Consider the following 71,565-nt stretch of genomic DNA (forward strand, 5'->3'; position numbering starts at 1 on the left):
GGCAGGTGAGGCAGACCCTGGCAGTGATGTGCAGTGAGGTGAGCTAGACCCTGGCAGTGATGTGTGGTGAAGTGAGGTACACTGTGGCAGTGTTGTGTGGTGAGATGAGACAGACCTTTGCAGTGATGTGTGGTGAGGTGAGCCAGACCCTGGCAGTGATGTGTGGTGAGGTGAGGCAGACCCTGGCAGTGATGTGTGTTTAGGTGAGGCAGACCCTGGCATTGATGTGAGGTGAGGCAGACCCTGGCAGTGATGTGTGGTGAGGTGAGCTAGACCCTGGCAGTGATGTGCGGTGAGGTGAGGCAGACCCTTGCAGTCATGTGCGGTGATGTGAGGCAGACCCTGGCAGTGATGTGTGGTGAGGTGAGGCAGGTAAGGCAGACCCTGGCAGTGATGTGTGGTGAGGTGAGGCAGACCCTGGCAGTGATGTGTGGTGAGGTGAAGCAGACCCTGGCAGTGATGTGTGGCGAGGTGAGGCATACCCTGGCAGTGATGTAAGGTGAGGTGAGGCAGGTGAGGCAGACCCTGGCAGTGATGTGTGGTGAGGTGAAGCAGACCCTGGCAGTGATGTGTGGTGAGTTGAAGCAGACCCTGGCAGTGATGTGCGGTGAGGTGAGGCAGACCCTGGCAGTGATGTGCAGTGAGGTGAGCTAGACAATGGCAGTGATGTGCGGTGAGGTGAGGCAGACCCTTGCAGTCATGTGCGGTGATGTGAGGCAGACCCTGGCAGTGATGTGTGGTGAGGTGAGGAAGACCCTGGCAGTGATGTGTGGTGAAGTGAGGCAGACTGTGGCAGTGATGTGTGGTGAGGTGAGACAGACCCTGGCAGTGATGTGTGGTGAGGTGAGGCAGACCCTGGCAGTGATGTGCGGTGAGGTGAGCTAGACCCTGGCAGTGATGTGCGGTGAGGTGAGGCAGAGCCTGGCAGTGATGTATGGTGAGGTGAGGCAGACCCTGGCAGTGATGTGTGGTGAAGTGAGGTAGACTGTGGCAGTGTTGTGTGGTGAGGTGAGACAGACCTTTGCAGTGATGTGTGGTGAGGTGAGGCACACCCTGGCAGTGATGTGTGGCGAGGTGAGGCATACCCTGGCAGTGATGTATGGTGAGGTGAGGTAGGTGAGGCAGACCCTGGCAGTGATGTGTGGTGAGGTGAAGCAGACCCTGGCAGTGATGTGTGGTGAGTTGAAGCAGAACCTGGCAGTGATGAGTGGTGAGATGAGGCAGACCCTGGCAGTGATGTGTGATTAGGTGAGGCAGACCCTGGCAATGTTGTGTGGTGACATGAGGCAGACCCTGGCAGTGATGTGCAGTGAGGTGAGCTAGACCCTGGCAGTGATGTGCGGTGAGGTGAGGCAGACCCTTGCAGTCATGTGTGGTGAGGTGAGGCAGGTGAGGCAGACCCTGGCAGTGATGTGTGGTGAGGTGAGGCAGGTGAGGCACACCCTGGCAGTGATGTGTGGCAAGGTGAGGCATACCCTGGCAGTGATGTATGGTGAGGTGAGGCAGGTGAGGCAGACCTGGCAGTGATGTGTGGTGAGGTGAAGCAGACCCTGGCAGTGATGTGTGGTGAGTTGAAGCAGACCCTGGCAGTGATGTGTGGTGAGGTGAGGCAGACTCTGGCAGTGATGTGTGATGAGGTGAGGCAGACACTGGCAATGTTGTGTGGTGACATGAGGCAGACCCTGGCAGTGATGTGCAATGAGGTGAGCTAGACCCTGGCAGTGATGTGCGGTGAGGTGAGGCAGAGCCTGGCAGTGATGTATGGTGAGGTGAGGCAGACCCTGGCAGTGATGTGTGGTGCAGTGAGGTAGACTGTGGCAGTGTTGTGTGGTGAGGTGAGACAGACCTTGGCAGTGATGTGTGGTGAGGTGAGGCAGGTGAGGCAGACCCTGGCAGTGATGTGTGGTGAGGTGAGGCAGGTGAGGCAGACCCTGGCAGTGATGTGTGGTGAGGTGAAGCAGACCCTGGCAGTGATGTGTGGTGAGTTGAAGCAGACCCTGGCAGTGATGTGTGGTGAGGTGAGGTAGACCCTGGCAGTGATGTGCAGTGAGGTGAGCTAGACCCTTGCAGTGATGTGCGGTGAGGTGAGGCAGACCATTGCAGTCATGTGCGGTGAGGTGAGGCAGACCCTGGCAGTGATGTGTGGTGAGGTGAGGAAGACCCTGGCAGTGATGTGTGGTGAAGTGAGGCAGACTGTGGCAGTGATGTGTGGTGAGGTGAGACAGACCCTGGCAGTGATGTGTGGTGAGGTGAGGCAGACCCTGGCAGTGATGTGTGGTGAGGTGAGGCAGACCCTGGCGGGGACGTGTGGCGAGGTGAGGCAGAGCCTGTCAGTGATGTGTGGCAAGGTGAGGCAGAGCCTGGCAGTGATGTGTGGTGAGGTGAGGCAGGTGAGGCAGACCCTGGCAGTGATGTGCAGTGAGGTGAGCTAGACCTTGGCAGTGATGTGCGGTGAGGTGAGGCAGACCCTGGCAGTGAAGTATGGTGAGGTGAGGCAGAACCCTGGCAGTGATGTGTGGTGAAGTGAGGTAGACTGTGGCAGTGTTGTGTGGTGAGATGAGACAGACCTTGGCAGTGATGTGTGGTGAGGTGAGCCAGACCCTGGCAGTGATGTGTGGTGAGGTGAGGCAGACCCTGGCAGTGATGTGTGGTGAGGTGAGGCAGACCCTGGCAGTGATGTGTCGTGAGGTGAGGCAGGTAAGGCAGACCCTGGCAGTGATGTGTGGTGAGGTGAGGCAGACCCTGGCAGTGATGTGTGGTGAGGTGAAGCAGACCCTGGCAGTGATGTGTGGCGAGGTGAGGCATACCCTGGCAGTGATGTATGGTGAGGTGAGGCAGGTGAGGCAGACCCTGGCAGTGATGTGTGGTGAGGTGAGGTAGACCCTGGCAGTGATGTGCAGTGAGGTGAGCTAGACCCTTGCAGTGATGTGCGGTGAGGTGAGGCAGACCATTGCAGTCATGTGCGGTGAGGTGAGGCAGACCCTGGCAGTGATGTGTGGTGAGGTGAGGAAGACCCTGGCAGTGATGTGTGGTGAAGTGAGGCAGACTGTGGCAGTGATGTGTGGTGAGGTGAGACAGACCCTGGCAGTGATGTGTGGTGAGGTGAGGCAGACCCTGGCAGTGATGTGTGGTGAGGTGAGGCAGACCCTGGCGGGGACGTGTGGCGAGGTGAGGCAGAGCCTGTCAGTGATGTGTGGCAAGGTGAGGCAGAGCCTGGCAGGCATGTGTGGTGAGGTGAGGCAGGTGAGGCAGACCCTGGCAGTGATGTGCAGTGAGGTGAGCTAGACCTTGGCAGTGATGTGCGGTGAGGTGAGGCAGACCCTGGCAGTGAAGTATGGTGAGGTGAGGCAGACCCTGGCAGTGATGTGTGGTGAAGTGAGGTAGACTGTGGCAGTGTTGTGTGGTGAGGTGAGGCAGACCCTGGCAGTGATGTGCGGTGAGGTGAGGCAGAGCCTGGCAGTGATGTATGGTGAGGTGAGGCAGACCCTGGCAGTGATGTGTGGTGAGTTGAAGAAGACCCTGGCAGTGATGTGTGGTGAGGTGAGGCAGACCCTGGCAGTGATGTGCAGTGAGGTGAGCTAGACCCTGGCAGTGATGTGCGGTGAGGAGAGGCAGACCCTTGCAGTCATGTGCGGTGTGGTGAGGCAGACCCTGGCAGTGATGTGTGGTGAAGTGAGGCAGACCGTGGCATTGATGTGTGGTGAGGTGAGGCAGACCCTGGCAGTGATGTGTGGTGAAGTGAGTCAGACTGTGGCAGTGATGTGTGGTGAGGTGAGACAAATCCAGGGAGTGATGTGTGGTGAGGTGAGACAGACCCTGGCAGTGATGTGTGGTGAGGTGAGGCAGACCCTGGCAGTGATGTGTGTTGAGGTGAGGCAGACCCTGGCAGTGATGTGTCGTGAGGTAAGGCAGACCCTGGCAGTGTTGTGTGGTGATGTCAGGCAGGTGAGGCAGAGCCTGGCAGTGATGTGTGGTGAGGTGAGGCAGAGCCTGGCAGTGATGTGTGGCGAGGTGAGGCAGATCCTGGCAGTGATGTGTGGCGAGGTGAGGCAGACCCTGGCAGTGATGTGTGGTGATTTGAGGCAGACCCTGGCAGTGATGTGTGGTGAGGTAAGGCAGGTGAGGCAGATCCTGGCAGTGATGTGTGGTGAGTTGTAGCAGACCCTGGCAGTAATGTGTGGTGAGGTGAGGCCGACTCTGGCAGTGATGTGTGGTGAGGTGAGGTAGGTGAGGCAGATTCTGGCAGTGATGTGTGGTGAGGTGAAGCATACTCTGGCTGAGATGTGTGATGAGGTGAGGCAGACACTGGCAATGTTGTGTGGTGAGGTGAGGCAGACCCTGGCAGTGATGTGCGGTGAGGTGAGGCAGACCCTTGCAGTCATGTGCAGTGAGGTGAGGCAGACCCTGGCAGTGATGTGTGGTGAGGTGAGGAAGCCCCTGGCAGTGATGTGTGGTGAAGTGAGGCAGACTGTGGCAGTGATGTGTGGTGAGGTGAGACAGACCCTGGCAGTGATGTGTGGTGAGGTGAGGCAGACCCTGGCAGTGATGTGCAGTGAGGTGAGGCAGAGCCTGGCAGTGATGTATGGTGAGGTGAGGCAGACCCTGGCAGTGATGTGTGGTGAAGTGAGGTAGACTGTGGCAGTGTTGTGTGGTGAGGTGAGACAGACCTTGGCAGTGATGTGTGGTGAGGTGAGGCAGACCCTGGCAGTGATGTGTGGTGAGGTGAGGCAGACCCTTGCAGTGATGTGTGGTGAGGTGAGGCAGGTGAGGCACACCCTGGCAGTGATGTGTGGTGAGGTGAGGCAGACCCTGGCAGTGATGTGTGGTGAGGTGAAGAAGACCCTGGCAGTGATGTGTGGCGAGGTGAGGCATACCCTGGCAGTGATGTATGGTGAGGTGAGGCTGGTGAGGCAGACCCTGGCAGTGATGTGTGGTGAGGTGAAGCAGACCCTGGCAGTGATGTGTGGAGAGTTGAAGCAGACCCTGGCAGTGATGTGTGGTGAGGTGAGGCAGACCCTGGCAGTGATGTGTGATGAGGTGAGGCGGATACTGGCAATGTTGTGTGGTGACATGAGGCAGACCCTGGCAGTGATGTGCAGTGAGGTGAGCTAGACCCTGGCAGTGATGTGCGGTGAGGTGAGGCAGACCCTTGCAGTCATGTGTGGTGAGGTGAGGCAGGTGAGGCAGACCCTGGCAGTGATGTGCAGTGAGGTGAGCTAGACCCTGGCAGTGATGTGCGGTGAGGTGAGGCAGAGCCTGGCAGTGATGTATGGTGAGGTGAGGCAGACCCTGGCAGTGATGTGTGGTGAAGTGAGGTAGACTGTAGCAGTGTTGTGTGGTGAGGTGAGACAGACCCTGGCAGTGATGTGTGGTGAGGTGAGGCAGACCCTGGCAGTGATGTGTGGTGAGGTGAGGCAGACCCTGGCAGTGATGTGTGGTGAGCTGAGGCAGACCCTGTCAGTGATGTGTGGTGAGGTGAGGCAGGTGAGGCAGACCCTGGCAGTGATGTGTGGTGAGGTGAGGCAGACCCTGGCAGTGATGTGTGGTGAGGTGAAGCAGACCCTGGCAGTGATGTGTGGCGAGGTGAGGCATACCCTGGCAGTGATGTATGGTGAGGTGAGGCAGGTGAAGCAGACCCTGGCAGTGATGTGTGGTGAGTTGAAGCAGACCCTGGCAGTGATGTGTGGTGAGGTGAGGCAGACCCTGGCAGTGATGTGTGATGAGGTGAGGCAGACACTGGCAATGTTGTGTGGTGACATGAGGCAGACCCTGGCAGTGATGTGCAGTGAGGTGAGGCAGACCCTGGCAGTGATGTGTGGTGAAGTGAGGCAGACCCTGGCAGTGATGTGTGGTGAAGTGAGGCAGACCGTGGCATTGATGTGTGGTGAGGTGAGGCAGACCCTGGCAGTGATGTGTGGTGAAGTGAGGCAGACTGTGGCAGTGATGTGTGGTGAGGTGAGACAAATCCTGGGAGTGATGTGTGGTGAGGTGAGACAGACCCTGGCAGTGATGTGTGGTGAGGTGAGGCAGACCCTGGCAGTGATGTGTGTTGAGGTGAGGCAGACCCTGGCAGTGATGTGTCGTGAGGTAAGGCAGACCCTGGCAGTGTTGTGTGGTGATGTCAGGCAGGTGAGGCAGAGCCTGGCAGTGATGTGTGGTGAGGTGAGGCAGAGCCTGGCAGTGATGTGTGGCGAGGTGAGGCAGATCCTGGCAGTGATGTGTGGCGAGGTGAGGCAGACCCTGGCAGTGATGTGTGGTGATTTGAGGCAGACCCTGGCAGTGATGTGTGGTGAGGTAAGGCAGGTGAGGCAGATCCTGGCAGTGATGTGTGGTGAGTTGTAGCAGACCCTGGCAGTAATGTGTGGTGAGGTGAGGCCGACTCTGGCAGTGATGTGTGGTGAGGTGAGGTAGGTGAGGCAGATTCTGGCAGTGATGTGTGGTGAGGTGAAGCATACTCTGGCTGAGATGTGTGATGAGGTGAGGCAGACACTGGCAATGTTGTGTGGTGAGGTGAGGCAGACCCTGGCAGTGATGTGCATTGAGGTGAGCTAGACCCTGGCAGTGATGTGCGGTGAGGTGAGGCAGACCCTTGCAGTCATGTGCAGTGAGGTGAGGCAGACCCTGGCAGTGATGTGTGGTGAGGTGAGGAAGACCCTGGCAGTGATGTGTGGTGAAGTGAGGCAGACTGTGGCAGTGATGTGTGGTGAGGTGAGACAGACCCTGGCAGTGATGTGTGGTGAGGTGAGGCAGACCCTGGCAGTGATGTGCGGTGAGGTGAGGCAGAGCCTGGCAGTGATGTATGGTGAGGTGAGGCAGACCCTGGCAGTGATGTGTGGTGAAGTGAGGTAGACTGTGGCAGTGTTGTGTGGTGAGGTGAGACAGACCTTGGCAGTGATGTGTGGTGAGGTGAGGCAGACCCTGGCAGTGATGTGTGGTGAGGTGAGGCAGACCCTTGCAGTGATGTGTGGTGAGGTGAGGCAGGTGAGGCACACCCTGGCAGTGATGTGTGGTGAGGTGAGGCAGACCCTGGCAGTGATGTGTGGTGAGGTGAAGAAGACCCTGGCAGTGATGTGTGGCGAGGTGAGGCATACCCTGGCAGTGATGTATGGTGAGGTGAGGCTGGTGAGGCAAACCCTGGCAGTGATGTGTGGTGAGGTGAAGCAGACCCTGGCAGTGATGTGTGGAGAGTTGAAGCAGACCCTGGCAGTGATGTGTGGTGAGGTGAGGCAGACCCTGGCAGTGATGTGTGATGAGGTGAGGCGGATACTGGCAATGTTGTGTGGTGACATGAGGCAGACCCTGGCAGTGATGTGCAGTGAGGTGAGCTAGACCCTGGCAGTGATGTGCGGTGAGGTGAGGCAGACCCTTGCAGTCATGTGTGGTGAGGTGAGGCAGGTGAGGCAGACCCTGGCAGTGATGTGCAGTGAGGTGAGCTAGACCCTGGCAGTGATGTGCGGTGAGGTGAGGCAGAGCCTGGCAGTGATGTATGGTGAGGTGAGGCAGACCCTGGCAGTGATGTGTGGTGAAGTGAGGTAGACTGTAGCAGTGTTGTGTGGTGAGGTGAGACAGACCCTGGCAGTGATGTGTGGTGAGGTGAGGCAGACCCTGGCAGTGATGTGTGGTGAGGTGAGGCAGACCCTGGCAGTGATGTGTGGTGAGGTGAGGCAGACCCTGGCAGTGATGTGTGGTGAGGTGAGGCAGACCCTGGCAGTGATGTGTGGTGAGGTGAGGCAGACCCTGGCAGTGATGTGTGGTGAGCTGAGGCAGACCCTGTCAGTGATGTGTGGTGAGGTGAGGCAGGTGAGGCAGACCCTGGCAGTGATGTGTGGTGAGGTGAGGCAGACCCTGGCAGTGATGTGTGGTGAGGTGAAGCAGACCCTGGCAGTGATGTGTGGCGAGGTGAGGCATACCCTGGCAGTGATGTATGGTGAGGTGAGGCAGGTGAAGCAGACCCTGGCAGTGATGTGTGGTGAGTTGAAGCAGACCCTGGCAGTGATGTGTGGTGAGGTGAGGCAGACCCTGGCAGTGATGTGTGATGAGGTGAGGCAGACACTGGCAATGTTGTGTGGTGACATGAGGCAGACCCTGGCAGTGATGTGCAGTGAGGTGAGGCAGACCCTGGCAGTGATGTGTGGTGAAGTGAGGCAGACCCTGGCAGTGATGTGTGGTGAAGTGAGGCAGACCGTGGCATTGATGTGTGGTGAGGTGAGGCAGACCCTGGCAGTGATGTGTGGTGAAGTGAGGCAGACTGTGGCAGTGATGTGTGGTGAGGTGAGACAAATCCTGGGAGTGATGTGTGGTGAGGTGAGACAGACCCTGGCAGTGATGTGTGTTGAGGTGAGGCAGACCCTGGCAGTGATGTGTCGTGAGGTAAGGCAGACCCTGGCAGTGTTGTGTGGTGATGTCAGGCAGGTGAGGCAGAGCCTGGCAGTGATGTGTGGTGAGGTGAGGCAGAGCCTGGCAGTGATGTGTCGCGAGGTGAGGCAGATCCTGGCACTGATGTGTGGCGAGGTGAGGCAGACCCTGGCAGTGATGTGTGATGAGGTGAGGTAGACCCTGGCAGTGATGTGTGGTGAGGTGAGGCAGACCCTGGCAGTGATGTGAGGTGAGGCAGGTGAGGCAGACCCTGGCATTGATGTGTTGTGAGGTTAGGCAGGTGAGGCAGTCCCTGGCAGTGATGTGTGGTGAGGTGAGGCAGACCCCTGCAGTCATGTGCGGTGAGGTGAGGCAGACCCTGGCAGTGATGTGTGGTGAGGTGAGGAAGACCCTGGCAGTGATGTGTGGTGAAGTGAGTCAGACCGTGGCAGTGATGTGTGGTGAGGTGAGACAGACCCTGGCAGTGATGTGTGGTGAGGTGAGGCAGACCCTGGCAGTGATGTGTGGTGAGGTGAGGCAGACCCTGGCAGGGACGTGTGGCGAGGTGAGGCAGAGCCTGTCAGTGATGTGTTGCAAGGTGAGGCAGACCCTGGCAGTGATGTGTGGTGAAGTGAGGTAGACTGTGGCAGTGTTGTGTGGTGAGATGAGACAGACCTTGGCAGTGATGTGTGGTGAGGTGAGGCAGACCCTGGCAGTGATGTGTGGTGAGGTGAGGCAGACCCTGGCAGTGATGTGTGGTGAGGTGAGGCAGACCCTGGCAGTGATGTGTGGTGAGGTGAGGCAGGTGAGGCAGACCCTGGCAGTGATGTGTGGTGAGGTGAGGCAGACCCTGGCAGTGATGTGTGGTGAGGTGAAGCAGACCCTGGCAGTGATGTGTGGCGAGGTGAGGCATACCCTGGCAGTGATGTATGGTGAGGTGAGGCAGGTGAGGCAGACCCTGGCAGTGATGTGTGGTGAGGTGAAGCAGACCCTGGCAGTGATGTGTGGTGAGTTGAAGCAGACCCTGGCAGTGATGTGTTGTGAGGTGAGGCAGACCCTAGCAGTGATGTGTGATGAGGTGAGGCAGACACTGGCAATGTTGTGTGGTGACATGAGGCAGACCCTTGCAGTGATGTGCAGTGAGGTGAGCTAGACCCTGGCAGTGATGTGCGGTGAGGTGAGGCAGACCCTTGCAGTCATGAGCTTTGTGGTGAGGCAGACCCTGGCAGTGATGTGTGGTGAAGTGAGGCAGACCGTGGCATTGATGTGTGGTGAGGTGAGGCAGACCCTGGCAGTGATGTGTGGTGAAGTGTGGCAGACTGTGGCAGTGATGTGTGGTGAGGTGAGACAAATCCAGGGAGTGATGTGTGGTGAGGTGAGACAGACCCTGGCAGTGATGTGTGGTGAGGTGAGGCAGACCCTAGCAGTGATGTGTGTTGAGGTGAGGCAGACCCTGGCAGTGATGTGTCGTGAGGTAAGGCAGACCCTGGCAGTGTTGTGTGGTGATGTCAGGCAGGTGAGGCAGATCCTGGCAGTGATGTGTGGTGAGTTGTAGCAGACCCTGGCAGTGATGTGTGGTGAGGTGAGGCCGACTCTGGCAGTGATGTGTGGTGAGGTGAGGTAGGTGAGGCAGATTCTGGCAGTGATGTGTGGTGAGGTGAAGCATACTCTGGCTGAGATGTGTGATGAGGTGAGGCAGACACTGGCAATGTTGTGTGGTGAGGTGAGGCAGACCCTGGCAGTGATGTGCATTGAGGTGAGCTATACCCTGGCAGTGATGTGCGGTGAGGTGAGGCAGACCCTTGCAGTCATGTGCAGTGAGGTGAGGCAGACCCTGGCAGTGATGTGTGGTGAGGTGAGGAAGACCCTGGCAGTGATGTGTGGTGAAGTGAGGCAGACTGTGGCAGTGATGTGTGGTGAGGTGAGACAGACCCTGGCAGTGATGTGTGGTGAGGTGAGGCAGACCCTGGCAGTGATGTGCGGTGAGGTGAGGCAGAGCCTGGCAGTGATGTATGGTGAGGTGAGGCAGACCCTGGCAGTGATGTGTGGTGAAGTGAGGTAGACTGTGGCAGTGTTGTGTGGTGAGGTGAGACAGACCTTGGCAGTGATGTGTGGTGAGGTGAGGCAGACCCTGGCAGTGATGTGTGGTGAGGTGAGGCAGACCCTGGCAGTGATGTGTGGTGAGGTGAGGCAGGTGAGGCACACCCTGGCAGTGATGTGTGGTGAGGTGAGGCAGACCCTGGCAGTGATGTGTGGTGAGGTGAAGAAGACCCTGGCAGTGATGTGTGGCGAGGTGAGGCATACCCTGGCAGTGATGTATGGTGAGGTGAGGCTGGTGAGGCAGACACTGGTAGTGATGTGTGGTGAGGTGAAGCAGACCCTGGCAGTGATGTGTGGAGAGTTGAAGCAGACCCTGGCAGTGATGTGTGGTGAGGTGAGGCAGACCCTGGCAGTGATGTGTGATGAGGTGAGGCGGATACTGGCAATGTTGTGTGGTGACATGAGGCAGACCCTGGCAGTGATGTGCAGTGAGGTGAGCTAGACCCTGGCAGTGATGTGCGGTGAGGTGAGGCAGACCCTTGCAGTCATGTGTGGTGAGGTGAGGCAGGTGAGGCAGACCCTGGCAGTGATGTGCAGTGAGGTGAGCTAGACCCTGGCAGTGATGTGCGGTGAGGTGAGGCAGAGCCTGGCAGTGATGTATGGTGAGGTGAGGCAGACCCTGGCAGTGATGTGTGGTGAAGTGAGGTAGACTGTAGCAGTGTTGTGTGGTGAGGTGAGACAGACCCTGGCAGTGATGTGTGGTGAGGTGAGGCAGACCCTGGCAGTGATGTGTGGTGAGGTGAGGCAGACCCTGGCAGTGATGTGTGGTGAGCTGAGGCAGACCCTGTCAGTGATGTGTGGTGAGGTGAGGCAGGTGAGGCAGACCCTGGCAGTGATGTGTGGTGAGGTGAGGCAGACCCTGGCAGTGATGTGTGGTGAGGTGAAGCAGACCCTGGCAGTGATGTGTGGTGAGGTGAGGCATACCCTGGCAGTGATGTATGGTGAGGTGAGGCAGGTGAAGCAGACCCTGGCAGTGATGTGTGGTGAGTTGAAGCAGACCCTGGCAGTGATGTGTGGTGAGGTGAGGCAGACCCTGGCAGTGATGTGTGATGAGGTGAGGCAGACACTGGCAATGTTGTGTGGTGACATGAGGCAGACCCTGGCAGTGATGTGCAGTGAGGTGAGGCAGACCCTGGCAGTGATGTGTGGTGAAGTGAGGCAGACCCTGGCAGTGATGTGTGGTGAAGTGAGGCAGACCGTGGCATTGATGTGTGGTGAGGTGAGGCAGACCCTGGCAGTGATGTGTGGTGAAGTGAGGCAGACTGTGGCAGTGATGTGTGGTGAGGTGAGACAAATCCTGGGAGTGATGTGTGGTGAGGTGAGACAGACCCTGGCAGTGATGTGTGTTGAGGTGAGGCAGACCCTGGCAGTGATGTGTCGTGAGGTAAGGCAGACCCTGGCAGTGTTGTGTGGTGATGTCAGGCAGGTGAGGCAGAGCCTGGCAGTGATGTGTGGTGAGGTGAGGCAGAGCCTTGCAGTGATGTGTCGCGAGGTGAGGCAGATCCTGGCACTGATGTGTGGCGAGGTGAGGCAGACCCTGGCAGTGATGTGTGATGAGGTGAGGTAGACCCTGGCAGTGATGTGTGGTGAGGTGAGGCAGACCCTGGCAGTGATGTGAGGTGAGGCAGGTGAGGCAGACCCTGGCATTGATGTGTTGTGAGGTTAGGCAGGTGAGGCAGTCCCTGGCAGTGATGTGTGGTGAGGTGAGGCAGACCCCTGCAGTCATGTGCGGTGAGGTGAGGCAGACCCTGACAGTGATGTGTGGTGAGGTGAGGAAGACCCTGGCAGTGATGTGTGGTGAAGTGAGTCAGACCGTGGCAGTGATGTGTGGTGAGGTGAGACAGACCCTGGCAGTGATGTGTGGTGAGGTGTGGCAGACCCTGGCAGGGACGTGTGGCGAGGTGAGGCAGAGCCTGTCAGTGATGTGTGGCAAGGTGAGGCAGACCCTGGCAGTGATGTGTGGTGAAGTGAGGTAGACTGTGGCAGTGTTGTGTGGTGAGATGAGACAGACCTTGGCAGTGATGTGTGGTGAGGTGAGGCAGACCCTGGCAGTGATGTGTGGTGAGGTGAGGCAGACCCTGGCAGTGATGTGTGGTGAGGTGAGGCAGACCCTGGCAGTGATGTGTGGTGAGGTGAGGCAGGTGAGGCAGACCCTGGCAGTGATGTGTGGTGAGGTGAGGCAGACCCTGGCAGTGATGTGTGGTGAGGTGAAGCAGACCCTGGCAGTGATGTGTGGCGAGGTGAGGCATACCCTGGCAGTGATGTATGGTGAGGTGAGGCAGGTGAGGCAGACCCTGGCAGTGATGTGTGGTGAGGTGAAGCAGACCCTGGCAGTGATGTGTGGTGAGTTGAAGCAGACCCTGGCAGTGATGTGTTGTGAGGTGAGGCAGACCCTAGCAGTGATGTGTGATGAGGTGAGGCAGACACTGGCAATGTTGTGTGGTGACATGAGGCAGACCCTTGCAGTGATGTGCAGTGAGGTGAGCTAGACCCTGGCAGTGATGTGCGGTGAGGTGAGGCAGACCCTTGCAGTCATGAGCTTTGTGGTGAGGCAGACCCTGGCAGTGATAATGTGGTGAAGTGAGGCAGACCGTGGCATTGATGTGTGGTGAGGTGAGGCAGACCCTGGCAGTGATGTGTGGTGAAGTGTGGCAGACTGTGGCAGTGATGTGTGGTGAGGTGAGACAAATCCAGGGAGTGATGTGTGGTGAGGTGAGACAGACCCTGGCAGTGATGTGTGGTGAGGTGAGGCAGACCCTAGCAGTGATGTGTGTTGAGGTGAGGCAGACCCTGGCAGTGATGTGTCGTGAGGTAAGGCAGACCCTGGCAGTGTTGTGTGGTGATGTCAGGCAGGTGAGGCAGAGCCTGGCAGTGATGTGTGGTGAGGTGAGGCAGAGCCTGGCAGTGATGTGTGGCGAGGTGAGGCAGATCCTGGCAGTGATGTGTGGCGAGGTGAGGCAGACCCTGGCAGTGATGTGTGGTGAGGTGAGGCAGACCCTGGCAGTGATGTGTGGTGAGGTAAGGCAGGTGAGGCAGACCCTGGCAGTGATGTGTGGTGAGTTGTAGCAGACCCTGGCAGTGATGTGTGGTGAGGTGAGGCCGACTCTGGCAGTAATGTGTGGTGAGTTGAGGTAGGTGAGGCAGATTCTGGCAGTGATGTGTGGTGAGGTGAAGCATACTCTGGCAGAGATGTGTGATGAGGTGAGGCAGACACTGGCAATGTTGTGTGGTGAGGTGAGGCAGACCCTGGCAGTGATGTGCAGTGAGGTGAGCTAGACCCTGGCAGTGATGTGCGGTGAGGTGAGGCAGACCCTTGCAGTCATGTGCGGTGAGGTGAGGCAGACCCTGGCAGTGATGTGTGGTGAGGTGAGGAAGACCCTGGCAGTGATGTGTGGTGAGGTGATGCCGACTCTGGCAGTGATGTGTGGTGAGGTGAGGTAGGTGAGGCAGATTCTGGCAGTGATGTGTGGTGAGGTGAAGCTTACTCTGGCAGAGATGTGTGATGAGGTGAGGCAGACACTGGCAATGTTTTGTGGTGAGGTGAGGCAGACCCTGGCAGTGATGTGCATTGAGGTGAGCTAGACCCTTGGAGTGATGTGCGGTGAGGTGAGGCAGACCCTTGCAGTCATGTGCGGTGATGTGAGGCAGACCCTGGCAGTGATGTGTGGTGAGGTGAGGAAGACCCTGGCAGTGATGTGTGGTGAAGTGAGGCAGACTGTGGCAGTGATGTGTGGTGAGGTTAGACAGACCCTGGCAGTGATGTGTGGTGAGGTGAGGCAGACCCTGGCAGTGATGTGCAGTGAGGTGAGCTAGACCCTGGCAGTGATGTGCGGTGAGGTGAGGCAGAGCCTGGCAGTGATGTATGGTGAGGTGAGGCAGACCCTGGCAGTGATGTGTGGTGAAGTGAGGTAGACTGTCACAGTGTTGTGTGGTGAGGTGAGACAGACTTTGGCAGTGATGTGTGGTGAGGTGAGGCAGACCCTGGCAGTGATGTGTGGTGAGGTGAGGCAGACCCTGGCAGTAATGTGTGGTGAGGTGAGGCAGGTGAGGCACACCCTGGCAGTGATGTGTGGCGAGGTGAGGCATACCCTGGCAGTGATGTATGGTGAGGTGAGGCAGGTGAGGCAGACCCTGGCAGTGATGTGTGGTGAGGTGAAGCAGACCCTGGCAGTGATGTGTGGTGAGTTGAAGCAGACCCTGGCAGTGATGTGTGGTGAGGTGAGGCAGACCCTGGGAGTGATGTGTGATGAGGTGAGGCAGACACTGGCAATGCTGTTTGGTGACATGAGGCAGACCCTGGCAGTGATGTGCAGTGAGGTGAGCTAGATCCTGGCAGTGATGTGCGGTGAGGTGAGCTAGACCCTTGCAGTCATGTGTGGTGAGGTGAGGCAGGTGAGGCAGACCCTGGCAGTGATGTGTGGTGAGGTGAGGCAGGTGAGGCACACCCTGGCAGTGATGTGTGGCGAGGTGAGGCATACCCTGGCAGTGATGTATGGTGAGGTGAGGCAGGTGAGGCAGACCCTGGCAGTGATGTGTGGTGAGGTGAAGCAGACCCTGGCAGTGATGTGTGGTGAGTTGAAGCAGACCCTGGCAGTGATGTGTGGTGAGGTGAGGCAAACTCTGGCAGTGATGTGTGATGAGGTGAGGCAGACACTGGCAATGTTGTGTGGTGACATGAGGCAGACCCTGGCAGTGATGTGCAGTGAGGTGAGCTAGACCCTGGCAGTGATGTGCGGTGAGGTGAGGCAGAGCCTGGCAGTGATGTATGGTGAGGAGAGGCAGACCCTGACAGTGATGTGTGGTGAAGTGAGGTAGACTGTGGCAGTGTTGTGTGGTGAGGTGAGACAGACCTTGGCAGTGATGTGTGGTGAGGTGAGGCAGACCCTGGCAGTGATGTGTGGTGAGGTGAGGCAGACCCTGGCAGTGATGTGTGGTGAGGTGAGGCAGGTGAGGCAGACCCTGGCAGTGATGTGTGGTGAGGTGAACCAGGTGAGGCAGACCCTAGCAGTGATGTGTGGTGAGGTGAAGCAGACCCTGGCAGTGATGTGTGGTGAGTTGAAGCAGACCCTGGCAGTGATGTGTGGTGAGGTGAGGTAGACCCTGGCAGTGATGTGCAGTGAGGTGAGCTAGACCCTGGCAGTGATGTGCGGTGAGGTGAGGCAGACCATTGCAGTCATGTGCGGTGAGGTGAGGCAGACCCTGGCAGTGATGTGTGATGAGGTGAGGAAGACCCTGGCAGTGATGTGTGGTGAAGTGAGGCAGACTGTGGCAGTGATGTGTGGTGAGGTGAGACAGACCCTGGCAGTGATGTGAGGCGGGTAAGGCAGACCCTGGCAGTGATGTGTGGTGAGGTGAGGCAGACCCTGGCAGTGATGTGTGGTGAGGTGAAGCAGACCCTGGCAGTGATGTGTGGCGAGGTGAGGCATACCCTGGCAGTGATGTATGGTGAGGTGAGGCAGGTGAGGCAGACCCTGGCAGTGATGTGTGGTGAGGTGAAGCAGACCCTGGCAGTGATGTGTGGTGAAGTGAGGCAGACCGTTGCATTGATGTGTGGTGAGGTGAGGCAGACCCTGGCAGTGATGTGTTGTGAAGTGAGGCAGACTGTGGCAGTGATGTGTGGTGAGGTGAGACAAATCCAGGGAGTGATGTGTGGTGAGGTGAGACAGACCCTCGCAGTGATGTGTGGTGAGGTGAGGCAGACCCTGGCAGTGATGTGTGGTGAGGTAAGGCAGGTGAGGCAGACCCTGGCAGTGATGTGTGGTGAGTTGTAGCAGACCCTGGCAGTGATGTGTGGTGAGGTGAGGCCGACTCTGGCAGTGATGTGTGGTGAGGTGAGGTAGGTGAGGCAGATTCTGGCAGTGATGTGTGGTGAGGTGAAGCATACTCTGGCTGAGATGTGTGATGAGGTGAGGCAGACACTGGCAATGTTGTGTGGTGAGGTGAGGCAGACCCTGGCAGTGATGTGCATTGAGGTGAGCTAGACCCTGGCATTGATGTGCGGTGAGGTGAGGCAGACCCTTGCAGTCATGTGCGGTGAGGTGAGGCAGACCCTGGCAGTGATGTGTGGTGAGGTGAGGAAGACCCTGGCAGTGATGTGTGGTGAAGTGAGGCAGACTGTGGCAGTGATGTGTGGTGAGGTGAGGCAGACCCTGGCAGTGATGTGTGGTGAGGTGAGGCAGACCCTGGCAGTGATGTGTGGTGAGGTGAGGCAGACCCTGGCAGTGATGTGTGGTGAGGTGAGGCAGGTGAGGCACACCCTGGCAGTGATGTGTGGTGAGGTGAGGCAGACCCTGGCAGTGATGTGTGGTGAGGTGAAGAAGACCCTGGCAGTGATGAGTGGCGAGGTGAGGCATACCCTGGCAGTGATGTATGGTGAGGTGAGGCTGGTGAGGCAGACCCTGGCAGTGATGTGTGGTGAGGTGAAGCAGACCCTGGCAGTGATGTGTGGTGAGTTGAAGCAGACCCTGGCAGTGATGTATGGTGAGGTGAGGCAGACCCTGGCAGTGATGTGTGGTGAAGTGAGGTAGACTGTGGCAGTGTTGTGTGGTGAGGTGAGACAGACCTTGGCAGTGATGTGTGGTTAGGTGAGGCAGACCCTGGCAGTGATGTGTGGTGAGGTGAGGCAGACCCTTGCAGTGATGTGTGGTGAGGTGAGGCAGACCCTGGCAGTGATGTGTGGTGAGGTGAGGCAGGTGAGGCAGACCCTGGCAGTGATGTGTGGTGAGGTGAGGCAGACCCTGGCAGTGATGTGTGGTGAGGTGAAGCAGACCCTGGCAGCGATGTGTGGCGAGGTGAGGCATACCCTGGCAGTGTTGTATGGTGAGGTGAGGCAGGTGAAGCAGACCCTGGCAGTGATGTGTGGTGAGTTGAAGCAGACCCTGGCAGTGATGTGTGGTGAGGTGAGGCAGACCCTGGCAGTGATGTGTGATGAGGTGAGGCAGACACTGGCAATGTTGTGTGGTGACATGAGGCAGACCCTGGCAGTGATGTGCAGTGAGGTGAGCTAGACCCTGGCAGTGATGTGCGGTGAGGTGAGGCAGACCCTTGCAGTCATGTGCGGTGAGGTGAGGCAGACCCTGGCAGTGATGTGTGGTGAAGTGAGGCAGACCGTGGCATTGATGTGTGGTGAGGTGAGGCAGACCCTGGCAGTGATGTGTGGTGAAGTGAGGCAGACTGTGGCAGTGATGTGTGGTGAGGTGAGACAAATCCTGGGAGTGATGTGTGGTGAGGTGAGACAGACCCTGGCAGTGATGTGTGGTGAGGTGAGGCAGACCCTGGCAGTGATGTGTGTTGAGGTGAGGCAGACCCTGGCAGTGATGTGTTGTGAGGTAAGGCAGACCCTGGCAGTGTTGTGTGGTGATGTCAGGCAGGTGAGGCAGAGCCTGGCAGTGATGTGTGGTGAGGTGAGGCAGAGCCTGGCAGTGATGTGTCGCGAGGTGAGGCAGATCCTGGCACTGATTAGTGGCGAGGTGAGGTAGACCCTGGCAGTGATGTGTGGTGAGGTGAGGCAGACCCTGGCAGTGATGTGAGGTGAGGCAGGTGAGGCAGACCCTGGCATTGATGTGTTGTGAGGTTAGGCAGGTGAGGCAGTCCCTGGCAGTGATGTGTGGTGAGGTGAGGCAGACCCTTGCAGTCATGTGCGGTGAGGTGAGGCAGACCCTGGCAGTGATGTGTGGTGAAGTGAGTCAGACCGTGGCAGTGATGTGTGGTGAGGTGAGACAGACCCTGGCAGTGATGTGTGGTGAGGTGAGGCAGACCCTGGCAGTGATGTGTGGTGAGGTGAGGTAGACCCTGGCAGGGACGTGTGGCGAGGTGAGGCAGAGCCTGTCAGTGATGTGTGGCAAGGTGAGGCAGACCCTGGCAGTGATGTGTGGTGAAGTGAGGTAGACTGTGGCAGTGTTGTGTGGTGAGATGAGACAGACCCTGGCAGTGATGTGTGGTGAGGTGAGGCAGACCCTGGCAGTGATGTGTGGTGAGGTGAAGCAGACCCTGGCAGTGATGTGTGGCGAGGTGAGGCATACCCTGGCAGTGATGTATGGTGAGGTGAGGCAGGTGAGGCAGACCCTGGCAGTGATGTGTGGTGAGGTGAAGCAGACCCTGGCAGTGATGTGTGGTGAGTTGAAGCAGACCCTGGCAGTGATGTGTGGTGAGGTGAGGCAGACCCTAGCAGTGAGGTGTGATGAGGTGAGGCAGACACTGGCAATGTTGTGTGGTGAGGTGAGGCAGACCCTGGCAGTGATGTGCAGTGAGGTGAGCTAGACCCTGGCAGTGATGTGCGGTGAGGTGAGGCAGACCCTTGCAGTCATGTGCGGTGAGGTGAGGCAGACCCTGGCAGTGATGTGTGGTGAGGTGAGGAAGACCCTGGCAGTGATGTGTGGTGAGGTGATGCCGACTCTGGCAGTGATGTGTGGTGAGGTGAGGTAGGTGAGCAGATTCTGGCAGTGATGTGTGGTGAGGTGAAGCATACTCTGGCAGAGATGTGTGATGAGGTGAGGCAGACACTGGCAATGTTTTGTGGTGAGGTGAGGCAGACCCTGGCAGTGATGTACATTGAGGTGAGCTAGACCCTTGCAGTGATGTGCGGTGAGGTGAGGCAGACCCTTGCAGTCATGTGCGGTGATGTGAGGCAGACTCTGGCAGTGATGTGTGGTGAGGTGAGGAAGACCCTGGCAGTGATGTGTGGTGAAGTGAGGCAGACTGTGGCAGTGATGTGTGGTGAGGTGAGACAGACCCTGGCAGTGATGTGTGGTGAGGTGAGGCAGACCCTGGCAGTGATGTGCAGTGAGGTGAGCTAGACCCTGGCAGTGATGTGCGGTGAGGTGAGGCAGAGCCTGGCAGTGATGTATGGTGAGGTGAGGCAGACCCTGGCAGTGATGTGTGGTGAAGTGAGGTAGACTGTGGCAGTGTTGTGTGGTGAGGTGAGACAGACTTTGGCAGTGATGTGTGGTGAGGTGAGGCAGACCCTGGCAGTGATGTGTGGTGAGGTGAGGCAGACCCTGGCAGTGATGTGTGGTGAGGTGAGGCAGGTGAGGCACACCCAGGCAGTGATGTGTGGCGAGGTGAGGCATACCCTGGCAGTGATGTATGGTGAGGTGAGGCAGGTGAGGCAGACCCTGGCAGTGATGTGTGGTGAGGTGAAGCAGACCCTGGCAGTGATGTGTGGTGAGTTGAAGCAGACCCTGGCAGTGATGTGTGGTGAGGTGAGGCAGACCCTGGGAGTGATGTGTGATGAGGTGAGGCAGACACTGGCAATGTTGTGTGGCGACATGAGGCAGACCCTGGCAGTGATGTGCAGTGAGGTGAGCTAGACCCTTGCAGTCATGTGTGGTGAGGTGAGGCAGGTGAGGCAGACCCTGGCAGTGATGTGTGGTGAGGTGAGGCAGGTGAGGCACACCCTGGCAGTGATGTGTGGTGAGGTGAGGCATACCCTGGCAGTGATGTATGGTGAGGTGAGGCAGGTGAGGCAGACCCTGGCAGTGATGTGTGGTGAGGTGAAGCAGACCCTGGCAGTGATGTGTGGTGAGTTGAAGCAGACCCTGGCAGTGATGTGTGGTGAGGTGAGGCAGACTCTGGCAGTGATGTGTGATGAGGTGAGGCAGACACTGGCAATGTTGTGTGGTGACATGAGGCAGACCCTGGCAGTGATGTGCAGTGAGGTGAGCTAGACCCTGGCAGTGATGTGCGGTGATGTGAGGCAGAGCCTGGCAGTGATGTATGGTGAGGTGAGGCAGACCCTGGCAGTGATGTGTGTTGAAGTGAGGTAGACTGTGGCAGTGTTGTGTGGTGAGGTGAGACAGACCTTGGCAGTGATGTGTGGTGAGGTGAGGCAGACCCTGGCAGTGATGTGTGGAGAGGTGAGGCAGACCCTGGCAGTGATGTATGGTGAGGTGAGGCAGGTGAGGCAGACCCTGGCAGTGATGTGTGGTGAGGTGAAGCAGGTGAGGCAGACCCTGGCAGTGATGTGTGGTGAGGTGAAGCAGACCCTGGCAGTGATGTGTGGTGAGTTGAAGCAGACCCTGGCAGTGATGTGTGGTGAGGTGAGGAAGACCCTGGCAGTGATGTGCAGTGAGGTGAGCTAGACCCTTGCAGTGATGTGCGGTGAGGTGAGGCAGACCATTGCAGTCATGTGCGGTGAGGTGAGGCAGACCCTGGCAGTGATGTGTGGTGAGGTGAGGAAGACCCTGGCAGTGATGTGTGGTGAAGTGAGGCAGACTGTGGCAGTGATTTGTGGTGAGGTGAGACAGACCCTGGCAGTGATGTGTGGTGAGGTGAGGCAGACCCTGGCAGTGATGTGTGGTGAGGTGAGGCAGACCCTGGCGGGGACGTGTGGCGAGGTGAGGCAGAGCCTGTCAGTGATGTGTGGCAAGGTGAGGCAGAGCCTGGCAGTGATGTGTGGTGAGGTGAGGCAGACCCTGGCAGTGATGTGTGGTGAGGTGAGGCAGACCCTGGCAGTGATGTGTGGTGAGGTGAGGCAGGTAAGGCAGACCCTGGCAGTGATGTGTGGTGAGGTGAGGCAGACCCTGGCAGTGATGTGTGGTGAGGTGAAGCAGACCCTGGCAGTGATGTGTGGCGAGGTGAGGCATACCCTGGCAGTGATGTATGGTGAGGTGAGGCAGGTGAGGCAGACCCTGGCAGTGATGTGTGGTGAGGTGAAGCAGACCCTGGCAGTGATGTGTGGTGAAGTGAGGCAGACCGTTGCATTGATGTGTGGTGAGGTGAGGCAGACCCTGGCAGTGATGTGTGGTGAAGTGAGGCAGACTGTGGCAGTGATGTGTGGTGAGGTGAGACAAATCCAGGGAGTGATGTGTGGTGAGGTGAGACAGACCCTCACAGTGATGTGTGGTGAGGTGAGGCAGACCCTGGCAGTGATGTGTGGTGAGGTAAGGCAGGTGAGGCAGACCCTGGCAGTGATGTGTGGTGAGTTGTAGCAGACCCTGGCAGTGATGTGTGGTGAGGTGAGGCCGACTCTGGCAGTGATGTGTGGTGAGGTGAGGTAGGTGAGGCAGATTCTGGCAGTGATGTGTGGTGAGGTGAAGCATACTCTGGCAGTGATGTGTGGTGAGGTGAGGTAGGTGAGGTAGACCCTGGCAGGGACGAGTGGCGAGGTGAGGCAGAGCCTGTCAGTGATGTGTGGCAAGGTGAGGCAGACCCTGGCAGTGATGTGTGGTGAAGTGAGGTAGACTGTGGCAGTGTTGTGTGGTGAGATGAGACAGACCCTGGCAGTGATGTGTGGTGAGGTGAGGCAGACCCTGGCAGTGATGTGTGGTGAGGTGAAGCAGACCCTGGCAGTGATGTGTGGCGAGGTGAGGCATACCCTGGCAGTGATGTATGGTGAGGTGAGGCAGGTGAGGCAGACCCTGGCAGTGATGTGTGGTGAGGTGAAGCAGACCCTGGCAGTGATGTGTGTTGAGTTGAAGCAGACCCTGGCAGTGATGTGTGGTGAGGTGAGGCAGACCCTAGCAGTGAGGTGTGATGAGGTGAGGCAGACACTGGCAATGTTGTGTGGTGAGGTGAGGCAGACCCTGGCAGTGATGTGCAGTGAGGTGAGCTAGACCCTGGCAGTTATGTGCGGTGAGGTGAGGCAGACCCTTGCAGTCATGTGCGGTGAGGTGAGGCAGACCCTGGCAGTGATGTGTGGTGAGGTGAGGAAGACCCTGGCAGTGATGTGTGGTGAGGTGATGCCGACTCTGGCAGTGATGTGTGGTGAGGTGAGGTAGGTGAGCAGATTCTGGCAGTGATGTGTGGTGAGGTGAAGCATACTCTGGCAGAGATGTGTGATGAGGTGAGGCAGACACTGGCAATGTTTTGTGGTGAGGTGAGGCAGACCCTGGCAGTGATGTACATTGAGGTGAGCTAGACCCTTGCAGTGATGTGCGGTGAGGTGAGGCAGACCCTTGCAGTCATGTGCGGTGATGTGAGGCAGACTCTGGCAGTGATGTGTGGTGAGGTGAGGAAGACCCTGGCAGTGATGTGTGGTGAAGTGAGGCAGACTGTGGCAGTGATGTGTGGTGAGGTGAGACAGACCCTGGCAGTGATGTGTGGTGAGGTGAGGCAGACCCTGGCAGTGATGTGCAGTGAGGTGAGCTAGACCCTGGCAGTGATGTGCGGTGAGGTGAGGCAGAGCCTGGCAGTGATGTATGGTGAGGTGAGGCAGACCCTGGCAGTGATGTGTGGTGAAGTGAGGTAGACTGTGGCAGTGTTGTGTGGTGAGGTGAGACAGACTTTGGCAGTGATGTGTGGTGAGGTGAGGCAGACCCTGGCAGTGATGTGTGGTGAGGTGAGGCAGACCCTGGCAGTGATGTGTGGTGAGGTGAGGCAGGTGAGGCACACCCAGGCAGTGATGTGTGGCGAGGTGAGGCATACCCTGGCAGTGATGTATGGTGAGGTGAGGCAGGTGAGGCAGACCCTGGCAGTGATGTGTGGTGAGGTGAAGCAGACCCTGGCAGTGATGTGTGGTGAGTTGAAGCAGACCCTGGCAGTGATGTGTGGTGAGGTGAGGCAGACCCTGGGAGTGATGTGTGATGAGGTGAGGCAGACACTGGCAATGTTGTGTGGCGACATGAGGCAGACCCTGGCAGTGATGTGCGGTGAGGTGAGCTAGACCCTTGCAGTCATGTGTGGTGAGGTGAGGCAGGTGAGGCAGACCCTGGCAGTGATGTGTGGTGAGGTGAGGCAGGTGAGGCACACCCTGGCAGTGATGTGTGGTGAGGTGAGGCATACCCTGGCAGTGATGTATGGTGAGGTGAGGCAGGTGAGGCAGACCCTGGCAGTGATGTGTGGTGAGGTGAAGCAGACCCTGGCAGTGATGTGTGGTGAGTTGAAGCAGACCCTGGCAGTGATGTGTGGTGAGGTGAGGCAGACTCTGGCAGTGATGTGTGATGAGGTGAGGCAGACACTGGCAATGTTGTGTGGTGACATGAGGCAGACCCTGGCAGTGATGTGCAGTGAGGTGAGCTAGACCCTGGCAGTGATGTGCGGTGATGTGAGGCAGAGCCTGGCAGTGATGTATGGTGAGGTGAGGCAGACCCTGGCAGTGATGTGTGTTGAAGTGAGGTAGACTGTGGCAGTGTTGTGTGGTGAGGTGAGACAGACCTTGGCAGTGATGTGTGGTGAGGTGAGGCAGACCCTGGCAGTGATGTGTGGAGAGGTGAGGCAGACCCTGGCAGTGATGTATGGTGAGGTGAGGCAGGTGAGGCAGACCCTGGCAGTGATGTGTGGTGAGGTGAAGCAGGTGAGGCAGACCCTGGCAGTGATGTGTGGTGAGGTGAAGCAGACCCTGGCAGTGATGTGTGGTGAGTTGAAGCAGACCCTGGCAGTGATGTGTGGTGAGGTGAGGAAGACCCTGGCAGTGATGTGCAGTGAGGTGAGCTAGACCCTTGCAGTGATGTGCGGTGAGGTGAGGCAGACCATTGCAGTCATGTGCGGTGAGGTGAGGCAGACCCTGGCAGTGATGTGTGGTGAGGTGAGGAAGACCCTGGCAGTGATGTGTGGTGAAGTGAGGCAGACTGTGGCAGTGATTTGTGGTGAGGTGAGACAGACCCTGGCAGTGATGTGTGGTGAGGTGAGGCAGACCCTGGCAGTGATGTGTGGTGAGGTGAGGCAGACCCTGGCGGGGACGTGTGGCGAGGTGAGGCAGAGCCTGTCAGTGATGTGTGGCAAGGTGAGGCAGAGCCTGGCAGTGATGTGTGGTGAGGTGAGGCAGACCCTGGCAGTGATGTGTGGTGAGGTGAGGCAGACCCTGGCAGTGATGTGTGGTGAGGTGAGGCAGGTAAGGCAGACCCTGGCAGTGATGTGTGGTGAGGTGAGGCAGACCCTGGCAGTGATGTGTGGTGAGGTGAAGCAGACCCTGGCAGTGATGTGTGGCGAGGTGAGGCATACCCTGGCAGTGATGTATGGTGAGGTGAGGCAGGTGAGGCAGACCCTGGCAGTGATGTGTGGTGAGGTGAAGCAGACCCTGGCAGTGATGTGTGGTGAAGTGAGGCAGACCGTTGCATTGATGTGTGGTGAGGTGAGGCAGACCCTGGCAGTGATGTGTGGTGAAGTGAGGCAGACTGTGGCAGTGATGTGTGGTGAGGTGAGACAAATCCAGGGAGTGATGTGTGGTGAGGTGAGACAGACCCTCGCAGTGATGTGTGGTGAGGTGAGGCAGACCCTGGCAGTGATGTGTGGTGAGGTAAGGCAGGTGAGGCAGACCCTGGCAGTGATGTGTGGTGAGTTGTAGCAGACCCTGGCAGTGATGTGTGGTGAGGTGAGGCCGACTCTGGCAGTGATGTGTGGTGAGGTGAGGTAGGTGAGGCAGATTCTGGCAGTGATGTGTGGTGAGGTGAAGCATACTCTGGCTGAGATGTGTGATGAGGTGAGGCAGACACTGGCAATGTTGTGTGGTGAGGTGAGGCAGACCCTGGCAGTGATGTGCATTGAGGTGAGCTAGACCCTGGCAGTGATGTGCGGTGAGGTGAGGCAGACCCTTGCAGTCATGTGCGGTGAGGTGAGGCAGACCCTGGCAGTGATGTGTGGTGAGGTGAGGAAGACCCTGGCAGTGATGTGTGGTGAAGTGAGGCAGACTGTGGCAGTGATGTGTGGTGAGGTGAGACAGACCCTGGCAGTGATGTGTGGTGAGGTGAGGCAGACCCTGGCAGTGATGTGCGGTGAGGTGAGGCAGAGCCTGGCAGTGATGTATGGTGAGGTGAGGCAGACCCTGGCAGTGATGTGTGGTGAAGTGAGGTAGACTGTGGCAGTGTTGTGTGGTGAGGTGAGACAGACCTTGGCAGTGATGTGTGGTGAGGTGAGGCAGACCCTGGCAGTGATGTGTGGTGAGGTGAGGCAGACCCTGGCAGTGATGTGTGGTGAGGTGAGGCAGACCCTGGCAGTGATGTGTGGTGAGGTGAGGCAGGTGAGGCACACCCTGGCAGTGATGTGTGGTGAGGTGAGGCAGACCCTGGCAGTGATGTGTGGTGAGGTGAAGAAGACCCTGGCAGTGATGTGTGGCGAGGTGAGGCATACCCTGGCAGTGATGTATGGTGAGGTGAGGCTGGTGAGGCAGACCCTGGCAGTGATGTGTGGTGAGGTGAAGCAGACCCTGGCAGTGATGTGTGGTGAGTTGAAGCAGACCCTGGCAGTGATATATGGTGAGGTGAGGCAGACCCTGGCAGTGATGTGTGGTGAAGTGAGGTAGACTGTGGCAGTGTTGTGTGGTGAGGTGAGACAGACCTTGGCAGTGATGTGTGGTTAGGTGAGGCAGACCCTGGCAGTGATGTGTGGTGAGGTGAGGCAGACCCTGGCAGTGATGTGTGGTGAGGTGAGGCAGACCCTGGCAGTGATGTGTGGTGAGGTGAGGCAGGTGAGGCAGACCCTGGCAGTGATGTGTGGTGAGGTGAGGCAGACCCTGGCAGTGATGTGTGGTGAGGTGAAGCAGACCCTGGCAGTGATGTGTGGCGAGGTGAGGCATACCCTGGCAGTGATGTATGGTGAGGTGAGGCAGGTGAAGCAGACCCTGGCAGTGATGTGTGGTGAGTTGAAGCAGACCCTGGCAGTGATGTGTGGTGAGGTGAGGCAGACCCTGGCGGGGACGTGTGGCGAGGTGAGGCAGAGCCTGTCAGTGATGTGTGGCAAGGTGAGGCAGAGCCTGGCAGTGATGTGTGGTGAGGTGAGGCAGACCCTGGCAGTGATGTGTGGTGAGGTGAGGCAGACCCTGGCAGTGATGTGTGGTGAGGTGAGGCAGGTAAGGCAGACCCTGGCAGTGATGTGTGGTGAGGTGAGGCAGACCCTGGCAGTGATGTGTGGTGAGGTGAAGCAGACCCTGGCAGTGATGTGTGGCGAGGTGAGGCATACCCTGGCAGTGATGTATGGTGAGGTGAGGCAGGTGAGGCAGACCCTGGCAGTGATGTGTGGTGAGGTGAAGCAGACCCTGGCAGTGATGTGTGGTGAAGTGAGGCAGACCGTTGCATTGATGTGTGGTGAGGTGAGGCAGACCCTGGCAGTGATGTGTGGTGAAGTGAGGCAGACTGTGGCAGTGATGTGTGGTGAGGTGAGACAAATCCAGGGAGTGATGTGTGGTGAGGTGAGACAGACCCTCGCAGTGATGTGTGGTGAGGTGAGGCAGACCCTGGCAGTGATGTGTGGTGAGGTAAGGCAGGTGAGGCAGACCCTGGCAGTGATGTGTGGTGAGTTGTAGCAGACCCTGGCAGTGATGTGTGGTGAGGTGAGGCCGACTCTGGCAGTGATGTGTGGTGAGGTGAGGTAGGTGAGGCAGATTCTGGCAGTGATGTGTGGTGAGGTGAAGCATACTCTGGCTGAGATGTGTGATGAGGTGAGGCAGACACTGGCAATGTTGTGTGGTGAGGTGAGGCAGACCCTGGCAGTGATGTGCATTGAGGTGAGCTAGACCCTGGCAGTGATGTGCGGTGAGGTGAGGCAGACCCTTGCAGTCATGTGCGGTGAGGTGAGGCAGACCCTGGCAGTGATGTGTGGTGAGGTGAGGAAGACCCTGGCAGTGATGTGTGGTGAAGTGAGGCAGACTGTGGCAGTGATGTGTGGTGAGGTGAGACAGACCCTGGCAGTGATGTGTGGTGAGGTGAGGCAGACCCTGGCAGTGATGTGCGGTGAGGTGAGGCAGAGCCTGGCAGTGATGTATGGTGAGGTGAGGCAGACCCTGGCAGTGATGTGTGGTGAAGTGAGGTAGACTGTGGCAGTGTTGTGTGGTGAGGTGAGACAGACCTTGGCAGTGATGTGTGGTGAGGTGAGGCAGACCCTGGCAGTGATGTGTGGTGAGGTGAGGCAGACCCTGGCAGTGATGTGTGGTGAGGTGAGGCAGACCCTGGCAGTGATGTGTGGTGAGGTGAGGCAGGTGAGGCACACCCTGGCAGTGATGTGTGGTGAGGTGAGGCAGACCCTGGCAGTGATGTGTGGTGAGGTGAAGAAGACCCTGGCAGTGATGTGTGGCGAGGTGAGGCATACCCTGGCAGTGATGTATGGTGAGGTGAGGCTGGTGAGGCAGACCCTGGCAGTGATGTGTGGTGAGGTGAAGCAGACCCTGGCAGTGATGTGTGGTGAGTTGAAGCAGACCCTGGCAGTGATATATGGTGAGGTGAGGCAGACCCTGGCAGTGATGTGTGGTGAAGTGAGGTAGACTGTGGCAGTGTTGTGTGGTGAGGTGAGACAGACCTTGGCAGTGATGTGTGGTTAGGTGAGGCAGACCCTGGCAGTGATGTGTGGTGAGGTGAGGCAGACCCTGGCAGTGATGTGTGGTGAGGTGAGGCAGACCCTGGCAGTGATGTGTGGTGAGGTGAGGCAGGTGAGGCAGACCCTGGCAGTGATGTGTGGTGAGGTGAGGCAGACCCTGGCAGTGATGTGTGGTGAGGTGAAGCAGACCCTGGCAGTGATGTGTGGCGAGGTGAGGCATACCCTGGCAGTGATGTATGGTGAGGTGAGGCAGGTGAAGCAGACCCTGGCAGTGATGTGTGGTGAGTTGAAGCAGACCCTGGCAGTGATGTGTGGTGAGGTGAGGCAGACCCTGGCAGTGATGTGTGATGAGGTGAGGCAGACACTGGCAATGTTGTGTGGTGACATGAGGCAGACCCTGGCAGTGATGTGCAGTGAGGTGAGCTAGACCCTGGCAGTGATGTGCGGTGAGGTGAGGCAGACCCTTGCAGTCATGTGCGGTGAGGCAGACCCTGGCAGTGATGTGTGGTGAAGTGAGGCAGACCGTGGCATTGATGTGTGGTGAGGTGAGGCAGACCCTGGCAGTGATGTGTGGTGAAGTGAGGCAGACTGTGGCAGTGATGTGTGGTGAGGTGAGACAAATCCTGGGAGTGATGTGTGGTGAGGTGAGGTGAGACAGACCCTGGCAGTGATGTGTGGTGAGGTGAGGCAGACCCTGGCAGTGATGTGTGTTGAGGTGAGGCAGACCCTGGCAGTGATGTGTCGTGAGGTAAGGCAGACCCTGGCAGTGTTGTGTAGTGATGTCAGGCAGGTGAGGCAGAGCCTGGCAGTGATGTGTGGTGAGGTGAGGCAGAGCCTGGCAGTGATGTGTCGCGAGGTGAGGCAGATCCTGGCACTGATTAGTGGCGAGGTGAGGCAGACCCTGGCAGTGATGTGTGATGAGGTGAGGTAGACCCTGGCAGTGATGTGTGGTGAGGTGAGGCAGACCCTGGCAGTGATGTGAGGTGAGGCAGGTGAGGCAGACCCTGGCATTGATGTGTTGTGAGGTTAGGCAGGTGAGGCAGTCCCTGGCAGTGATGTGTGGTGAGGTGAGGCAGACCCTTGCAGTCATGTGCGGTGAGGTGAGGCAGACCCTGGCAGTGATGTGTGGTGAGGTGAGGAAGACCCTGGCAGTGATGTGTGGTGAAGTGAGTCAGACCGTGGCAGTGATGTGTGGTGAGGTGAGACAGACCCTGGCAGTGATGTGTGGTGAGGTGAGGCAGACCCTGGCAGGGACATGTGGCGAGGTGAGGCAGAGCCTGTCAGTGATGTGTGGCAAGGTGAGGCAGACCCTGGCAGTGATGTGTGGTGAAGTGAGGTAGACTGTGGCAGTGTTGTGTGGTGAGATGAGACAGACCTTGGCAGTGATGTGTGGTGAGGTGAGGCAGACCCTGGCAGTGATGTGTGGTGAGGTGAGGCAGACCCTGGCAGTGATGTGTGGTGAGGTGAGGCAGACCCTGGCAGTGATGTGTGGTGAGGTGAGGCAGGTGAGGCAGACCCTGGCAGTGATGTGTGGTGAGGTGAGGCAGACCCTGGCAGTGATGTGTGGTGAGGTGAAGCAGACCCTGGCAGTGATGTGTGGCGAGGTGAGGCATACCCTGGCAGTGATGTATGGTGAGGTGAGGCAGGTGAGGCAGACCCTGGCAGTGATGTGTGGTGAGGTGAAGCAGACCCTGGCAGTGATGTGTGGTGAGTTGAAGCAGACCCTGGCAGTGATGTGTGGTGAGGTGAGGCAGACCCTAGCAGTGATGTGTGATGAGGTGAGGCAGACACTGGCAATGTTGTGTGGTGACATGAGGCAGACCCTGGCAGTGATGTGCAGTGAGGTGAGCTAGACCCTGGCAGTGATGTGCGGTGAGGTGAGGCAGACCCTTGCAGTCATGAGCTTTGTGGTGAGGCAGACCCTGGCAGTGATGTGTGGTGAAGTGAGGCAGACCGTGGCATTGATGTGTGGTGAGTTGAGGCAGACCCTGGCAGTGATGTGTGGTGAAGTGTGGCAGACTGTGGCAGTGATGTGTGGTGAGGTGAGCCAAATCCAGGGAGTGATGTGTGGTGAGGTGAGACAGACCCTGGCAGTGATGTGTGGTGAGGTGAGGCAGACCCTGGCAGTGATGTGTGTTGAGGTGAGGCAGACCCTGGCAGTGATGTGTCGTGAGGTAAGGCAGACCCTGGCAGTGTAGTGTGGTGATGTCAGGCAGGTGAGGCAGAGCCTGGCAGTGATGTGTGGTGAGGTGAGGCAGAGCCTGGCAGTGATGTGTGGCGAGGTGAGGCAGATCCTGGCAGTGATGTGTGGCGAGGTGAGGCAGACCCTGGCAGTGATGTGTGGTGAGGTGAGGCAGACCCTGGCAGTGATGTGTGGTGAGGTAAGGCAGGTGAGGCAGACCCTGGCAGTGATGTGTGGTGAGTTGTAGCAGACCCTGGCAGTGATGTGTGGTGAGGTGAGGCCGACTCTGGCAGTAATGTGTGGTGAGTTGAGGTAGGTGAGGCAGATTCTGGCAGTGATGTGTGGTGAGGTGAAGCATACTCTGGCAGAGATGTGTGATGAGGTGAGGCAGACACTGGCAATGTTGTGTGGTGAGGTGAGGCAGACCCTGGCAGTGATGTGCAGTGAGGTGAGCTAGACCCTGGCAGTGATGTGCAGTGAGGTGAGGCAGACCCTTGCAGTCATGTGCGGTGAGGTGCGGCAGACCCTGGCAGTGATGTGTGGTGAGGTGAGGAAGACCCTGGCAGTGATGTGTGGTGAAGTGAGGCAGACTGTGGCAGTGATGTGTGGTGAGGTGAAACAGACCCTGGCAGTGATGTGTGGTGAGGTGAGGCAGACCCTGGCAGTGATGTGTGGTGAGGTGAGGCAGACGCTGGCAGTGATGTGTGTTGAGGTGAGGCAGACCCTGCCAGTGATGTGTGGTGAGGTAAGGCAGACCCTGGCAGTGTTGTGTCGTGATGTCAGGCAGGTGAGGCAGAGCCTGGCAGTGATGTGTGGTGAGGTGAGGCAGAGCCTGGCAGTGATGTGTGGTGAGGTGAGGCATACTCTGTCAGAGAGGTGTGATGAGGTGAGGCAGACACTGGCAATGTTGTGTGGTGAGGTGAGGCAGACCCTGGCAGTGATGTGCAGTGAGGTGAGCTAGACCCTTGCAGTGATGTGCGGTGAGGTGAGGCAGACCCTTGCAGTCATGTGCGGTAAGGTGAGGCAGACCCTGGCAGTGATGTGTGGTGAGGTGAGGAAGACCCTGGCAGTGTTGTGTGGTGAAGTGAGGCAGACTGTGGCAGTGATGTGTGGTGAGGTGAGACAGACCCTGGCAGTGATGTGTGGTGAGGTGAGGCAGACCCTGGCAGTGATGTGTGGTGAGGTGAGGCAGACCCTGGCAGTGATGTGTGGTGAGGTGAGACAGACCCTGGCAGTGATGTGTGGTGAGGTGAGGCAGACCCTGGCAGTGATGTGTGGTGAGGTGAGGCAGACCCTGACAGTGATGTGTGTTGAGGTGAGGCAGACCCTGGCAGTGATGTGTCGTGAGGTAAGGCAGACCCTGGCAGTGTTGTGTGGTGATGTCAGGCAGGTGAGGCAGAGCCTGGCAGTGATGTGCAGTGAGGTGAGCTAGACCCTCGCAGTGATGTGCGGTGAGGTGAGGCAGAGCCTGGCAGTGATGTATGGTGAGGTGAGGCAGACCCTGGCAGTGATGTGTGGTGAAATGAGGTAGACTGTGGCAGTGTTGTGTGGTGAGGTGAGACAGACCTTGGCAGTGATGTGTGGTGAGGTGAGGCAGACCCTGGCAGTGATGTGTGGTGAGGTGAGGCAGACCCTGGCAGTGATGTGTGGTGAGGTGAGGCAGACATGTGTGGTGAGGTGAGGCAGGTGAGGCACACCCTGGCAGTGATGTGTGGTGAGGTGAGGCAGACCCTGGCAGTGATGTGTGGTGAGGTGAAGAAGACCCTGGCAGTGATGTGTGGTGAGGTGAGGCAGACATGTGTGGTGAGGTGAGGCAGGTGAGGCAGACCCTGGCAGTGATGTGTGGTGAGGTGAAGCAGACCCTGGCAGTGATGTGTGGTGAAGTGAGGCAGACCGTTGCATTGATGTGTGGTGAGGTGAGGCAGACCCTGGCAGTGATGTGTGGTGAAGTGAGGCAGACTGTGGCAGTGATGTGTGGTGAGGTGAGACAAATCCAGGGAGTGATGTGTGGTGAGGTGAGACAGACCCTCGCAGTGATGTGTGGTGAGGTGAGGCAGACCCTGGCAGTGATGTGTGGTGAGGTAAGGCAGGTGAGGCAGACCCTGGCAGTGATGTGTGGTGAGTTGTAGCAGACCCTGGCAGTGATGTGTGGTGAGGTGAGGCCGACTCTGGCAGTGATGTGTGGTGAGGTGAGGTAGGTGAGGCAGATTCTGGCAGTGATGTGTGGTGAGGTGAAGCATACTCTGGCTGAGATGTGTGATGAGGTGAGGCAGACACTGGCAATGTTGTGTGGTGAGGTGAGGCAGACCCTGGCAGTGATGTGCATTGAGGTGAGCTAGACCCTGGCAGTGATGTGCGGTAAGGTGAGGCAGACCCTTGCAGTCATGTGCGGTGAGGTGAGGCAGACCCTGGCAGTGATGTGTGGTGAGGTGAGGAAGACCCTGGCAGTGATGTGTGGTGAAGTGAGGCAGACTGTGGCAGTGATGTGTGGTGAGGTGAGACAGACCCTGGCAGTGATGTGTGGTGAGGTGAGGCAGACCCTGGCAGTGATGTGCGGTGAGGTGAGGCAGAGCCTGGCAGTGATGTATGGTGAGGTGAGGCAGACCCTGGCAGTGATGTGTGGTGAAGTGAGGTAGACTGTGGCAGTGTTGTGTGGTGAGGTGAGACAGACCTTGGCAGTGATGTGTGGTGAGGTGAGGCAGACCCTGGCAGTGATGTGTGGTGAGGTGAGGCAGACCCTGGCAGTGATGTGTGGTGAGGTGAGGCAGACCCTGGCAGTGATGTGTGGTGAGGTGAGGCAGGTGAGGCACACCCTGGCAGTGATGTGTGGTGAGGTGAGGCAGACCCTGGCAGTGATGTGTGGTGAGGTGAAGAAGACCCTGGCAGTGATGTGTGGCGAGGTGAGGCATACCCTGGCAGTGATGTATGGTGAGGTGAGGCTGGTGAGGCAGACCCTGGCAGTGATGTGTGGTGAGGTGAAGCAGACCCTGGCAGTGATGTGTGGTGAGTTGAAGCAGACCCTGGCAGTGATATATGGTGAGGTGAGGCAGACCCTGGCAGTGATGTGTGGTGAAGTGAGGTAGACTGTGGCAGTGTTGTGTGGTGAGGTGAGACAGACCTTGGCAGTGATGTGTGGTTAGGTGAGGCAGACCCTGGCAGTGATGTGTGGTGAGGTGAGGCAGACCCTGGCAGTGATGTGTGGTGAGGTGAGGCAGACCCTGGCAGTGATGTGTGGTGAGGTGAGGCAGGTGAGGCAGACCCTGGCAGTGATGTGTGGTGAGGTGAGGCAGACCCTGGCAGTGATGTGTGGTGAGGTGAAGCAGACCCTGGCAGTGATGTGTGGCGAGGTGAGGCATACCCTGGCAGTGATGTATGGTGAGGTGAGGCAGGTGAAGCAGACCCTGGCAGTGATGTGTGGTGAGTTGAAGCAGACCCTGGCAGTGATGTGTGGTGAGGTGAGGCAGACCCTGGCAGTGATGTGTGATGAGGTGAGGCAGACACTGGCAATGTTGTGTGGTGACATGAGGCAGACCCTGGCAGTGATGTGCAGTGAGGTGAGCTAGACCCTGGCAGTGATGTGCGGTGAGGTGAGGCAGACCCTTGCAGTCATGTGCGGTGAGGCAGACCCTGGCAGTGATGTGTGGTGAAGTGAGGCAGACCGTGGCATTGATGTGTGGTGAGGTGAGGCAGACCCTGGCAGTGATGTGTGGTGAAGTGAGGCAGACTGTGGCAGTGATGTGTGGTGAGGTGAGACAAATCCTGGGAGTGATGTGTGGTGAGGTGAGGTGAGACAGACCCTGGCAGTGATGTGTGGTGAGGTGAGGCAGACCCTGGCAGTGATGTGTGTTGAGGTGAGGCAGACCCTGGCAGTGATGTGTCGTGAGGTAAGGCAGACCCTGGCAGTGTTGTGTAGTGATGTCAGGCAGGTGAGGCAGAGCCTGGCAGTGATGTGTGGTGAGGTGAGGCAGAGCCTGGCAGTGATGTGTCGCGAGGTGAGGCAGATCCTGGCACTGATTAGTGGCGAGGTGAGGCAGACCCTGGCAGTGATGTGTGATGAGGTGAGGTAGACCCTGGCAGTGATGTGTGGTGAGGTGAGGCAGACCCTGGCAGTGATGTGAGGTGAGGCAGGTGAGGCAGACCCTGGCATTGATGTGTTGTGAGGTTAGGCAGGTGAGGCAGTCCCTGGCAGTGATGTGTGGTGAGGTGAGGCAGACCCTTGCAGTCATGTGCGGTGAGGTGAGGCAGACCCTGGCAGTGATGTGTGGTGAGGTGAGGAAGACCCTGGCAGTGATGTGTGGTGAAGTGAGTCAGACCGTGGCAGTGATGTGTGGTGAGGTGAGACAGACCCTGGCAGTGATGTGTGGTGAGGTGAGGCAGACCCTGGCAGGGACATGTGGCGAGGTGAGGCAGAGCCTGTCAGTGATGTGTGGCAAGGTGAGGCAGACCCTGGCAGTGATGTGTGGTGAAGTGAGGTAGACTGTGGCAGTGTTGTGTGGTGAGATGAGACAGACCTTGGCAGTGATGTGTGGTGAGGTGAGGCAGACCCTGGCAGTGATGTGTGGTGAGGTGAGGCAGACCCTGGCAGTGATGTGTGGTGAGGTGAGGCAGACCCTGGCAGTGATGTGTGGTGAGGTGAGGCAGGTGAGGCAGACCCTGGCAGTGATGTGTGGTGAGGTGAGGCAGACCCTGGCAGTGATGTGTGGTGAGGTGAAGCAGACCCTGGCAGTGATGTGTGGCGAGGTGAGGCATACCCTGGCAGTGATGTATGGTGAGGTGAGGCAGGTGAGGCAGACCCTGGCAGTGATGTGTGGTGAGGTGAAGCAGACCCTGGCAGTGATGTGTGGTGAGTTGAAGCAGACCCTGGCAGTGATGTGTGGTGAGGTGAGGCAGACCCTAGCAGTGATGTGTGATGAGGTGAGGCAGACACTGGCAATGTTGTGTGGTGACATGAGGCAGACCCTGGCAGTGATGTGCAGTGAGGTGAGCTAGACCCTGGCAGTGATGTGCGGTGAGGTGAGGCAGACCCTTGCAGTCATGAGCTTTGTGGTGAGGCAGACCCTGGCAGTGATGTGTGGTGAAGTGAGGCAGACCGTGGCATTGATGTGTGGTGAGTTGAGGCAGACCCTGGCAGTGATGTGTGGTGAAGTGTGGCAGACTGTGGCAGTGATGTGTGGTGAGGTGAGCCAAATCCAGGGAGTGATGTGTGGTGAGGTGAGACAGACCCTGGCAGTGATGTGTGGTGAGGTGAGGCAGACCCTGGCAGTGATGTGTGTTGAGGTGAGGCAGACCCTGGCAGTGATGTGTCGTGAGGTAAGGCAGACCCTGGCAGTGTAGTGTGGTGATGTCAGGCAGGTGAGGCAGAGCCTGGCAGTGATGTGTGGTGAGGTGAGGCAGAGCCTGGCAGTGATGTGTGGCGAGGTGAGGCAGATCCTGGCAGTGATGTGTGGCGAGGTGAGGCAGACCCTGGCAGTGATGTGTGGTGAGGTGAGGCAGACCCTGGCAGTGATGTGTGGTGAGGTAAGGCAGGTGAGGCAGACCCTGGCAGTGATGTGTGGTGAGTTGTAGCAGACCCTGGCAGTGATGTGTGGTGAGGTGAGGCCGACTCTGGCAGTAATGTGTGGTGAGTTGAGGTAGGTGAGGCAGATTCTGGCAGTGATGTGTGGTGAGGTGAAGCATACTCTGGCAGAGATGTGTGATGAGGTGAGGCAGACACTGGCAATGTTGTGTGGTGAGGTGAGGCAGACCCTGGCAGTGATGTGCAGTGAGGTGAGCTAGACCCTGGCAGTGATGTGCAGTGAGGTGAGGCAGACCCTTGCAGTCATGTGCGGTGAGGTGCGGCAGACCCTGGCAGTGATGTGTGGTGAGGTGAGGAAGACCCTGGCAGTGATGTGTGGTGAAGTGAGGCAGACTGTGGCAGTGATGTGTGGTGAGGTGAAACAGACCCTGGCAGTGATGTGTGGTGAGGTGAGGCAGACCCTGGCAGTGATGTGTGGTGAGGTGAGGCAGACGCTGGCAGTGATGTGTGTTGAGGTGAGGCAGACCCTGCCAGTGATGTGTGGTGAGGTAAGGCAGACCCTGGCAGTGTTGTGTCGTGATGTCAGGCAGGTGAGGCAGAGCCTGGCAGTGATGTGTGGTGAGGTGAGGCAGAGCCTGGCAGTGATGTGTGGTGAGGTGAGGCATACTCTGTCAGAGAGGTGTGATGAGGTGAGGCAGACACTGGCAATGTTGTGTGGTGAGGTGAGGCAGACCCTGGCAGTGATGTGCAGTGAGGTGAGCTAGACCCTTGCAGTGATGTGCGGTGAGGTGAGGCAGACCCTTGCAGTCATGTGCGGTAAGGTGAGGCAGACCCTGGCAGTGATGTGTGGTGAGGTGAGGCAGACCCTGGCAGTGATGTGTGGTGAGGTGAGGCAGACCCTGGCAGTGATGTGTGGTGAGGTGAGGCAGACCCTGGCAGTGATGTGTGGTGAGGTGAGGCAGACCCTGACAGTGATGTGTGTTGAGGTGAGGCAGACCCTGGCAGTGATGTGTCGTGAGGTAAGGCAGACCCTGGCAGTGTTGTGTGGTGATGTCAGGCAGGTGAGGCAGAGCCTGGCAGTGATGTGCAGTGAGGTGAGCTAGACCCTCGCAGTGATGTGCGGTGAGGTGAGGCAGAGCCTGGCAGTGATGTATGGTGAGGTGAGGCAGACCCTGGCAGTGATGTGTGGTGAAATGAGGTAGACTGTGGCAGTGTTGTGTGGTGAGGTGAGACAGACCTTGGCAGTGATGTGTGGTGAGGTGAGGCAGACCCTGGCAGTGATGTGTGGTGAGGTGAGGCAGACCCTGGCAGTGATGTGTGGTGAGGTGAGGCAGACATGTGTGGTGAGGTGAGGCAGGTGAGGCACACCCTGGCAGTGATGTGTGGTGAGGTGAGGCAGACCCTGGCAGTGATGTGTGGTGAGGTGAAGAAGACCCTGGCAGTGATGTGTGGCGAGGTGAGGCATACCCTGGCAGTGATGTATGGTGAGGTGAGGCAGGTGAGGCAGACCCTTGCAGTGATGTGTGGTGAGGTGAAGCAGACCCTGGCAGTGATGTGTGGTGAGTTGAAGCAGACCCTGGCAGTGATGAGTGGTGAGGTGAGGCAGACCCTGGCAGTGATGTGTGATGAGGTGAGGCAGACACTGGCAATGTTGTGTGGTGACATGAGGCAGACCCTGGCAGTGATGTGCAGTGAGGTGAGCTAGACCCTGGCAGTGATGTGCGGTGAGGTGAGGCAGACCCTTGCAGTCATGTGTGGTGAGGTGAGGCAGACCCTGGCAGTGATGTGCAGTGAGGTGAGCTAGACCCCGGCAGTGATGTGCGGTGAGGTGAGGCAGAGCCTGGCAGTGATGTATGGTGAAGTGAGGCAGACTGTGGCAGTGATGTGTGGTGAGGTGAGACAGACCCTGGCAGTGATGTGTGGTGAGGTAGGCAGACCCTGGCAGTGATGTGTGGTGAAGTGAGGCAGACTGTGGCAGTGATGTGTGGTGAGGTGAGACAGACCCTGGCAGTGATGTGTGATGAGGTGAGGCAGACACTGGCAATGTTGTGTGGTGAGGTGAGGCAGACCCTGGCAGTGATGTGCAGTGAGGTGAGCTAGACCCTGGCAGTGATGTGCGGTGAGGTGAGGTAGACCCTTGCAGTCATGTGCGGTGAGGTGAGGCAGACCCTGGCAGTGATGTGTGGTGAGGTGAGGAAGACCCTGGCAGTGATGTGTGGTGAAGTGAAGCAGACTGTGGCAGTGATGTGTGGTGAGGTGAGACAGACCCTGGCAGTGATGTGTGGTGAGGTGAGGCAGACCCTGGCAGTGATGTGTGGTGAGGTGAGGCAGACCCTGGCAGTGATGTGTGTTGAGGTGAGGCAGACCATGCCAGTGATGTGTGGTGAGGTAAGGCAGACCCTGGCAGTGTTGTGTGGTGATGTCAGGCAGGTGAGGCAGAGCCTGGCAGTGATGTGTGGTGAGGTGAGGCAGAGCCTGGCAGTGATGTGTGGTGAGGTGAGGCATACTCTGGCACAGATGTGTGATGAGGTGAGGCAGACACTGGCAATGTTGTGTGGTGAGGTGAGGCAGACCCTGGCAGTGATGTGCAGTGAGGTGAGCTAGACCCTTGCAGTGATGTGTGGTGAGGTGAGGCAGACCCTGGCAGTGATGTGTGGTGAGGTGAGGCAGACCCTGGCAGGGACATGTGGCGAGGTGAGGCAGAGCCTGTCAGTGATGTGTGGCAAGGTGAGGCAGAGCCTGGCAGGCATGTTTGGTGAGGTGAGGCAGGTGAGACAGACCCTGGCAGTGATGTGCAGTGAGGTGAGCTAGACCCTTGCAGTCATGTGCGGTGAGGTGAGGCAGACCTTGGCAGTGATGTGTGGTGAGGTGAGGAAGACCCTGGCAGTGATGTGTGGTGAAGTGAGGCAGACTGTGGCAGTGATGTGTGGTGAGGTGAGACAGACCCTGGCAGTGATGTGTGGTGAGGTGAGGCAGACCCTGACAGTGATGTGTGGTGAGGTGAGGCAGACCCTGGCAGTGATGTGTGTTGAGGTGAGGCAGACCATGCCAGTGATGTGTGATGAGGTGAGGCAGACCCTGGCAGGGACGTGTGGCGAGGTGAGGCAGAGCCTGTCAGTGATGTGTGGCAAGGTGAGGCAGAGCCTGGCAGGCATGTGTGGTGAGGTGAGGCAGGTGAGGCAGACCCTGGCAGTGATGTGTGGTGAAGTGAGGTAGACTGTGGCAGTGTTGTGTGGTGAGATGAGACAGACCTTGGCAGTGATGTGTGGTGAGGTGAGCCAGACCCTGGCAGTGATGTGTGGTGAGGTGAGGCAGACCCTGGCAGTGATGTGTGGTGAGGTGAGGCAGACCCTGGCAGTGATGTGTGGTGAGGTGAGGCAGGTGAGGCAGACCCTGGCAGTGATGTGTGGTGAGGTAAGGCAGACCCTGGCAGTGATGTGTGGTGAGGTGAAGCAGACCCTGGCAGTGATGTGTGGTGAGGTGAGGCATACCCTGGCAGTGATGTATGGTGAGGTGAGGCAGGTGAGGCAGACCCTGGCAGTGATGTGTGGTGAGGTGAAGCAGACCCTGGCAGTGATGTGTGGTGAGTTGAAGCAGACCCTGGCAGTGATGTGTGGTGAGGTGAGGCAGACCCTGGCAGTGATGTGCAGTGATGTGAGCTAGACCCTGGCAGTGATGTGCGGTGAGGTGAGGCAGACCCTTGCAGTCATGTGCGGTGTGGTGAGGCAGACCCTGGCAGTGATGTGTGGTGAAGTGAGGCAGACCGTGGCATTGATGTGTGGTGAGGTGAGGCAGACCCTGGCAGTGATGTGTGGTGAAGTGAGGCAGACTGTGGCAGTGATGTGTGGTGAGGTGAGACAAATCCAGGGAGTGATGTGTGGTGAGGTGAGACAGACCCTGGCAGTGATGTGTGGTGAGGTGAGGCAGACCCTGGCAGTGATGTGTGGTGAGGTGAGGCAGACCCTGGCAGTGATGTGTGGTGAGGTGAGGCAGACCCTGACAGTGATATGTGTTGAGGTGAGGCAGACCCTGGCAGTGATGTGTCGTGAGGTAAGGCAGACCCTGGCAGTGTTGTGTGGTGATGTCAGGCAGGTGAGGCAGAGCCTGGCAGTGATGTGCAGTGAGGTGAGCTAGACCCTCGCAGTGATGTGCGGTGAGGTGAGGCAGAGCCTGGCAGTGATGTATGGTGAGGTGAGGAAGACTGTGGCAGTGTTGTGTGGTGAGGTGAGACAGACCTTGGCAGTGATGTGTGGCGAGGTGAGGCATACCCTGGCAGTGATATATGGTGAGGTGAGGCAGGTGAGGCAGACCCTGGCAGTGATGTGTGGTGAGGTGAAGCAGACCCTGGCAGTGATGTGTGGTGAGTTGAAGCAGACCCTGGCAGTGATGTGTGGTGAGGTGAGGCAGACCCTGGCAGTGATGTGTGATGAGGTGAGGCAGACACTGGCAATGTTGTGTGGTGACATGAGGCAGACCCTGGCAGTGATGTGCAGTGAGGTGAGCTAGACCCTGGCAGTGATGTGCGGTGAGGTGAGCCAGACCCTTGCAGTCATGTGTGGTGAGGTGAGGCAGGTGAGGCAGACCCTGGCAGTGATGTGCAGTGAGGTGAGCTAGACCCTGGCAGTGATGTGCGGTGAGGTGATGCAGAGCCTGGCAGTGATGTATGGTGAGGTGAGGCAGACCCTGGCAGTGATGTGTGGTGAAGTGAGGTAGACTGTGGCAGTGTTGTGTGGTGAGGTGAGACATACCTTGGCAGTGATGTGTGGTGAGGTGAGGCACACCCTGGCAGTGATGTGTGGTGAGGTGAGGCAGACCCTGGCAGTGATGTGTGGTGAGGTGAGGCAGACCCTGGCAGTGATGTGTGGTGAGGTGAGGCAGGTGAGGCAGACCCTGGCAGTGATGTGTGGTGAGGTGAGGCAGACCCTGGCAGTGATGTGTGGTGAGGTGAAGCAGACCCTGGCAGTGATGTGTGGCGAGGTGAGGCATACCCTGGCAGTGATGTATGGTGAGGTGAGGCAGGTGAGGCAGACCCTGGCAGTGATGTGTGGTGAGTTGAAGCAGACCCTGGCAGTGATGTGTGGTGAGGTGAGGCAGACCCTGGCAGTGATGTGTGATGAGGTGAGGCAGACACTGGCAATGTTGTGTGGTGACATGAGGCAGACCCTGGCAGTGATGTGCAGTGAGGTGAGCTAGACCCTGGCAGTGATGTGCGGTGAGGTGAGGCAGACCCTTGCAGTCATGTGCGGTGAGGTGAGGCAGACCCTGGCAGTGATGTGTGGTGAAGTGAGGCAGACCGTGGCATTGATGTGTGGTGAGGTGAGGCAGACCCTGGCAGTGATGTGTGGTGAAGTGAGGCAGACTGTGGCAGTGATGTGTGGTGAGGTGAGACAAATCCTGGGAGTGATGTGTGGTGAGGTGAGACAGACCCTGGCAGTGATGTGTGGTGAGGTGAGTCAGACCCTGGCAGTGATGTGTGTTGAGGTGAGGCAGACCCTGGCAGTGATGTGTCGTGAGGTAAGGCAGACCCTGGCAGTGTTGTGTGGTGATGTCAGGCAGGTGAGGCAGAGCCTGGCAGTGATGTGTGGTGAGGTGAGGCAGAGCCTGGCAGTGATGTGTGGCGAGGTGAGGCAGATCCTGGCAGTGATGTGTGGCGAGGTGAGGCAGACCCTGGCAGTGATGTGTGGTGAAGTGAGGCAGACCGTGGCAGTGATGTGTGATGAGGTGAGGTAGACCCTGGCAGTGATGTGTGGTGAGATGAGGCAGACCCTGGCAGTGATGTGAGGTGAGGCAGGTGAGGCAGACCCTGGCATTGATGTGTTGTGAGGTTAGGCAGGTGAGGCAGTCCCTGGCAGTGATGTGTGGTGAGGTGAGGCAGAGCCTGGCAGTGATGTGTGGCGAGGTGAGGCAGAGCCTCTCCTGTCATACTTAGGTATACTGAGGAGTTTGAATTATAAAAATTATAATATAAATGTAAAGAAAATATTATAAATATCTTTTTTGTATTATTCTAATAATTTTTGTTGTTGAAATTCTGGATTAAAAATTGCATGGTGGGTGAGGCACTGCCTCCCCTATCTTCCTTTTCCTGATCAAAACTCACCAAATTTCCAGCTCTATATACTGCTGCACCTGTGTATAATGCCCACATGTACCCTCGGCTCATATATGTGTGTCTGTGAATCAGCTCTATTACTGGCCAGTGCCCTCCCAGACATTTACCCCACCACACATCACTGTACCCTGGTACATATGAACGTCAATAACTACGAAGGTGCATAAAAATGGACATAATGTCCCTCATCCAGTGTAATCATCCCCCAGCATCCCACCAGGAGCCACTGACGGAGAAGCTGCCAGTGGACTCTTCCATATACAGCTGCTGGCGGTGCTCTTAGATGCCAGTGTTATACTGGCAAAGTCGCCCACTCTACCAGTAGTGGAGGAAAACTGTCTAAAATTTCTCCTTGACACTTTGGGAGAGTAGCAGAACATGTTACACTGTGAGCTGTATGCAATCAATCTGTGATTTAAAAAGTATGTAAAATCCTATTTGCAATTGTTATTGCCTGTGTCAGTGATGCATAGTGTAGTGATTCCATACTGACCCACGGATACATGGTCTAACACAGTGCAATTATTTCCTTTCTTCAGCTGACTCATATGTATCCAGTGTCCGCATGCTGAGTACACACCTGACCTGCCAGCCTATCTAACGATTGGTAGGTGCATACACACTTACCAATCGTCTGCCCGATGTTTGTGGCTAGCAGAGTCATTTGAATATGCCCGCCCACTTGTGACTTCATATTCAGTGGCTACTGCGGCCAAGATATCACGTGGTCAGCCGTACAGACAGCCAGATGAATCAATATATCTGCTAGCTAAATTTTCATAGGTTGTGCTGCAGGGCCAACCAGATATGTCTGTGTGTGACGTAGTTCAGACATCCTGCATCTGATCGGCCCTGCAGCAAAACTGATGCACCATCAATACATCATTTATTGCTTGAATGAACAATATATCATCCATGTGTGTATCCAGCATTAATCAGGCACACAGGGGCCAAATGTAATAGGGTGAGAGTTTACAAAATGAAAGAGAAAACTGTCACATGTTTAAACTCTGGAAAATGTAATAAAGTGACAGAACATGGAAAGTTGTATGTTTATCAAACTCTTGCGATATAAACTCTCATCCAGGTATTTCCTTTTTTGAAAAAAACAACTCTCACAATTTCTAAGTTCTTCCCCTATTACATTTGGCCCCCTATATCTTTGAATTTAGTCAGGGGACAGCTGTGCATTTAAATACACAAAATGTTGAGCTGAACAGTTAAACAGTTAAAAGAACATTGAACAACATCTGAGAACATGTAATTAGAACTTAAAATTTTGCATTTCCTTATGTTCTGTTCCTACAAATGGTCATGTTATCATATGACTCTATGGTATCATCTTCTAAGTCTAGAACGTCCTTCACGCTGCCCGTTTCTCACCCGCTGTGCACACTGCAGCCTCAATAATCCACTCCCCTCTTATTACTGACTGTAACATTATCAAACTGTCTCAATAAAAAAAAACTTTCACACTCCTTCAACAACTACTCTACAACTACTAGCTCTCTCTCATTCTGCTTCTATTTGCTGGTGACATATCACCAAATGCAGTCCCCACTCACATACAGCTGAATGACAATGGTAGATAAATCCAGCTAGCCTCATAAACATCACATGTACCCCATTACTCTCCAAATCACTAAAATGTGCCTTATGGAAGGATAGCTCTCTCTGTAACATCCATCTTTATCTCAAACAACCTACACCTTCTGGCAATTACAGAAACATGGCTCACACAATCAGACACTGCCTCCCCTGCAGCACTTTCGCATAGTGGTCACCACTTCACACACTTCCAGGCCTGGTAACAGTAAAGGAGGTGCGATTGGAATATTACAGGTTAACATCTTTTGAAGTACATTCTATCAGGATTTCCACCCCATTCTCTCTGCGTGTTGCTGCTATCTATCGCCCATCTTGGACACACCAATAATATCTTTGAACATTTTTATGCCTGGCTCCCTCTCTTCTTATCCCCTGACATCCCCACCATCATCATGGGTGATTTCAATATCCCCATTGACATCCCACAATCTCTTTCTGACTCCAAACTTCTCTCTGTAACATCCTCTCTCTGCCTCCCCCAATGGGCTGACTCCTCTATTCATCAAGATGGTCACTGCCTTGATCTTGTATTCACCAGACTATGCACAGTTTGTGAATTCACTAATACTCCTTTCTCTCTCTCAGATCATAACCTGATCACCTGCACACTCTCCTCCATTACTAAAAGCTCAGTGTTAATGAAGTCTACCAAGCTGCAGAAATATTATCAATGCTATTAATTTCCAAGAACATTCCACCTCTCTGCAACAACTACTCTCACCAATTTCTATATTCATTTATATTGATATTGCTGTATCACACTTTATCCAAACTTGATGAAGTGGCTCCAGCTACCCATCACACTCCATGTAGACTTATATGTTAACTGTGGTATTCTAAAGTAACAAAAATAAACAATTGACTTAAATAATGCTTTGCAAATCTTCTATAAAGGCATTTCCCAACCTGTAGAGGGACATAAAAAAACATAGTTAGTGGCCTTCAAACTGCCATTGTTCCCACTGTCCATTTAACCATATGAGATATATTGTGAACAAGTTGAAAAGAGCAGCAAATCAACATTTCAGACCTAAGGTTTAAGTTTTACATTGTATCTTTCTTGAGCGCCATGCCTTCTTGCTTAGTTAATGGCCTTCAAATTGTAACTGTTCCAACTGTCCACTTCTTAGATATGTGAATGTTAGAATGTGGAAGGCCAAAAATTGGGTGGACCACACATGGCTGATTGATCAACCATGGCGACTGAATTAGTGTCATAAGGAAGAGTTGGCTGCAAACTGGGTGTCATGTTATGAGTTGGCCATATGGGGTATGTTGCTGTTAAGGGATCAGGCTGGTTATCAGTGGACACATTATATTATAATTGTTGTTATTCTGGGTTGCCATCTATTGAAAGGTGTTTGCCAACAGACAAAGACTACCTACCTGCCAGCTTAGGCATAGACACTTCCGGAGGAACAGAGCACTTTTCTCTGGAGGGAAGCCAAATAGGTGGGAGCCCCTGTACTTCCAACATCTGAAGCTCTTATCTCTCCACATCATCTATTATAGAAGAAAAATATGTCATTGGGGACATCTAGCTCCTCTTTCTATAACCTGTTTACCCTTTTTGGACAGGAAGTCCAGCATGGATGGTTTGGAAGAAGAAGGCCTAGCAACAGATGGGGATGGTCATTATCAAGACCTGGTCCCCCCAGTGGGTATAGTCTTGGAGGTATTGGTTGGCATGCAGTCAGCAGAATAACAAAGGCCTCCATGTTGTCTGTGTTTACTATTCCATATTTCAGTTTGCAATTCAGGTAGGAATAAAGTCGGCTACAGAACACCATGACAGAATCACTGGATGTCTTAGTGCATTCAGGCCAAATATGATCCATGAATTCCCAGACAGATTCTGGATAGATGAATCCTTTGCTTGTAATAATCTTTGGTAATTCCTGGCAAAGGTGGGTGTTGTAGCCAGACACTTTGAAGGCTGTAACTTTGAACTGCTTTATAGAAAACATGTGAATTAAACCTTTCCACACTGCAGAACATGATGGAGAAATCCCTTGAAGTTCAGCACCTAGAGCATCTCTTTTTCATGTTCTCTGAGGCCTCTCCTGACTTTGAAGAAAGATTCTCCACACTGTAGTCTTCCATTGTGACTTTTTAATGGTGATTTCAATGTTGTCCACTGGCTGAGATCCATCTCATTTGAGGGTTGTGTTTTCCCCATGCAAATGAGAAAATTCACATCCAGAATGTGACTCTTATATTTAGCCATGGTGTCAGTCTCTCTTTTGGCAGAATTAGGCTTTAGTTTTTTACAAATATAGGCTTTAGTTTTTTTAGAGCATATAAGTTTATAAGCTGTTAGGATAACATTTCTGCTATGTTTAAGAATAAAAAAGAAAAACTTTTTGTAACCCAATAACTTAAAAAAAGGTTTTCATTGCAATATTATGCAGCCCCTTCACAGACAGCATCACAGCACCCCTGCACAGCTATGCTGATGACATGTGTGACTGACACACACACAAAAAAAAATTGTTTATTATTTTGGGCAGCAGCCCCTCAACAGACAGGAGCACAGCACCCCTGCACAGCTACGCTGATGACAGTGACAGCCAGGTGTCAAATTGTTAATAAATTAATTTAAAAACAATTCATTGGGTGCAGCCTCTGGCTGTTAAATTGATCATAAATTAATTTAAAAACAATTCATTGGGTGCAGCCCCTGGCTGTTAAATTGATCATAAATTAATTTAAAAATAAATAATTGGTTCCTAAACCAACCATAACATTAATTTAAAATGTCAGGCAGCAATGCCCCAACCAGCACACAATGGAAAGGAAAAAGGTGCAATATGGAATAGTCCTTGGGCCCTCCCATCCACCCTTATGTTGTATACAAAACAGGACAGTTTAACAAACCGATAATTTCAGCAACAAGGACTGGCATTTGTGGCTGAAATGATTGGTTTGTTTGGACCCCCCCATAAAATAAGCTGATCCCATACACAAACTGGCTTTACATTACAAGTTGTCCTCGTCATCCCCATCAGTGTGTACATCCTCTCCTTCACACAATATTAATTTGTCCCCGCTGGAATCCACCATAGGCGCCTCTGTAATTTTTTTTATGTAATTGTTGGTAGAGGTCTTCCTCGTGGAATTTGTAATTCATTTTAATGAACATCATCTTTTTCACATTTTGAGGAAGTAACCTCCTATGCCGATCACTGATAAGGTTGCCAGCTGCACTGAAAACTCTTTCGAAATACACACTGGAGGGTGGGCAACTTAAGTAATGCAAAGCCAGTTTGTGTATGGGACTCCAAATTGCCTCTTTTTCTTGCCAGTATTGAAAGGGACTGTCTGACATGTCTAAAAGGATGTTACTTCTGAAATAGTCCTCCACCATTCTGTGAATGGAGACTGTATCACACATAGTCACGGTAGAAGACATGTCACTAGTAGGCAGTTTTCTCAGGCCCGACCAGATGTAATTTTTTAGTGAACAATCTGCAGGAATACATACGAATTACCATTGGACACAAGTCCGGGGGTTCAAATCCCGACAGCGGCAGGCCGACATGGTTGAAAATCCCGATTGTCCCCAGGTAAATATGAACTAACCTATCATAACCCCCCTAACCCTAACCCTCCTTAGGGGGGCCTAACCCTAACCTTCCCCCCCGTGCCTAACCCTAATCCCCCCTCTAAGTGCCTAAACCTAACCCCTCCTTCCCCGCCACCTAAACCTAAGTCCCCCATGGGGGTGCCTAACCCTAAGTTCCCCCTGATGGTGCCTAACCCTAACCCTCCCTCCCCCTAGCCTAACCCTAACCTCCCGGGGGGATGGCTAACCCTAAGTCCCCCCCGAGAGCCCTAAACCTAACCCTCCCCCCCACGGCTGTCTGCAGCAGCACCCGGCTTCACTTCAATCGGGATGCCGGGCGCCGGTCTCCCGGCGTCTGTAAAATGACAGGCGTCAAGATTTAGACTCCTGTTATTTAACCCTCACTGGGATAAAGCAGTCAGGAAGCCGGCTGTCGAGCTTATGTCCGGCGGCTTCCCGATTGGATACCGATCTGCATGACCAGCAGGCATTCTGTAAGAAAAATTTAGTTTTTTCCTGGCAGCTTTTGAAACTGAAGGAGGAGATGATAGCGTTTTATATGCAGCTGCAGATGACAATTTTTTGACCAACAGTTCTTTGCATAGTTTTAGATTTTGGTCTGTTGGAAAAAAACTCACAAGGTAAGACTTAAACCTAATATCCAGAATGGAGGCCAAAATATATTGTTCAGATTTCAATAGATTGACGACTCTTGGATCCTGGTGAAGTGAATCAAGGGCTTGATTCACCAGTCCAACATACTTTGTGCAATCGCTCCATTTCAGCTCCTCCTTCACTTTCTCCAGCTGTTTTTGCAAAAGTCTGATGAGAGGAGTGACCTGACTCAAGCTGGCAATGGCTGAACTAACTTCACATGTGGCAAGTTCAAAGGGTTTGAGAACCTTGCACAACATGGATTTTATTCTCCACTGTGCTTGAGTAAGGTGCATTCCCCCTCCACGGCCTATGTCATAGTCCATTGTATAGGCCTGGATTTCCTTTTGCTATTCCTCCATCTGCTGAAGCATATGGAGGGTAGAATTCCACCGAGTTACTACCTCTTTCTTCAGCTGATGGAAGGGCAAATTTAACAGTACCTGCTGGTCATGCAATCTTCGACAAGCGGTCGCCGAATGTCTAAAATGTCCGGATATTTTGTGGGCCACCGAGAGCATCTCCTGAACGACTGTGTCACTTTTTAAAAAATGTTGCACCACCAAATTAATTGTGTGGGACGTGTTGGAATTCGCCCACATGTAATGCTCTAACAATATTGGTGGCATTGTCCAAATTCACAAATCCCGAGGAGAGTGCAAGTGGGGTAATGTCAGGATTGCGACTATTTCAGTACATAAAGATAGACTACTTTTGCCAAAGTTCCATTGTGGTCATTGCAGGAGCTATCCTGCTTGCTGGCATGCTTCTCATTCAGGGGATAGAGTGTTAAAGTGATCATCTGTTTCCCAGGTGTCATCAGGTTGTGGGATTCCTAGATTGCTCATTATTTCAAACCTGATTCCATTTGGGTCACATTTTCTGAAACTTCTTATGGATCACAGACCTCCTGTTTCTAACTGTGTCTCAGTGTCTGTGCAACGTTGCTTTCAGGTCTTTTCTTGGACTCCTGCCAGATCCCCGCTGTGCCTGTGGATTGCTGTGGACTTTGTTGTATTCCAGATGAACTTCTGATGTCAGTCACCCGCTGCACTACAGGGCCCAGCATTCCTATTGCCTAAGTATTGCTGATTGCTCCATCACTACAGTTTCACTATTTTTGCTGCACTATTTACTTGGCCTGTTGTCTTTCCATTCCTGTGGATATTGAACTCATCCTTGTTACAGCTGTCAACTATACTGTTACAGTGTCATCTCTGCATTACGGGGCTCAACCCCGCTCCGAACCCTAGCCACACTACAGGGCCCAACCCTGCTACAATCTTCTCTGCATCATGGGGCTCAACCCCACTACAATTTTCTCTGCATCCCGGGGCTCAACCCTGCTACAATCATCTCTGCATCACGGGGCTCAACCCCGCTACAATCTTCTCCGTATCCCGGGGCGCAACCTTGCTACAATCTTCTCTGCAGCATGGGGCTCAACACCACTACAATCTTCTCCACATCACGGGGCTCAACCCCGCTACAATTCTCTCTGCATCACAAGGCTCAACCCCGCTCCGAACTCTAGCCACGCCGCAGGGCTCAACCCTGTCCTGGAATCTCAACATCTTACAGGGCATAACCCTGCTCCGACTTCACTACTCCACAAGGGTCAATTTTGCTTCATCTCTCTCTGCACCACAGGGCTCGGCCCTTTCCCAGAACTATATTATTCTGTAGGGCTCGCTCTGCTTCAGATTTTCATTACTATAGGGTTCTACCCTGGCAAAGGGTCTTAATGTCATCCTGAGGTGTTAACCTCACTCTGGACTCGGGGTTCCCTACCAAATTAGTTCTTATATGCTAAAGACTGCTTATATATATTTGGGGATTCTCTTCTATACATATTATTGCATATGTGAACATCTGCGCTGTTTTAGACCTTGGGTCTCATTCAGACCCACTCGCGAGCGCAGGACGCTCACAAGTGGGTCGATGGTACCCAAATGTGAATGCGCACGACGGAGGGAGCTCCGTCGTGGGAAAGCGCGAGACCCGCATAGCGACAGCCAAGCTGTCGCTCCGGGTCTCGCACCAAAGGGGGCATGCTGTCGATGGTGATTGACAGCACGCCCCCTTTGGTGGGCGTGCCAGGGGCATGGCTGCCAGACGGAGGCGTTCCCATGGTAATGCCTACCGTCTGGGGCCGGCCCCACTGACATCACTAGTGATGTCAGTGGGAGTGATTTTGGCTCTGATAGAGCCAGAATCACTCCAGGGCTTGTGGCAGCGAGACCCTACCGCAAGGGTCTCGTCGCAAGCCCGATGGTCACGATTGTCTTGACCATCGCAACCATCATCATGGACGCTCGCATAAACTGTGGGTGGTAACCCACAGCTATGCAAGCGTCCAAAAGGCAGCTCAAATTGAAATAGGATGGCCCTGTATTCAGACCGAGCGCTCTGGTCAGAGCGTCCGGCTCGGAATCAGGGCCTTTATTTGAGACCTTGCTGTTTATAATTCTTATGTGAATAAATTCTATTTTACTTTTATCCTGTGCTACTGAGTTTCATGGAAAGGTCATTCCTAAGACCACCCCAGTTTATTGAGCCTAGTAGGCCTACCTCCCTCCAGGAGTCTCAAGTGTCGGCAGCCGTGACAGGTAAGCCATTTAGCAATGATTTCCCTTAGTTTTTCTAAGAGGTTCGCAGTGGCATGCCTCTTAGTTAAACCAGTTATACACAGAGTAGCCTGCCTCTGTATCAGCTGTCTTTTGGGAGATGTTGCTGCTGCTGTTGCTGTTGTAGGCAATACACCTAGCCAGTGGGCTGTCACAGTCATGTAATCCTTAGTTTGCCCTGTCCCACTTGTCCACATATCAGTGGTCAAGTGGACAGTGGGTACAACAACATATCTGAGTACATTAATAAGGTTTTTTTAATGTCCTTGTACAGACTTGGAATTACTGTTCTAGCGAAGTGGAATCTAGAAGGGATCTGGTAGCGAGGACACAGGACCTTAATTAATTGTTGAAAACCCACTGTAGTAATGGCGGATACTGGACACACATCTAATACCAGCATAGCTGTTATGGTGTAAGTACTCTGCTGTGCAAATGGGTGATTGCTGTCATACTTGTTTGCCCTTGCAATTGATTGTTTGACAGTTAATTGATTTTTGGAAGAAGTCTACAAGTAGACTTCTTCCTGGTCCCCTTCTGGGATGAAGATCCACTGACAGCAACAGCAGCAGCAACAGGCGTAGTCATCAAGGATCCATCTGAGAAATCACGAATAGGAGATGAGTCAATCATGCTTCAAATACCAACACTGGATGCAGCAGGACTACTTCCGATGACGAATGAGGATGTTGATGAAGCAGGTGTTGGTGCTGGAGATCGAAGGCACTTGGATCTCACAGAGAGGGAACAGGTAGGTGATACTGGACTTGTTACATTTTGAGTTTTGGAACTTGGCAACATACACTTTGATATTTGATGAATGCGCTCCAATGATGTAACAAGGAGGAAGTTCCTAGGTGGATTAGGTCCCTCCCTCTACCCACTCTTGTATGGCAACGGGCACATATGGCTTGACAACTGTTGTCCGGATCAGAATGGAAATAATTCCACACGTGAGAAGTAGATTTTTTTGTCTTTTGTCCCGGCATGACAACAATGAGCTTTGGCTTTATCAAACCATGGGCAACAGCTGTTGCCTTACTTACACAAAGGACATCCTCGGCATCAACATCCTCATCACCAACATCTTCATCATCAACATCCTCATTATCCTTAGTGCCTTCAATTACCAAAATATCCTCCTCCTCCATGTGCAATTCCACAGAAGCATCCTCAATGACTATGTGTGCAAGATGTTGACTGCCTTTCCCCACATTTACAGAGGGCACACAAATGCTGGAACTTGGAGGATCCTCCAGTACACTAGTATTTAGGTCGGGCTCACATATGGCAACCGCGGACACACTTGCACTCTTCTCGGGAATTTGTGATTTCAATTTCTCAGGGCACACAGTTGGTTTTCCCGGAGCTGTATTAACAGCTTTCACATATTTAATTGGACCACCACCACTACTACTACTACAAGTAAAGGACTATCAGAATCAGTAGTCTTCATAAAGAAAGGCCAAGGCCTTATCCTTTCCTTGCCACTTCATGTAGTGAATGTCATAATGCCAATTTTTTGTTTATCTAAAGGCAAATATCCTTTCAATTTTTTTTTCTTAACGTTAGTAAAACTTGCTTTACCATATCGATGGCATGACTTAAACCCTGGGCATGGGCCTTCATAGAGGACGAGGACGCTGATGGCCTTGCACTGCTGGCGGCAGCTACAACATGTGGTTCTTGGCCTTGCTCTCCTGTCATGTGACAGCCCTCCATATTGTCTGCAGTCTTGAGGCAGTGTCACAATCACCAATAGTGTAGCCAAGGTGCGGTTACAAAATTCACACAAGTGCAGTCGGGCGCACACAAAAATATTAGAAAAAAAGACAAATGATGATTTTTATTTTTTGTCAGCTCCAGAAGAACTTGGGCCCAGAGCTCCAATTGATCACGACTGGCTGGCTTTTATGCGCTACTGCGGTTCAGCCTAACACCCACGAGCACACACAGAAGAAAAATATATGACACTTTTATTGTTTTTTTTTGTAGCAAGACAGTAGTCGGGCAGCACAAGGTTGCAACGTGCATTGCTGGCTGGCTCTTTGTGCTACTGTGGTTCAGCCTAACACCCACGAGCACACACACAAGAAAAAACTATAAGACACTTTTATTGGGTTTTTTTTGGAGCACAACTGAAGTCGGGCAGCACAAGATTGTTGCAATGTGCATTGCTTGCTGGCTCTTGTGCACTACTGCAGTTAAGCCTAACACCCACGAGCACACACAGAAGAAAAAGTATAAGACAATTTTATTGTTTTTTTCTTGGAGCACAACTGTAGTCGGGCAGCACAAGGTCGTTGCAATGTGCATTGCTGTCTGGCTCTTGTGCGCTACTGCTGTTCAGCCTAACACCCATGAGCACACACAGAAGAAAAAAAATATAAGACACTTTTATTGTTTTTTATTTGGAGCACAACTGTAGTCGGGCAGCACAAGGTTGCAACGTGCATTGCTGGCTGGCTCTTGTGCGCTACTGCTGTTCAGCCTAACACCCACGAGCACACACAGAAGAAAAAATATAAGACACTTTTAGTGGGGTTTTTTGAAGCAAAACTGTAGTCGGGCAGCACAAGATTGTTGCAATGTGTATTGCTGACTGGCTCTTGTGCGCTACTGCGGTTAAGCCTAACACCCACGAGCACACACAGAAGAAAAAATATAAAGGACACTGATTTTTTTTTTTTTTTTACTTTTTGTTTTTTTGGAGTCCAGAACTTGGTCCCAGAGATGGACACAGCACAAGCCCAGGACACAGCAGACAGCCCAGATGGATCAGCAGACAACACAGTGACAGCACCATGACCAGAGACCAGAATGGATCAGCAGACAGCACAGTGATAGTGACAGCACCATGACCAGAGACTAGAATGGATCAGCAGTCACCAGCCCAGGACACAGCAGATAGCACCAGCACCTCTCCCAGCCCTACACTACCCGCCCTCCCTGTTCAGTCTCCACAACCAGAGTGAAATTGCGTCCGTTGCATGGTCCCTTATATACTACATTGATCATAGAGACAAAAGCTCACGAACCACGAGATTTCAGACTCTATAGCTTTGCCTCGGTTTTGATATCCGAGTAAGGCGGGAAACTCCGAGCCTACTTGGATCCGACTCAGTTATGCTAAATTCGGGTGTGTTCAGAACTCTGGAATCCGAAACCGCTCATCTCTAGTTCTAACCATTATAAAGAAGTTGGCACAAATGCCTATCTCCTTTATTCAACTGCTCACCACCTTCCCTGGAAATGAACATCCCCAAAGGGCAATTACTGAGAATACGTCCTAATTGTACCTCATTAGAAATATTCAAAATTCAAGCAGGTTGCCTTTTGGATTCCTTTAGACTTAGGGGTTATCCTGAGGCTCTATTAAAACTTGCCCTGGAGGATGTTAGCTCAAGGGATAGGTCTTTTCTACTTAAACATTCACATAATAAGAGCTCTAAACCTAAATATGAGAGTGATTTGGCCTTCATCTACAAATATAACAACTGTTCACTGGAGATCAAAAAGATCATTAAAAGGAATTGTGAGATCTTGACACAGAATAAAGTTCTGAAGGATCATATCTCAAAAACCCTATAGTGATCTATAAGAAAAGTTGATCCATAAAAAACAGAGGTCCTTATGATAGGTCACAAGTCAGGGCTATAGTATAGCCAACCAACAGGACTTCCGCTTGGGGGATCAGAATTACAAAACACTGAACATGTGCGGAATCTTGGTGTTGTCCTGGATAGTGGCTTAACACTTAAACATCAGCTATGAGCCACAATCACAGCCTCATTCTTTCATCTGAGGAACATTGCCAGAATCAAGCACTTAATTCCCTCAGAAGATCTGCCTAAAGTCATACATGCATTTATATCATCACGCCTAAACTACTGCAACGCCCTCTACCTTGGACTCCCAGCAAAAGAATTGCACCGCTTGCAGATGGTACAAAACGCAGCTGCCAGGCATTTAACCAACCAGCCCCGTTCCAGTCACATAACACCCACTCTCTACTCCCTTCACTAGCTGCCTGTCAGATGGCGAATTGTTTTCAAGATTGGCTTACTAACTTACAAAGCCCTACATGACCATGGCCCAAGGTACCTAAAGTAGCTACTGATTCCTTACAATCCCACTCAATTTCTGCAATCCGTTGACGAAGGACTATTAACAGTACCTAGAATCTCCCGGAATTCGTCTGGGGGTCAAGCATTCAGTTTTGGGGCTCCAACCTTATGGAACTCACTTCCCCGCACAGTTTGAGAGGCCTCCACTCTAGAATCCTTCAAAAATAGACTCAAGACTTACCTCTTCACCCAAGCATTTCACTAATGTCCTTTGTTTAAGTGTATTTTGTACTGTAAAGGCAAATGTAAAGCACTTTGAGTCCTTTAAGAGAAAAGCGCTATATAAATAAAATTATTATTATTATTTTAGCACCCAGATTAATAAAACCGGATGATCTTTCAGTACCAAGGGTTATGAACTGGTTACCAATAAGATCCAAAGGTTTTTTTTTTAATGTGGAAAGTCTCGTTGTACTGTCACCACACTTTGAGTAATACAAAAAATATTATGGTCAAGAATATTGATAAATTGTATGAAATAAATTCCTTCCAAAACTGTGAAGTGTGATTGTGACCTTGTTTATATGGGTAGAACAATCAGGCCTCTTAAAATACATTTCATGGAGCATCACAGAAGTATTATTAAAATCAGAAACACAATATATCTAGACATTTCTTTGATACACACAATGCTGATCCTGCATGTCTCAGAGTTGTCGGGTTAGAGACTATTCCACCTATTATGAGAGACGGGGATAGGTTTAAAAGATTGTGTAAACAGGAAGCAATGGGGATATTTAGGATGGGTTCCCTTCATCCTGAGGTGTTAAATGAAATTGTGGAACTTAATTCCATCATTTGAGATACAATTCTCGTGATCTACCCATCTTTGAGATCCATACACCTTGCCTCTGTGTACAGTATATACATACATTGTAATATACATACGGTATCTAGTCATATCCTTCCTTTTTTTGTTTTAATCTTTTTATCCTAATTATGTTTATGTGCAAATTACAATTACAGTATTTAGAAGTCCGTCTCTCTATATATGTGGCAATTAAATTGTATACACTGTTATGTGCATTCTCATTTGAAGATATAATATATGTTGTTGTCTTCTATATAATTTATATGATTACCTTGTGTAACAAATGTACTCTGTATATGGATATATTATATATTCAAATTGGTATCTAACTTTCACTTTTATGTCTGAATATCATTTATATAGATAATAGACTGCCTCCCAATACAATTTTATATGCTTCTATATGTTTTTATTAGATAAAATGTAAACATTTTTAATTCTTTATAATGAAATAAGCTTGTGTGCAATTATTAATTTCAGGTGGTCAGTGTACAAAATTAAGTTTTATAGTATATACTGTATAGTGCCCTTGGAAAATGCGGCACATACCTCTGATGAAGCCATGGGTGTAGCCACAGGGAAACGTGTCAGCTGCAGGCCACTGATGTCTTTACCGCTGACTGTGATCTGATCCCTTGGTGTAGTGTCACACTAGTGTCCTGGCTGTGGTCTGGAATTTATGTGGATATTCCATATTGACATCGGCTTGACTGTTCCTCTGCAGCTGTAACTAGTGTGTGTTATAGGGTCTGGCAGTTACCAGTGCTCACAGGCTTTCCTTCTGTCCCAGCCATGAGCTAGTGCTGTGAGCACATGTAGGTGATGCTCCCTGCTGCTCTAAACCTTCACACTTCACACTGCCTACCGGTGTCTGAGGAGACACAACAGCCGGACTTCTATATGGTGCTGAACGTTGGATCATTTCACAGACCACAGGCTCCCATCTGGAGCAAATAGCCCTAGTTTGAACCCTAGTATGTTAGGGACCTACCCTAAAGAGATTACCTGGATATAGTGGGTAGGCCCATAACCTTGGCCATGATTATGCTAAAAACCTCTATTGATTGCAAAATTTTATTGCATTTATATATTATCAGTAATTTGGAGTTGTGCACCTGAGATTTATCTGTTTCTGTGCCTGCAATTAGTCTCATCAGGTAGCACCTCCCATTATATATATATTCAGGGTGTGCAGTCCAGGAATCTTTCCCATATGTTCCATTTAATGTGCTTTATTGCACACCTGAGGGAAAGGAGACGCCCTCAGTCTGGATTAGCACCCTTCCTTATAGGTTTAAATGCATGGAGTCTGGTTTAGTAAATGCACACTGGTATTAGGCACAATTCTAGGTAAGTCCTACAAGTTATATACTGTAGTGCAACTTTGGTTCATTTTTGGGGTGTGGGTACCCCAGGATTGCATTGGTTGATCTGTTTCAGGGCACCGCATTATAAAACATTATTCTTTTATAACACATGTTAACCCTTCACTGTTTGTTTATTATACATTTATTTCACTTTTAATTTTCATTCTTTATATGCAGCTGTGGCTGCTCTTAACTATCTCTGTTATGGTGCATACACACGATCAGATTTTTCCTTCAGATATGAACGATAACGATTAAAAAATCGTTCAGTCGTTCATATCTGAAGGAAAATCGTTCATATCTGACATGCCTGAACGATGGACGATCAACGATGCGCGTTCCCGTTTGTCAGATAACGATATCTGACATCTGATGGGGTTGCAGTCAGACTTGGACGATTCCATTCATTTTAATGCAGTCAAAAATCGTTTAATCGTTCAATCGTTCATCTGACAAATCTGACAAGTCTGACAAATCTGACCGTGTGTACGCTCCATTACACTGCACTTTTATTACTATGGCAGTGCCCTGGGGCAGCATAGCTGGGCTAGACTGGGGGGGCCCTAAGAGGTTACCTGGATATGGTGGGTAGGCCCATAACCTTGGCCATGATTATGCTAAAAAACCTCTATTGATTGCAAAATTATATTGCATTTATATATTTTTAATAATTTGGAGTTGTGCACTTGAGATTTGTCTGTTTCTGTGCCTGCAATTAGTCTCATCAGGTAGCACCTCCCATTATATATATTCAGGGTGTGCAGTCCAGGATCTTTCCCATTTACTCCATTTAATGTGCTTTATTGCACACCTGAGGGAAAGGAAACACCCTCAGTCTGGATTAGCACCCTCACTTATTGGTTTAAAAGCATGGCGTCTGGTATAGTATATGCACACTGGTATTAGGCACAATTCTAGGTAAGTCCTACAAGTTATATACTGTAGTGCAACTTTAGTTCATTTTTGGTTTTGGGGCGTGGGTCCCGCTGGATTGCTTTGGTTGATCTGCCTCAGGGCACCACATTATAATTTTACAACACATGTTATCCCTTCACTGTGTGTTTATTATACATGTATTTGACTTTTGTATTTTCATTCTTTATATTGTATGTGACACTGTGACCGCTCTCTCCTCATACAGACACTACATCCCCAGGTCCACAGGTCACTGTCCTATCCTGTGTCTCATCCTACTTATCTAATCACTCTCCCAGTGTTCCCCTCTCTTGGTCTCTGCTGTTTGTGACACTGTGTCTGCACTCTCCTCGTACAGACACTACATCCTCTGGTCCTCAGGTCACTGTCCTATCCTGTGTCTCATCCTACTTATCTAATCAATCTCTCAGTGTTCCCCTCTCTGGATCTCTGCTGCATGTGACACTGTGACTGCTCTCTCCTCATAAAGACACTACATCCACAGGTCCTCAGGTCACTTTCCTATCCTGTGTCTCATCCTACTTATCTAATCATTATCTCTGTGTTCCCCTCTCTGGTTCTCTGCTGTATGTGACACTGTGACCGCTCTCTCCTCAAACAGACACTACATCCCCAGGTCCTCAGGTCACTGCCCAATCCTGTGTCTCATCCAATCTATCTAATCTCTCTCTCAGTGTTCCCCTTTTGGGTCTCTGCTATATTTGACACTGTGACCGCTCTCTCCTCATACAGACACTACATCCACAGGTCCTCAGGCCACTGTTCTATCCTGTGCTTCATCCTACTTATCTAATCACTCTCTCAGTGTTCCCCTCTCTGGGTCTCTGCTGAATGTAACACTGTGACCGCTCTCTCCTCATACAGACACTACATCCCCAGGTGCTCAGGTCACTGTCCTATCCTGTGTCTCATCCTACTTATCTAATCACTCTCTGTGTTCCCCTCACTGGGTCTCTCTGCTGTATGTGACACTATGACCACTCTCTCCTAATACAGACACTACATCCCCAGGTCCTCAGGTCTCTCTCGTATCATAGGACTCATCATACTTATCTAATCACTCTCTCAGAGTTCCCCTCTCTGGGTCTCTGTGGTATGTGACACTGTGACCGCTTTCTCCTCATACAGACACTACATCCCCAGGTCATCTGGTCACTGTCCTATCCTGTTTCACATATTATTTATCTAATCACTCTTTCTGTGTTCCCGTCTCTGGTTCTCTGCTGTATGTGACACTGTGACCGCTCTCTCCTCATTCAGACACTACATCCCCAGGTCCTCAGGTCACTGCCCTATACTGTGTCTCATCCTATTTATCTAATCACTCTCTCAGTGATCCCCTCTCTGGACCTCTGCTGCATGTGACACTGTGACTGCTCTCTCCTCATACAGACACTACATCCCCAGATCCACAGGTCACTGTCCTATCCTGTGTCCCATCCTACTTATCTAATCACTCTCTGTGTTCCCCTCTTTGGGTCTCTGCTGCATGTCATACTTTGACTGCTGTCTCCTCATACAGAATCTAAATCTCAAGGTCCTCAGGTCAATGTCCTATCCTGTGTCTCATCCTCCTTATCTATTAACTCTCTCAGTGTTCCCCTCTTTGGGTCTCTGCTATATATGACACTGTGTCCGCTCTCTCATTATACAGACAATACCTCCCCAGTTCCTCTGGTAATTGTCAAATCCTGTGTCTCATCCTACTTATCTAATCACCCTCTCAGTGTTCCCCTCTCTGGGTCTCTCTGCTGTATGTGACACTTTGACCACTCTCTCCTCATACAGACACTACATCCCCAGGTCCTCAGGTAACTGTCCTATCCTGTGTCTCATCCTACTTATCTAATCACCCTCTCAGTGTTCCCCTCTCTGGGTCTCACTGCTGTATGTGACACTATGACCACTCTCTCCTCATACAGACACTACATCTCAAGCTCCTCAGGTCACTATCTTATCCTAGGACTCATCCTACTTATCTTATCACTCTCTCAGTGTTCACTTCTCTGGGTCTTTGCTGTATGTGGCATTGTGACCGCTCTCTTCTCATACAGACACTACATCCACAGGTACACAGGTCACTGTCCTATCCTGTGTCTCATCCTATTTATCTAATCACTCTCTCAGTGTTCCCCTCTCTGGATCTCTGCTGCATGTGACACTGTGACCGCTCTCTCCTCAAACAGACACTACATCCCCTGGTCCTCAGGTCACTGCCCAATCCTGTGTCTCATCCAATCTATCTAATCTCTCTCTCAGTGTTCCCCTTTTTGGGTCTCTGCTATATTTGACACTGTGACCGCTCTCTCCTCATACAGACACAACATCCACAGGTCCTCAGGTCACTGTCCTATCCTGTGTTTCATCCTACTTATCAAATCACTCTCTCAGTGTTCCCCTCTCTGGGTCTCTGCTGAATGTAACACTGTGACCGCTCTCTCCTCATACAGACACTACATCCCCAGGTGCTCAAGTCACTGTCCTATCCTGTGTCTCATCCTACTTATCTAATCACTTTCAGTGTTCCCCTCACTGGGTGTCTCTGCTGTATGTGACACTGTGACTGCTTTCGGCTCATACAGACACTACATCCCCAGTTCCTCAGGTCACTGTCCTATCCTGTGTCTCATCCTACATATATAATCACCCTCTCAGTGTTCCCCTCTGGGTCTCTCTGCTGTATGTGACACTATGACCACTCTCTCCTAATACAGACACTACATCCCCAGGTCCTCAGGTCTCTCTCGTATCATAGGACTCATCATACTTATCTAATCACTCTCTCAGTGTTCCCCTCTGTGGGTCTCTGTGGTACGTGACACTGTGACCGCTTTCTCCTCACACAGACACTACATCCCCAGGTCCTCTGGTCACTGTCCTATCCTGTGTCTCATCTTATTTATCTAATCACTCTCTCTGTGTTCCCGTCTCTGGTTCTCTGCTGTATGTGACACTGTGACCGCTCTCTCCTCATTCAGACACTACATCCCCAGGTCCTCAGGTCACTGCCCTATACTGTGTCTCATCCTATTTATCTAATCACTCTCTCAGTGATCTCCTCTCTGGACCTCTGCTGCATGTGACACTGTGACTGCTCTCTCCTCATACAGACACTACATCCCCAGATCCACAGGTCACTGTCCTATCCTGTGTCCCATCCTACTTATCTAATCACTCTCTGTGTTCCCCTCTTTGGGTCTCTGCTGCATGTCATACTTTGACTGCTGTCTCCTCATACAGAATCTAAATCTCAAGGTCCTCAGGTCAATGTCCTATCCTGTGTCTCATCCTACTTATCTTTTAACTCTCTCAGTGTTCCCCTCTTTGGGTCTCTGCTATATGTGACACTGTGTCCGCTCTCTCATTATACAGACAATACCTCCCCAGTTCCTCTGGTAATTGTCAAATCCTGTGTCTCATCCTACTTATCTTATCACCCTCTCAGTGTTCATCTCTCTGGGTCTCACTGCTGTATGTGACACTATGACCACTCTCTCCTCATACAGACACTACATCCCAAGCTCCTCTGGTCACTATCTTATCCTAGGACTCATCCTACTTATCTGATCACTCTCTCAGTGTTCACTTCTCTGGGTCTTTGCTGTATGTGGCATTGTGACCGCTCTCTCCTCATGCAGACACTACATCCCCAGGTCCTCAGGCCACTGTCCTATCCTGTGTCTCATGCTACTTATCTAATCACTCTCTCTGTGTTCTCCTCTCTGGGTCTCTGCTGTATGTGACACTGTTACCACTCTCTCCTCATACAGACACTACATCCCCAGGTCCTCAGGTCACTGTCCTATTCTGTCTCATGATACTTATCTAATCACTCTCTCAGTGTTCCCATCTCTGGATCTCTGTTGCATGTGACACTGTGACTGCTCTCTCCTCATACAGACACTACATCCCCAGGTCCTCAGGTCACTGTCCTATCCTGTGTTTCATCCTACTTTTCTAATAACTCTCTCAGTGTTCCCCTCTCTGGGCATCTATTGTGCATGTGACACTGTGACCATTCTCTACTTATACAGACACTACATCCCCAGGTCCTCAGGTAACTGTCCTATTCTGTGTCTCATCCTACTTATCTAATCACCCTCTCAGTGTTCCCCTCTCTGGGTCTCTTTGCTGTTTGTGACAATGTGACCACTCTCTCCTCATACAGACACTACATCCCCAGGTCCTCAGGTCACTTTCCTATCCTAGGACTCATCTTACTTATCTAATCTCTGTGTTCCCCTCTCTGGGTCTCTTTGCTGTATGCGACACTGTGACTGCTCTCACCTCATACAGACACTACATCCCCAGATCCTCATGTCACTGTCTTATCCTGTGTCTCATCCTTCGTAATTAATAACTCTCTCAGTGTTCCCCTCTCTGGGTCTCTGCTGCATTTTATACTTAAACTGCTCTCTCCTCATACAAAAACTCAATCCCCAGGTCCTCAGTTCACTGTCCTATCCTGTGTCTCATCCTACTTATCTAATAACTCTCTCAGTGTTCTCCTTTCTGGGTCTCTGCTGTATGTGACATTGGGACCACTCTCTCCTCATACAGACACTACAGCCCCAGGTCCTCAGGCCACTGTCCAATCCTGTGTCTCATCCTACTTATCTAATAACTCTCTCAGTGTTCACCTCTTTGGTTCTCTGCTGCATTTTATACTTAAACTGCTCTCTCCTCATACAGAAACTCAATCCCCAGGTCCTCAGTTCACTGTCCTATCCTGGTCTCATCCTATTTATCTAATCACTCTCTCTGTGTTCCCGTCTCTGGTTCTCTGCTGCATGTGACACTGTGATCGCTCTCTCCTCATACAGACACTAGATCCCCAGGTCCTCAGGTCACTGCCCTATCCTGTGTCTCATCCTATTTATCTAATCACTCTCTCAGTAATCCCCTCTCTGGATCTCTGCTGCATGTGACACTGTGACTGCTCTCTCCTCATACAGACACTACATCCACAGGTCCTCAGGTCAATGTCCTATCCTGTGTCTCATCCTACTTATCTAATAACTCTCTCAGTATTCCCCTCTTTGGGTCTCTGCTATATGTGACACTGTGACCGCTCTCTCATTATACAGACAATACCTCCCCAGTTCCTCTGGTAATTGTCAAATCCTGTGTCTCATCCTACTTATCTAATCACCCTCTCAGTGTTCCCCTCTCTGGGTCTTTCTGCTGTATGTGACACTATGACCACTCTCTCCTCATACAGACACTACATCCCCATGTCCTCAGGTCACTGTCGTATCCTAGGACTCATCATACTTATCTAATCACTCTCTCAGTGTTACCCTCTCTGGGTCTCTGCGGTATGTGACACTGTGACCGCTTTCTCCTTATACAGACACTACATCCCCAGGTCCTCAGGTAACTATCCTATCCTGTGTCTCATCCTACTTATCTAATCACCCTCTCAGTGTTCCCCTCTCTGGGTCTCACTGCTGTATGTGACACTATGGCCACTCTCTCCTCATACAGACACTACATCCAAAGCTCCTCAGGTCACTATCTTATCCTAGGACTCATCCTACTTATCTGATCACTCTCTCAGTGTTCACTTCTCTGGGTCTATGCTGTATGTGGCATTGTGACCGCTCTCTCCTCATACAGACACTACATCCCCAGGTCCTCAGGTCACTGTCCTATCCTGTCTCATGATACTTATATAATCACTCTCTCAGTGTTCACATCTCTGGATCTCTGTTGCATGTGACACTGTGACTGCTCTCTCCTCAAAAAAGACACTACATCCCCAGGTCCTCAGGTCACTGTCCTATCCTGTGTCTCATCCTACTTATCTAATAACTCTCTCAGTGTTCTCCTCTCTTGGCCTCTGCTGTATGTGACATTGGGAACACTCTCTCCTCATACAGACACTACAGCCCCAGGTCCTCAGGCCACTGTCTTATCCTGTGTCTTATCTTATTTATCTAATCACTCTCTCAGTGTTACACTCTCTAGGCATCTCTGCTGCATGTGACACTATGTCTGCTCTCTCCTCATACAGAAACTAAATCCCCAGGTCCTCAAGTCACTGTCCTATCCTGTTTTTCATCCTACTTATCTAATAAATCTCTCAGTGTTCCCCTCTCTGGGTCTCTGCTGTATGTGACTCTGTGACTGCTCCCTCCTCATACAGACATTACATCCCCAGGTCCTCTGGTCACTGTCCTATCCTGTGTCTCATCCTTATTATCTAATCACTCTCTTAGTATTCCCCTCTCTGGGTCTCTGCTGTATGTGACACTGTGACTGCTCTCTCCTCATGCAGACACTACATCCCCAGATCCTCAGGCCCTGTCCTATCGTGTGTCTTATCCTACTTATCTAATCACTCTCTCAGTGTTGCCCTCTTTGGGCATCTATGCTGCATGTGACACTGTGACCGTTCTCTACTTATACAGACACTACATCCCCAGGTCCTCAGGTAACTGTCCTATCATGTGTCTCATCCTACTCATCTAATCTCTCTCTGTGTTCCCCTCTCTGGGTCTCTTTGCTGTATGTGAAACTGTGACCGCTCTCTCCTCATACAGAAACTAAATACCCAGGTCCTCAGTTCACTGTCCTATCCTGTGTCTCATCCTACTTATCTAATAACTGTGTCAGTGTTCTCCTCTCTGGGTCTCTGCTGTATGTGACATTGTGAACACTCTCTACTCATACAGACACTACAGAACCAGGTCCTCAGTTCACTGTCCTATCCTGTGTCTCATCCTACTTATATAATAACTATCTGAGTTTTCTCCTCTCTTGGTCTCTGCTGTATGTGACACTTTGACCACTCTCTCCTCATACAGACACTACATCCCCAGGTACACAGGTCACTGTCCTATCCTGTGTCTCATCCTATTTATCTAATCACTCTCTCAGTGTTCCCCTCTCTGGATCTCTACTGCATGTGACACTGTGACCGCTCTCTCCTCAAACAGACACTACATCCCCAGGTCCTCAGGTCACTGTCCAATCCTATGTCTCATCCTACTTATCTAATCACTCTCCCAGTGTTCCCCTCTCTTGGTCTCTGCTGTATGTGACACTGTGTCTGCACTCTCCTCATACAGACACTACATCCTCAGGTCCTCAGGTCACTGTCCTATCCTGTGTCTCATCCAACTTATCTAATCACTCTCTCAGTGTTCCCCTCTCTGGATCTCTGCTGCATGTGACACTGTGACTGCTCTCTCCTCATAAAGACACTACTTCCACAGGTCCTCAGGTCACTTTCCTATCCTGTGTCTCATCCTACTTATCTAATCATTCTCTCTGTGTTCCCCTCTCTGGTTCTCTGCTGTATGCGACACTGTGACCGCTCTCTCCTCATACAGACACTACATCCCCAAGTACACAGGTCACTGTCCTATCCTGTGTCTCATCCTATTTATCTAATCACTCTCTCAGTGTTCCCCTCTCTGGATCTCTGCTGCATGTGACACTGTGACCGCTCTCTCCTCAAACAGACACTACATCCCCAGGTCCTCAGGTCACTGTCCTATCCTGTGTCTCATCCTATCTATCTAATCACTCTCTCAGTGTTCCCCTCTTTGGGTCTCTGCTATATGTGACACTGTGACCGCTCTCTCCTCATACAGACACTACATCCACAGGTCCTCAGGTCACTGTCCTATCCTGTGTTTCATCCTACTTATCTAATCACTCTCTCAGTGTTCCCCTCTCTGGGTCTCTGCTGAATGTAACACTGTGACCGCTCTCTCCTCATACAGACACTACATCCCCTGGTGCTCAGGTCACTGTCCTATCCTGTGTCTCATCCTTATTATCTAATCACTCTCTCAGTGTTCCCCTCTCTGGGTCTCTGCTGTATGTGACTCTGTGACTGCTCTCTCCTCATGCAGACACTACATCCCCAGATCCTCAGGCCCTGTCCTATCGTGTGTCTTATCCTACTTATCTAATCACTCTCTCAGTGTTGCCCTCTTTGGGCATCTATGCTGCATGTGACACTGTGACCGTTCTCTACTTATACAGACACTACATCCCCAGGTCCTCAGGTAACTGTCCTATCCTGTGTTTCATCCTACTTATCTAATCTCTCTCTGTGTTCCCCTCTCTGGGTCTCTTTGCTGTATGTGAAACTGTGACCGCTCTCTCCTCATACAGAAACAAAATCCCCAGGTCCTCAGTTCACTGTCCTATCCTGTGTCTCATCCTACTTATCTAATAACTGTGTCAGTGTTCTCCTCTCTGGGTCTCTGCTTTATGTGACATTGTGAACACTCTCTACTCATACAGACACTACAGACCCAGGTCCTCAGTTCACTGTCCTATCCTGTGTCTCATCCTACTTATATAATAACTATCTGAGTTTTCTCCTCTCTGGGTCTCTGCTGTATGTGACACTTTGACCACTCTCTCCTCATACAGACACTACATCCCCAGGTCCTCAGGTCACTGTCCTATCCTGTGTCTCATCCTACTTCTCTAATCAGCCTCTCAGTGTTCCCCTCTCTGGGTCTCACTGCTGTATGTGACACTATGACCACTCTCTCCTCATACAGACACTACATCCCAAGCTCCTCAGGTCACTATCTTATCCTAGGACTCATCCTACTTATCTGATCACTCTCTCAGTGTTCACTTCTCTGGGTCTTTGCTGTATGTGGCATTGTGACCGCTCTCTCCTCATGCAGACACTACATCCCCAGGTCCTCAGGCCAGTGTTCTATCCTGTGTCTCATGCTACTTATCTAATCACTCTCTCTGTGTTCTCCTCTCTGGGTCTCTGCTGTATGTGACACTTTTACCACTCTCTCCTCATACAGACACTACATCCCAAGGTCCTCAGGTCACTGTCCTATCCTGTCTCATGATACTTATCTAATCACTCTCTCAGTGTTCCCATCTCTGGATCTCTGTTGCATTTGACACTGTGACTGCTCTCTCCTCATACAGACACTACATCCCCAGGTCCTCAGGTCACTGTCCTATCCTGTGTTTCATCCTACTTTTCTAATAACTCTCTCAGTGTTGCCCTCTCTGGGCATCTATTGTGCGTGTGACACTGTGACCATTCTCTACTTATACAGACACTACATCCCCAGGTCCTCAGGTAACTGTCCTATTCTGTGTGTCATCCTACTTATCTAATCACCCTCTCAGTGTTCCCCTCTCTGGGTTTCTTTGCTGTTTGTGACAATGTGACCACTCTCTCCTCCTACAGACACTACATCCCCAGGTCCTCAGGTGACTTTCCTATCCTAGGACTCATCTTACTTATCTAATCTCTGTGTTCCCCTCTCTGGGTCTCTTTGCTGTATGCGACACTGTGACTGCTCTCACCTCATACAGACACTACATCCCCAGATCCTCATGTCACTGTCTTATCCTGTTTCTCATCCTTCTTAGTTAATAACTCTCTCAGTGTTCCCCTCTCTGGGTCTCTGCTGCATTTTATACTTAAACTGCTCTCTCCTCATACAAAAACTCAATCCCCAGGTCCTCAGTTCACTGTCCTATCCTGTGTCTCATCCTACTTATCTAATAACTCTCTCAGTGTTCTCCTTTCTGGGTCTCTGCTGTATGTGACATTGGGACCACTCTCTCCTCATACAGACACTACAGCCCCAGGTCCTCAGGCCATTGTCCAATCCTGTGTCTCATCCTACTTATCTAATAACTCTCTCAGTGTTCACCTCTCTGGTTCTCTGCTGCATTTTATACTTAAACTGCTCTCTCCTCATACAGAAACTCAATCCCCAGGTCCTCAGTTCACTGTCCTATCCTATGTCTCATCCTATTTATCTAATCACTCTCTCTATGTTCCCGTCTCTGGTTCTCTGCTGTATATGACACTGTGATCGCTCTCTCCTCATAGAGACACTACATCCCCAGGTCCTCAGGTCACTGCCCTATCCTGTGTCTCATCCTATTTATCTAATCACTCTCTCAGTAATCCCCTCTCTGGATCTCTGCTGCATGTGACACTGTGACTGCTCTCTCCTCATACAGACACTACATCCACAGGTCCTCAGGTCAATGTCCTATCCTGTGTCTCATCCTACTTATCTAATAACTCTCTCAGTGTTCCCCTCTTTGGGTCTCTGCTATATGTGACACTCTGACCACTCTCTCATTATACAGACAATAGCTCCCCAGTTCCTCTGGTAATTGTCAAATCCTGTGTCTCATCCTACTTATCTAATCACCCTCTCAGTGTTCCCCTCTCTCGGTCTCTCTGCTGTATGTGACACTATGACCACTCTCTCCTCATACAGACACTACATCCCCATGTCCTCAGGTCACTGTCGTATCCTAGGACTCATCATACTTATCTAATCACTCTCTCAGTGTTACCCTCTCAGGATCTCTGCGGTATGTGACACTGTGACCGCTTTCTCCTTATACAGACACTACATCCCCAGGTCCTCAGGTAACTATCCTATCCTGTGTCTCATCCTACTTATCTAATCACCCTCTCAGTGTTCCCCTCTCTTGGTCTCTCTGCTGTATGTGACACTATGACCACTCTCTCCTCATACAGACACTACATCCAAAGCTCCTCAGGTCACTATCTTATCCTAGGACTCATCCTACTTATCTGATCACTCTCTCAGTGTTCACTTCTCTGGGTCTTTGCTGTATGTGGCATTGTGACCGCTCTCTCCTCATACAGACACTACATCCCCAGGTGCTCAGGCCACTGTCCTATCCTGTGTCTCATGCTCACTCTCTCTGTGTTCTCCTCTCTTGGTCTCTGCTTTATGTGACACTGTTACCACTCTCTCCTCATACAGACACTACATCCCCAGGTCCTCAGGTCACTGTCCTATCCTGTCTCATGATACTTATATAATCACTCTCTCAGTGTTCCCATCTCTGGATCTCTGTTGCATGTGACTCTGTGACTGCTCTCTCCTCAAAAAAGACACTACATCCCCAGGTCCTCAGGTCACTGTCCTATCCTGTGTCTCATCCTACTTATCTAATAACTCTGTCAGTGTTCTCCTCTCTTGGCCTCTGCTGTATGTGACATTGGGACTGCTTTCACCTTATACAGACACTACATCCCCAGGTCCTCAGGTAACTATCCTATCCTGTGTCTCATCCTACTTATCTAATCACCCTCTCAGTGTTCCCCTCTCTTGGTCTCACTGCTGTATGTGACACTATGACCACTCTCTCCTCATACAGACACTACAGCCCCAGGTCCTCAGGCCACTGTCTTATCCTGTGTCTTATCTTATTTATCTAATCACTCTCTCAGTGTTACACTCTCTAGGCATCTCTGCTGCATGTGACACTATGTCTGCTCTCTCCTCATACAGAAACTAAATCCCCAGGTCCTCAAGTCACTGTCCTATCCTGTTTTTCATCCTACTTATCTAATAACTCTCTCAGTGTTCCCCTCTCTGGGTCTCTGCTGTATGTGAGTCTGTGACTGCTCCCTCCTCATACAGACAACACATCCCCAGGTCCTCTGGTCACTGTCCTATCCTGTGTCTCATCCTTATTATCTAATCACTCTCTCAGTGTTCCCCTCTCTGGGTCTCTGCTGTATGTGACACTGTCACTGCTCTCTCCTCATGCAGACACTACATCCCCAGATCCTCAGGCCCTGTCCTATCGTGTGTCTTATCCTACTTATCTAATCACTCTCTCAGTGTTGCCCTCTTTGGGTCTCTGCTATATGTGACACTGTGACCGCTCTCTCCTCATACAGACACTACATCAACAGGTCCTCAGGTCACTGTCCTATCCTGTGTTTCATCCTACTTATCTAATCACTCTCTCAGTGTTCCCCTCTCTGGGTCTCTGCTGAATGTAACACTGTGACCGCTCTCTCCTCATACAGACACTACATCCCCTGGTGCTCTGGTCACTGTCCTATCCTGTGTCTCATCCTACTTATCTAATCACTCTCTGTGTTCCTCTCTCTGGGTGTCTCTGCTGTATGTGACACTGTGACTGCTCTCGCCTCATACAGACACTACATCCCCAGTTCCTCAGGTCACTGTCCTATCCTGTGTCTCATCCTACTTATATAATCACCCTCTCAGTGTTCCCCTCTCTGGGTCTCTCTGCTGTATGTGACACTATGACCACTCTCTCCTAATACAGACACTACATCCCCAGGTCCTCAGGTCACTCTCGTATCATAGGACTCATCATACTTATCTAATCACTCTCTCAGTGTTCCCCTCTCTTGGTCTCTGTGGTAAGTGACACTGTGACCGCTTTCTCCTCATATAGACACTACATCCCCAGGTCCTCAGGTCACTGTCCTATCCTGTGTCTCATCCTATTTATCTAATCACTCTCTCAGTGATCCCCTCTCTGGATCTCTGATGCATGTGACACTTTGACTGCTCTCTCCTCATACAGACACTACATCCCCAGGTCCTCAGGTCACTGTCCTATCCTGTGTCTCATCCTACTTATCTAATCACTCTCTCGGTGTTCCCGTCTCTGGTTCTCTGCTCTAGGTGACACTGTGACCGCTCTCTCCTCATACAGACACTACATCCTCAGGTCACTGCCCTATCCTGTGTCTCTTCCTATTTATCTAATCACTCTCTCAGTGATCCCCTCTCTGGATCTCTCTGCTGTATGTGTCACTATGACCACTCTCTCTCCTCATACAGACACTACATCCCCAGGTCCTCAGGTCACTGTCGTATCCTAGGACTCATCATACTTATCTAATCACTCTCTCAGTGTTACCCTCTCTGGGTCTCTGCGGTATGTGACACTGTGACCGCTTTCTCCTTATACAGACACTACATCCCCAGGTCCTCAGGTAACTGTCCTATCCTGTGTCTCATTCTACTTATCTAATCACCCTCTCAGTGTTCCCCTCTCTGGGTCTCACTGCTGTATTTGACACTATGACCACTCTCTCCTCATACAGACACTACATCCCAAGCTCCTCAGGTCACTATCTTATCCTAGGACTCATCCTACTTATCTGATCACTCTCTCAGTGTTCCACTCTTTGGGTCTCTGCTGTATGTGACACTGTGACTGCTCTCTCCTCATACAGACACTACATACTCAGGTCCTCAGGCCCTGTCCTATCCTGTGTCTTATTCTACTTATCTAATCACTCTCTCAGTGTTGCCCTCTCTGGGTCTCTCTGCTGTATGTGACACAGACACTACATCCCCAGGTCCTCAGGCCCTGTCCTATCCTATATTTTATCCTACTTATCTAACCACTCTCTCAGTGTTCCCCTCTCTGGGCATCTATTGTGCGTGTGACACTGTGACCGTTCTCTACTTATACAGACACTACATCCCCAGGTCCTCAGGTAACTGCCCTATCCTGTGTCTCATCCTACTTATCTAATCACCCTCTCAGTGTTCCCCTCTCTGGGTCTCTTTGCTGTTTGTGACACTGTGACCACTCTGTTCTCATACAGACACTACATCCCCAGGTCCTCAGGTCACTGTCCTATCCTAGGACTCATCTTACTTATCTAATCTCTCTCTGTGTTCCCCTCTCTGGGTCTCCTTGCTGTATGTGACACTGTGACTGCTCTCACCTCATACAGACACTACATCCCCAGGTCCTCAGGTCACTGTCTTATCCTGTGTCTCATCCTACTTATCTAATAACTCTCTCAGTGTTCCCCTCTCTGGGTCTCTGCTGCATTTTATACTTAAACTGCTCTCTCCTCATACAGAAACTAAATCTCCAAGTCCTCAGTTCACTGTCCTATCCTGTGTCTCATCCTACTTATCTAATAACTCTCTCAGTGTTCTCCTCTCTGGGTCTCTGCTGTATGTGACATTGGGACCACTCTCTCCTCATACTGTCGAAGCTGAATAATTGGCTGAGACAAGTTCAGTTCAAAATTTAATCACGGCGACGCCATCTTGCGAATGGCCGCAAGACTCCATTTTGGAAATGAGATCGCAAGACACCATTTTGTGGCCAGCGTCAATTCAAGTTATAACTCAGGAGCTAAGAACAGATGGCAATGTTTTTGTTAATCTACCAAGGGCAACTGGAAAAACAAGCTTTCTGAGTAAAAGTATATAAGAATAGACAATGGGTATTTTTACATAGAAATTGGGTATTCCTGGATGCAGATAAAGTATAGTTGTAGCAATTGTAATATAATCCAGGCATTGATCTACACAATTGGATTTGTCTGAATCCTAGACAGGATGGCCCCAAACTCCACAGCTTGAGGTGGTAATACATTTGCATTTCACACAAGAGTCTGTGAGAACAAAAGAGGTTTTGTTTTCCTTTGAACACACAACAGGTGGGGGCCTGCTGACAGAGGGCATGTAGAACTACAACCCTCAGCCATCCACACTGCTGGATGTTCACTTCATGTATGAGAGATTATGCACTTAAATCTCACCCATTAATAACTAGCGTCCTTATACCAAACCCCGAATACCCACACACTACATATTCGCACACAAGGTTCCACTAGCATCAAATT

This window comes from Taudactylus pleione, unplaced genomic scaffold, assembly GCF_031769625.1.
Source record: "Taudactylus pleione unplaced genomic scaffold, aTauple2 ptg000166l, whole genome shotgun sequence".
NCBI lineage: Eukaryota > Metazoa > Chordata > Amphibia > Anura > Myobatrachidae > Taudactylus > Taudactylus pleione.